The 60936-nt window shown below is 43.8% G+C and overlaps 3 protein-coding genes and 1 non-coding gene across 5 annotated transcripts; 3 read left to right on the top strand and 1 right to left on the bottom strand.

Moving 5' to 3' along the window:
* Window positions 1–367: 367 nt before the first annotated feature.
* On the bottom strand, window positions 368–57979 carry LOC123750481 (serine protease 30). Its single transcript, XM_069336073.1, has 13 exons — window positions 57905–57979; window positions 57124–57160; window positions 56009–56142; window positions 55361–55467; window positions 54759–54901; window positions 54013–54184; window positions 52613–52734; window positions 52299–52445; window positions 51721–51860; window positions 50826–50990; window positions 45476–49294; window positions 770–877; window positions 368–581 (listed from the first exon to the last, which is right to left on the bottom strand). The coding sequence occupies exons 1-11, from the start codon at window positions 57977–57979 to the stop codon at window positions 49205–49207; spliced, it is 1332 nt and encodes a 443-aa protein (XP_069192174.1). The 3' UTR covers window positions 368–581; window positions 770–877; window positions 45476–49204.
* Window positions 6550–20274, top strand: LOC123750493 (uncharacterized). The gene is made up of 6 exons (XM_045732610.2): window positions 6550–8100; window positions 8343–8661; window positions 11026–11148; window positions 17988–18072; window positions 18538–18617; window positions 18798–20274. Exons 1-6 carry the CDS (start codon window positions 7539–7541, stop codon window positions 19063–19065), a joined length of 1437 nt encoding a protein of 478 aa, XP_045588566.1. The 5' UTR covers window positions 6550–7538; the 3' UTR covers window positions 19066–20274.
* Window positions 22696–22768, top strand: TRNAF-GAA (transfer RNA phenylalanine (anticodon GAA)). Its single transcript has one exon. It is a non-coding gene; the product is annotated as a tRNA-Phe (tRNA).
* Window positions 30459–45692, top strand: LOC123750507 (uncharacterized). Of its 2 annotated transcripts, XM_045732625.2 has the most exons (7): window positions 30459–30615; window positions 35071–35315; window positions 36607–36806; window positions 40578–40860; window positions 42616–42789; window positions 43196–43426; window positions 45553–45692. In XM_045732625.2, exons 1-7 carry the CDS (start codon window positions 30546–30548, stop codon window positions 45562–45564), a joined length of 1215 nt encoding a protein of 404 aa, XP_045588581.2. In that variant the 5' UTR covers window positions 30459–30545; the 3' UTR covers window positions 45565–45692. The 2 variants fall into 2 exon arrangements, with proteins under 2 accessions (XP_045588581.2, XP_045588574.2); XM_045732618.2 differs by lacking the exon at window positions 45553–45692 and having other exon boundaries at window positions 43196–43890.
* Window positions 57980–60936: the final 2957 nt, after the last annotated feature.

Genomic DNA, 60936 nt, shown 5'->3' with positions numbered 1-60936 from the left:
ACACGCTTCCACTACACACAAGGGACATAACTGGCCGACCCCTCACAGTGTTCAAGAGAACTGGTTAAGCACCTCCAAAGGATACCTGATCAACTAGGCTGTGACTCATAAGTCAGGCTGAGAGCAGCCGCGTCCAACAGCCTGGTTGATCAGTCCAGCAACCAGGAGGCCTGGTCGACGACCGGGCCGCGGGGACGCTAAGCCCCGGAAGCACCTCAAGGTTAGGCAAGCCATTAATAGTTTCCTTAATGGAAGAGTTGAGGATTTTCCCTATTAAAAAAATATCTGACACTTCAGGGCTTTAATGGAAAGCTGTGTAGAGACGAAACATTAACAGACCTCCTGGCTAAGGTATTGAAAACTAAGCAATTTTTAAAAATTTTAATGTTTTATAACTATACAATTCAGTAAACCAGGCCATTTTCTGGCAGAAAAAAAATATATCAAAAGGTTGTCTGACAAATGACACTTCACGTGGTGACGGACAATGTCATGCCACTATGTCTACGTTATAAATGTTCTTCAGTATCCAGAGATTGTCCTCATTGCCTTCCCCGTTGTCCGGCGACCACAACCACAGCCTGAGCACGGGAGAGTCATTTGAATTAGTTTAGTCATTAAAATAAGTTTCAAATCTATAACTTTTACAGATATCTTTACAGTCGTTGAAGCCCTTATGAGTAACCTGCGCTTTAAGAAAAGTCTCCAATAATTTGGGTCATGTATAACAATTCGAGCTGCACGACTAATGAAGTAAAACAAGTCATACGGATCTTCCAGTGTGAGACGAGCTGGTGTAGGACAGTCCACCGGGATGACTACCTCCAGGTGGTCGTGGCTCGCGCCTTGCAGCTTTCCCACAGGAACTGGATCCCACCTGAAACATTTAAATATTACGTAGTTTAAGAAAAATTAACCATTTAGTAAACCATATTAGTCCAGAATACATTTAAAGTGTTAATATTTTCCTAACTGGAATAGTCAACGTGCATAGCTCTACTGTACATTACCAAACAACTTTTTGAACTGCAAGAGTAATGTACTGTGAGGGAGGTGTCCGGAGACTAGCATCTGAAGTTTACTCAAGGTGCGTTTGTCAAGCCCCCCCCCCCCCGCGGGGCGCTGACAATTTTACCGCTACGTAAAGTTAACTCGTTCAGGTGCAATGGTCAGGACTAATTATTCCGTTAACTTTTTATATTAAAGAACTATTTACCCAACTAAAATCATGAACAATACAAATCTGAAATATGCTAAGGTAATTTTTCGAATATATACGATAGTAAGTTCGTTATCGTTGATGGTATTAGCGTTTATGATAACAATTAACTATAAATAAAAAAATTCAATTAGCGTTTATGATAATTTACTATAAATTACAAAATTCAATTAGCGTTGATGGTAAAAATTACATCTCTAGCCTGCTGAATTTAAGTCATGTTACTAAAACTAAGTTAAATGTGTAGTTTCTACGTTTTAAAGACTAGTAACCCCCATTGCACACTTACATTTTAATAAATTAATAGTTTAAGGTTGGAAGTCAGACGTTAAGGGCTAGCCTCTAGCATGATACAAGTGGGGTAGAAGAGCGTCACAGGCCAATTTGAGTCTGCTATACTGCCACACGCAGAACAGTTAACTTAATTAATGCGTACTTTACTTAACCTTCGATTCGTAAAAGGTAAATCTGAAATATTGGTAGTGTCTCCCCATGCATTAACTAGTTCCAGTACGGGGAACCCGGGGCAAGAGATGGGGGACGCAACAAAGGGTGAAAGGGGAGGGGAGGGCGCGCAACAAGAGGGTGGAGGATGAAGGGGGGGGGGGGGGGGGAAGGGAGGTATAAATGCAGCTCTTGCATCTGGACTATTCCCCACATGCTTCAAGAATGCCACAATAAGATTAATCCCCAAGCCAGGTAAACCCCCAACCCAAACTGAAAACTACAGGCCAATTTTCCTTCTCTAAGTACCAGGTAAAATATTCGAAAAAAAATTATCAGAGACTTGTACTTCACACGGAGGAGGAAGGGAAGTACAACACCAGGCAGCATGGGTTTAGAAACCGCAGAGGGGCCCCCATACAGCTATAGCCCTGATCTACCAGCATATAGCCAGCGCAATGTCGAAAAAAGATCAGTGTAATATAGTGCTCGGAGACGTTTCGAAAGCCTTCGACAAAGTGTGGCACACAGGCCTAAAATATAAGATATCTGAACTAGGACTTCCCGAAAGATTTACTGCTACTCTGCAGCTTTATAGACAACAGAACTGCTAGGCTTAATATCGGCAGCTACTTGGGTGACGTAATAGAACTGAAAAGTGGAGTACCACAAGGAAGCTGCCCCTCTCCCACTCTTCAACATATATATACAGCTGACCTACCCCAACCCCACACGGGAGACATCTCCCGTCACGCAGGGTGCAGTCGCACCTCCACAGATCTCCAGTATCATCTATTGATACTGGAAATGGCTCAAAAGGGCCACCACTTATGGGCTATTCATGCCCATGCCACCTTTTGGGTGGCTTAATCTTCATCAATCATCCCAACCCCAACATGGAGAATACATCACATACGCTGACGATGTCACCCAAATAATTTGCCAACCGGGACCATCAAAGCCGCTACTAGCCGACAAGACCAAGGCGGCAATTGAACTCAAACAACTTTGAGAAGCAATGGAAAATTAGCACCAACAAAAGTGTCATAATACACATTGCGAAAAGAAACCCGGACCCCATCATCCTTGACAACCAGCCGATCCAATATGCGGAGGTAGGCAGAATACTGGGACTTATGATAAATAGAACGGATACAAACTCATGTAAGGGACCCACTAAACAAAGCCAAAGCAGCCTTAGGAAAATTGAGGAGATTCCGAAGCCTCAGTGCCAACATTCAGATCCACCTATATAAGGCTCTAGTCCGGCCGCATCTAGAGTATCCCCCAGTACCACTACACACCATAAAGAAAACTAACATGCAGAAACTGCAAGCAGTACAAAATAAGGCGCTAAGGAGAGCAGCAAAACACCGTCCACCATATGATCAGACACTCCATGAACATACAGCCACTAAACATCAGACTGCAGCACCAAGCCATCAGGGCGTGGAACACCATCGAAATGTTAAGAGGACCCAATGTTAGAAACATTACTCCAAGATGAGACGCCCCGCTCCCACAGCTGGTGGCCCAAGAGCCTCGATTCACAAGAAGAAAACCCCGCCCCACAGTACATAATTCCCAGATGAAATACTGACCAGATACCCCATAATTGAAAAATTGAGTATGTATGTGTAAATGTATGCGAGTATATGTATCTATGAACTATAAATAATAAAATAAAGAGCCTTAAACAGAACGTGTGTGTAAGCATCAGGGAGTGTGTATATATGAATGCTACACAGTATTCATCTATGGACATCCATATATGGTGAAACACATGTGAAGAACCTCTCTCACACTCACAGCTCCCTGACAAGAGGGAGCCAGCTTAGCTTAGCTGCCAACACCCACACATCGTGTCAGCAAGGCGGACAGCCCGCCGCCTGCTTTCATACCTCTCACTGTATTTCCCACTTCTATACTTCCCTTCACCTATGGCTCTCCTTCCTCTTTACTCCCTCCCCCGAAAAAAAGGAAAGGAGGGGGACGCAACAAGAGGCTGGAGGAGGGAGGGGGGAACGCAACAAGAGGGAGGAGGAAGAGGACGCAACAAGAGGGAGGGGGGGGGGGGGGGGGGGTCCGCCACATACAGCTCACCTTCAAGAGACGAAGCTGGAACTGTATACCAAAAGTGAGGTAAAACACACTGACGTGCTTGTTGTCTCGTGGTCCCTTTTATAACCAGCAGCCAACCAAACCCGGCCGCTGATTGGTTGACAGTCACCCTAACACTCACCCCATTGGTTAACATTTTCCGAGTCTGAAGTGGCAATTAACAATGGTCAACAGCCACTCCTTCACTTCCTAAAATACGAACGAGTCTTTTAATGAACCAATAATGATCCCCAGCTTGAATGTTTGAAGTTGTAATTTCAAAATCTAATTCACAAACCAAATACAACATTCTATTGTAAATGTTGCAACAGAACACTAGATACAACAGAGCAACATTTGCAATAGAATAGGCAGTGAAGTAGTAATCGTCCGTCAGTCAAGAACTGTTACTGGCCGCTCGACAACTACAATATATGCAATAACAGACTAACAAACCCACCAACCCAAAGTTCCTGACACAACACTGGATGATGTTAAATATTTGCTTTCAAGTGACTTAAGATATTGCTCGTTAATGACAAATTGAGTGATTTTAACTTATTGACATGTGAACATTTACGCTTTATAATAACCATTAACGTCCAGGATGACATTGTTCCGAATATTATTCAGCAAAAGTGGCGTCCTCGACTATCACCACGTGACGCCGGATGGGTCTAAGGCGCTCCTCTCGTCCTCAAAACAAATTTCCCATCACCTTCCTGGCTCTTACTGTCTCCGTCTCCCCAAGGTACTCCTCGAGCGCCTAGGGTATAAGTCTCAAGACGAGTCTTACATATCAGCCCCTGTTCCCAGGCTCATGGACTGAACCCCACTGAGGCGAGGAGGGCGGAAAGACAGAGACGAGGACTCGTGGACGTCAACTAACAAACTTACACTAAACATATAAAAGACCTTCTTCATTTTATTTGGTAGTAAGTTATCAAATGAGATTCAACTTCAGATAGACAATGTTAACATCAATAAAAATGAGGGGAAGTTCCTTGGCCTATACATAGACAAGAGACTGAACTTCAACACCCACATACAACGCATAGTCAAAATAGTCTCAAAAACGGTTGGTATACTTACTAAAATCAGATATTATGTTCCCCCACTCTGCTCTCCTCTCATTATACTATGCACTAAGCTATCCCTATCTTACATACAATATCTGTGCATGGGGTTCAACCACTGCAAATTACCTGAAGTCTATCATCACTCCGCAAAAATCTGCTATCAGAACTATAACAAACTCTGTCTTCAGACAACACACAGCCCAACTGTTAAAGTCCCTTAACATGCTAAACATACATTCACTCTACACATTCTCATGTGCTATCTACATGTACAAAACCTTGTTCCTAAATGTTAATCTTGATCTGAAATGTTTCCTTGATAGGTGTAATAGACCCATGAGCACCAAACCAGAAATATATATATATTTGATATCCCCCAGAGTCAGAATAAATCTGTGTAAACTCTCTATGCAAAATAAAAGGGCCCAATCTTTGGAACTCACTCCCCGATGAAATACAAAATTGTGCCACCCATGCCCTGTTCAAAAGAAAACAAGATGAAGTTTCTAATTTCATCCTCATATGCAGATGATGAATCACAATAACGTGGCTGAAATATGTTGACCAGACCACACACTAGAAAGTGAAGGGACGACGACGTTTCGGTCCGTCCTGGACCACTCAAGTCGATGAGAAGGGTCCAGGACGGACCGAAACGTCGTCATCCCTTCACTTACTAGTGTGTGGTCTGGTCTTCAGCCTCATAGTTCCCTACCTTGTGCTTCAAAGACTGTATCTTGTACTACCCAGTTCCTCAATATTAGTACTTAAGACACATATCCTTACCAGTGTAATCTCCTGTGAGCTTATATTGTAGTTATTTGTTGATATAAAAACCTTGCTACAATGTACCCTTTCATCTTACCTGATTTGTTAGGTTCAACTACCTCCCACAGTATGGGTATTGCGTGCATAATAAATGAGCTAAACTTGTATGGAATCTCAATTCTCCAGACCACTATGTAGGTGATAATCGAGTCTCCCAGCATCGCGAGGTTTAATTCCATTAGTATTTCCTCGTAACTCATATCTCTCAGTTCTGGAACCAGTCTGGTGGCATGCCTCTGAACTGTTTCCATCTTCATGTTGTGTTTAAATAGATGTTTCCTATTGGTCTGACATATGTGATGTAAAAGGTCCTGAATGATAACTTGCATTGATTTCTAAAGGTATATTAGCCAACCTAGCACATGCCGCTGATGATATTTGTTCAGTGTAGGCTACACAATAGATTCGGTGTGATATCATCCCCCAGACCTCCCGTCTACCTGATTCTTGAAGGATTTTTTTCTCCTATTTGTGTCCAGCCTCCTGCTCCCTACACCTCGTTTCACTTTTGTGCTTGCGTGCGTGTATTCACCTAGTCACCTAGTTGTATTCACCGAGTTGTGCTTGCGAGGGTTGAGCTCTGCTCTTTCAGCCCGCCTCTCAACTGTCAATCAATCAACTGTCACTACTAATTTTTTTTACACACATACATCCCCAGGAACCAGCTGTCCAACTCCCATGTACCTATTTACTGCTAGGTAACAGGCCATCAGGGTGAAGGAAACTCTGCCCATCTGTTTCCGCCGGCTGCGGGGATCGAAACCCGGTCCTTAGGTCCACGTATCTAGAGCGCTGTCCACTCAGCCACCAGCCCCCACGTGTGTGTGTATGTGTGTGCGAGTGAGTCAATGTATATCCGGGGGACGAACGGAAACCAGAATGACGCGATAAAGCCTAGCTTGCGCCGCGCCCAACTGAGCACGTCTTCCACCAGTACTTCCATCATCCCTTCCCTTACCCCTGCAGGACAAGAGCCAGGGCCTGAAGCAGTGTGTGAGAACCTTCCCTCTACGCCATCCACGAGCGGCCGTGTCAAGCACAAAGCCACAACAAGGAACGAAATACGTGATAAACATGACGCAAGCCAAGTCTAGATATCGTGCGATACTATCCTAGCGAAAATAGATTTGTCTGGTTATTAATAATTTGAAGGTTTTATATTGTGCGATGGCTTAGATGTGATTTTTAGATGTGTTTTTTTCTTAAATAATGTACCGAAGTAAACAAAAAAATTGTGTTAAACAAAAGCGGTGATTATGGATGTTCAAAAGGTTCTGCCATATTTTGAACAGGATATACAGTGTTTGAAATTGATGAATTTATTTTGTGTTGTTTAATTATTCTCAAGCTGATTCATTGTAAAACATCACATTCGTAAAAGAACCAAGAGACGCGCACCAGACGTTTCGAACACACCAAGTTGACAGTAGATAATTTTAAAAAGACAGATCCTCCTGTACGATCTTTTCCAAATGCAATAAAGCCCTATATGTATATGCGAGCAAAGGTTATTTTAAAATAAAATCTGCTACCAACATGACCTTTACGTGTCTACAGTGTTGTCGACTATCTGCTTTATGACAGGCGCTGTCACGCGCCTGACATTGTGTACATGTTCTTCCTATGATTACATTATCTAAAGTGACAAGTAACTGCTCTCCTCTGCTCAGAGTCGCCGCACTAAGATAAACAATCTTCCATTCTCTCAGTGCTTCTGTGAGACAGACAATAGCATCTGAAGCGGTCCTTGAAAACAAAATACAAAATCAGCCTAGGCTAAGGCAACCCTTGACGGCACGCAACTTCATGTATTATACTATTACACAGCGTGAAGACAAGCAATCAGCCTACCAGGGTATTAGAGAATTATGGACGACTTGGAACAAGATTTGATCGATAATGACAGCCTATCTTTACCCACGAGCTTCAGATCTGCTGACGGAGGTAGACACAATCCTGGATACCAAGCCAGCAGCGACGAGGGGGAGAATGGGGCCACTATAAACGACACGAAAATGGTCAGTAGCGATGAGGAAGGTGGGGTCAGGACGGAGGAAATGGAAGAGGTCAGGCCACAGGACAAGAATGAGGTCGGGACAGAGGATGGGGTCAAGAGGGAGAAGGATGGGATCAGAAAGGAGAGAAATAGGGCGCAGTTCGTGGCGGTGGAGATACCACCGTGGGGCCTGGGGGATAGCGAGGCGAAGGAGTATGTTTGCAAAGGAACAGACGAGAAAGAACAGAGCGAGGATATGAGCACCGCGCACGACAACAAACAGAAAGATAACCAGGACAAGGCTAGAGATAACCTAGCCTTCTGTAGTGAAGATAACCCGGAAAAACACCTCATTTCTCCTGGTGCTAGTGATGACAGTCAACCCAAAAACTCACATCCCCTGGAAGCAATGAAGATTCACCCCAGAGAGGAAGGTACAGTATGAACCAGTAGATACATTCACATGTCCTCTAGATGCGGGTATATATGTGCTTTAAATAAATGCTGGGAGGAGTAGGAAGTTCTGGGAGAGTTCCCTCGTGACGAGGAACACTGGAATACAATGCGAGTTCAGATATTGATGAACGAAAATGCAAACTAGAACAGCATGTCTGACTAGTAAGGAAGCTTAAATGTTTTATTTTCAAAGATATATAGTTGGGTTTCCTCTTTCCAGATACGTCCAGCTGCACGGGACAATCAACTAGCGATGACGACGACGACGACAGCTCATCCGACCTGTCGAGCACGTCGACTCGAGCAGCTCATATGTTGCCGGACTCTGAGGATGGCTTCGACCTGGTGCGGACGCTCCGCCACTACCGTCGACGTCGACATCGGTCCTCCGACAGCGACACCACCAACTCCAACTGCTCCTGCGAGTCGTGCGTCTCAAAAACCAACATGTCCTACTTCGGCAGCGAGGAGGGTCCTCCGGGAGGCGAGGCGACCGTCTACCGAAGAGCTACCATTTGGCTAGAGAGCATCAAGTACCTGTATGTATGGCCGGTGTCTCATCTGTTTGTGTGTTTATCAGGCTACTGTCCATCGTCTGTTTGTGTGTGTATCAGGCTACCGTCCATCGTCTGTTCGTGTGTGAATCAGGCTACCGTCCATCGTCTGTTCGTGTGTGTGTATCAGGCTACCGTCCATCGTCTGTTCGTGTGTGAATCAGGCTACCGTCCATCGTCTGTTCGTGTGTGAATCAGGTTACCGTCCATCGTCTGTTCGTGTGTGAATCAGGCTACCGTCCATCGTCTGTTCGTGTGTGTATCAGGCTACCGTCCATCGTCTGTTCGTGTGTGTGTATCAGGCTACCGTCCATCGTCTGTTCGTGTGTGTGTATCAGGCTACCGTCCATCGTCTGTTCGTGTGTGTGTATCAGGCTACCGTCCATCGTCTGTTCGTGTGTGTGTATCAGGCTACCGTTCATCGTCTGTTCGTGTGTGTGTATCAGGCTACCGTCCATCGTCTGTTCGTGTGTGTGTATCAGGCTACCGTCCATCGTCTGTTCGTGTGTGTGTATCAGGCTACCGTCCATCGTCTGTTCGTGTGTGTGTATCAGGCTACCGTCCATCGTCTGTTCGTGTGTGTGTATCAGGCTACCGTCCATCGTCTGTTCGTGTGTGTGTATCAGGCTACCGTCCATCGTCTGTTCGTGTGTGTGTATCAGGCTACCGTCCATCGTCTGTTCGTGTGTGTGTATCAGGCTACCGTCCATCGTCTGTTCGTGTGTGTGTATCAGGCTACCGTCCATCGTCTGTTCGTGTGTGTGTATCAGGCTACCGTCCATCGTCTGTTCGTGTGTGTGTATCAGGCTACCGTCCCTCATCTGTTCTACCCATACCAAGCTTCTTTGATTAATTTGTTTACAACCCGGTCTAGACGAAAAACTTAACATATCAATTTACCAGAAAAACTGTAATTTTCTTCTAGACAACTTATGTTTATATACCGGTAATGAATGTTAATTATGCTAGTATTCTAATAGCAACAATTGTTCACTTAACATTGGTGTCAGCTGCATGATGAATAGCTTTCGTTAACATGTGAACAGGTTCAATGGTCTGGGGAGCCCAAGTATCGTTCTCCGGGATTGAGACAGAGAGAGAGAGAGAGAGAGAGAGAGAGAGAGAGAGAGAGAGAGAGAGAGAGAGAGAGAGAGAGAGAGAGAGAGAGAGAGAGAGAGAGAGAGAGAGAGAGAGAGAGCGGATGTTATATTCTCTCACTCCCTACATTGCAACTCTCTTCCCTCTCCAAAACTTAACAAAACAAAGGTCAAATGTGAGCCATGGTAACCCTCTGATGATCCCTCGATCTGAGGCAAATCTACAGAAATTCACCACCACTTATCCCTTTAAACTAATTTGGAAAAACCGAGGCTCCAATACCCAGTTTTCCCAATACGTTCCTTTACAATTGCGTATCTGAAGCAACGTCTCATCACGTAGCCTTAATCCTCCCCACAAAATTCGATAGAAAAAGTAACTTACTTGCAAGGCTTTTTTTTCCAGGATAAGGAGAGTTCACCTTATCCTTGCTGGAAACACTAACAACACTAGGCTCCATACATTGGAGACATTTTTATACCCTTTTGCTCTTGAGAATTTCAATCTTGTAACTTAAATCATGATTACCACGTGACCAGGTGAGCACAGAGCTTTGTTTAAAATCTTTCGTTGTATGTCTTTCTTTGCACTATTGAGGTTTCTCCAACCAAAAGTGTGGGGAAGGGGGGTCTGTCAACAACGAAATTGCAACAAATTCTGTAAGGAAATATCCTTCTTTGTATATGCTATACATTGTCCTGCCCCTCTTACTGCACAGACTGTGCCATCCTCTATCAAATAAAAAATGGAAAACACTAAGAATATCATTAGATGTCTTATTAACGGTTCTAGATATACTACAGTACGTATCAGTCTCTATAGCCTAGTCGCCTTATTCCCATTATTTGTTCAATGATTTTTTCCTTTAATATTTCTGCTATTCACTTGTTGACGGCCTCATCTATGTAGTAGGTTTTTCCTCTATACATGTTCGCATTTAGATTTGTCAATTTCAGCGTTGTTCAGCGGATATCTGTTAACTACTCTAATTTGTTCAGCAGAACTATTCTAATTTGCTCAGCAGATATCTGTTAACTATTCTAATTTGCTCAGCAGATATCTGTTAACTATTCAAATTTGCTCAGCGGATATCTGTTAACTATTCTAATTTGTTCAGCGGATATCTGTTAACTATTCTAGTTTCCTATGTCGTAAACACTGCCTACTGAAGGTCAGTACCGTAAATGGTAGTGGAAGGAACTTAGGTACCCTTGCTCAGACCATACGAGTGACAGAGGTGTGTGTTGACAGGTGGGGTCTACTGATCTACGGGCTGCTGGCGGTGGCGACCATGTTCACAGGGGCGGCGTTGTGGGCCTTCTACCGGGATCAGAAGTCTGATCAAGAGGTCGGTCGCGTCATGCTAAAATGGACGTGAGTAATGAACTACTTGTATGTAAGTTGACACTCAGTCTGACTGGCAGTCAGTCAGTCAGTCACAGACAGTCAATCGGTCACTGTCAGTCAGTTTTTGTCATTCTCTGTATCTCTCCCTGTCTGTATCCATGTCTCTGTCCATCTGTGTGTGTGTGTGTGTGTGTGTGTGTATCAGTCTGTGAGTCTTTCTGAAATCTGTCTTACTGCCAGACTGTGTCTGTCAGTCTCTATCATTATCTAATCTTCCCTTGTCCTCCTGAATATTTTTCTCTTATAAACAGTAGAAATTAAGCCTCAGGGAAAAACCCATAACGTCATTAAAATTTAATCAGGCTTTTAAAAGTTAAGTGTGACGAATCGAATTTGTTTAATTTTGACATTACCAGCGCTTATTGTTTTACGATACAAGAACAAAATATAATGAGCCAAAATGCAAAAGCAAGAGTCGCCGTCTATGGCACCACGACGGTGGCACTTGTTGCAATGGTGCCAACCCCCAACCAGCCCATGTTGGGCATGTGCCCCATAGCAATAACAGTGCAAAATTATGTGAGATTATTCACAAGTGTCTGTCCTCTATCTTCAATCATTCTATTTGATATAGATAATGAATGTTGGTCCTGGAAGAACTAATACAATCTCTCACAATATTTGCAATATCTCTGGCTGTGATTAATAATATAATAATATTTGATTTATAAAAAAAATATAATTGACATTACAGCGATTTCATTGTAGAATTTGTATTTTGTATGAAGCCGATAATCAAGCACAGTTTCGTGCATGAACAGGACTGAGGGAACAGATGTTCGCTAATTAGTATGTAAAATACTAACGTCTATTACAACAATATCAAGGGAGTATTGTCTACGTTACTCCGCTTGGTTTGGTGTTAGCCTTTTAAGACCTAAGTAACGCGGGAGAGTTGAGGCTATTCACAATAGCTTACTGACCAACAAGCAAGTATATTTTAGTCTCGGAACATAATTTAGGACTCTAATAATCAGGATATATACAGCGAGGAGTGGAGGTACGTCTCTAATTATTGGAGGTATAATTAAATTATTATTAATTAATATACAGCGAGAAAGTGACCACTGGTCACTTTTACTGAACACAGTTAAAGGTGTAGCAGTGTACATGGAATAACATAAGTAACTAATCTCACACAAAACACACTAATGACAGCTACTTATTTACAACTGAATATTAATTCCACGTACCTACTCGGTTCTGGGAGTGACTGTGTCTGCTACCACCACACTGGGTGCTTCGTGTCACCCTGCAAAGGCCTGGACCCGCGGTGAGGTTTTCTACAAACCATATTGGTCTTCACCACGCTCGTTTAATATATCTTCCTAATGCCTCTTAGTCTTCACAACAAGATGTTCGAGAGTGCTTGTCTCGCTATATCTTGTCACCAAAGGTGACAAGATATGGCGGGTATACATACTAGAACGTCCTAATGGAGTTTCTCAACACACATTTCACCAATTCACGACACATCACCGTGGTGTGAAGGAGGAAACGAGGTGACTTCTCGTCTAGTCTCGACACTGCACTGCGAATGGGCACACTGTTGTTTAAGATTCGCTACTTGGAACAAAAAGTTCCAAGTAGCACGGGCTATGGTGAGCCCGTAGTGGACTTACCTGGCACAGGAAGTGGGCCTGTAACTCAATGAGCATACGCACACACACACATGTATATACGCACGCTTTGGCTGCTGGATTAGCGACATTCAAGCCGTTTTCATTCCAGCAGCTAAACCCCCTTGTTTATGAATCAAAACCACTTTACACACGACCCACCACTAATGACGATCGCAACCCGTCCTCGACTCAAGTCCATTACATCCAGCGGTCGCCCCCACAGACGCATTCATAAATTTTAACTTGCTGTTCATTCAAAACAAGAATTTTCTCAAATATAAATTAGTATTATAATATATTAGCATATTGTGCATATATAGGCATAGGTTAGGTTAGGTTAGGTGTTTAGGTTCGATTGGCGATTATTTGCATTTGTAGTACGTGGGTGAAGCATTTATAGCGTTGTGGTTCGAACAAAACTCGTCAGTGAAGCACTTGTTCCGGAAGTGTTCGAACGAAATCAGTTGTGAGTCGTGTGTAAACCGCTTTTCATTCATAAACAGCTGGGGGTTTGGCGGGTGGATGGAATCACTTTTGGATCTTTGTTTGGAGGACGGGCTGATATGGGTGAAGCATTTTCAGCGTTGTGGTTCGAACAGAGATCGTCAGCAAAGCACTGCTCAAGAAAATATCGATCGTCCAGCCCGTCCTCCAAACAAAGATCCAAAAGTGATTCCATGTACCCGCCAAATCCCCTGTTTATGAATGAAAAGCGGTTTACACACGACTCACAACTGCTGACGTTCGAACACTTCCGGAACAAGTGCTTCACTGACGAGTTTTGTTCGAACCACAACGCTATAAATGCTTCACCCACGTACTACAAATGCAAATAATCGCCAACCGAACCTAAACACCTAACCTAACCTAACCTATATATGCACAATATGCTAATATATTATAATACTAATTTATATTTGAGAAAATTCTTGTTTTGAATGAACATCAAGTTAAAATTTATGAATGCGTCTGTTGGGGCGACCGCTGGATGTAATGGACTTGAGTCGAGGACGGGTTGGTGCGTGGCGGCCTGGCTGCCTCTAGCCATTATGTGGAAGAGCTAAATAAGAGATCTCCACAATGCAGTCAGCTCTCTCTCTGGTGGCAGAAGTAGGTATTTGCTTGAGCAATGTGAGATCATACCGAAGAATGTATTTCTCTTTAGCAACGGTATGCTGTTGGTCTGTTACCCGTACTCAGTAATATTTTTTTTTTTTTTTTATTTTTATTTTTACATGCAAGCATGCGTATAACGTACAAGAAAAACAGAACAAATATAACATAGAACAAAAGTACAAAGCACACATATGTACAAGGACAAAGGAACAAATCAATAGAAGACCAGCCAGAAGGGCTGACCACAAAAAAATGCATACACAAACAATACACAATTAGTAACACAGTGTAAAACAAACATAAGGGAAAACCCCAGGACAAAATGCACACAAAACAAGTCTGCTAACACCTCAAATACATACAGAGAGGCGAGAAACATACAAGAATAAGGACAATAACAATAAAGAAAACAGATCCGCCATAACAAACGGAAGGCAAAACAAAGAGCACACGCCAACAGCCTGAAGGGCACACAATATGACAAACAAGTGCACACGACATCCATAACCGAACACACAAACGCATAGGAACCGCACACCCCCCCCCCCCACGAGCCATACAAAAAAACCCACAAAACAAACCGGAGCACGCAGGAACCGGGAAACAATACCCACCCCACCCACTCACATACACACCCCACAAAATACATAGAAATCACTTGCGAGGAACCTCGTAAGAAATGTACTTCTCCGGGAACTGCTCACGAGGATATTTCGACTTGTAAGCTTCCCAGACGAGATCTTCAAGGTCGGTAGGGTTTTTGATCCCCCGCGCTCGAGCGGGTATCAGAAACTCGGGAACATCTATATCTGGCGGCATCGGCCAAAGCCTAAGGTCACTGACGCAAGTCGCATAACGAGGCTGGGGAGCGCCAACCACGCCCTTCGAGGAAGCAGATGACACCGGAGAAGCGGACGAGGGACGCCGAGCCTGCCACGCCTTCGCCATCGGAGCAGGTGTCGGACGCTGAGACGACAGCACTTCCACGGATACCGCAGGAGACACGGAAGGGACTGCAGGAAACGGAAGAGGCGGCAAGACCGCTGCCGAGGAAACGGGTAACGAGGAAGGGGCCACAGAACATCCAGAGCGAGCATCCGTTCTCAACATCACCACCAGGCCACCCCGCTCACCACCAACTACAGCAGGGGGAACCACCGCCCACGAAGAACCGGAGCCATCCGACGCAGGACCCTCGGACACCGGACCAGAGGTTGAGGCCGAAACGCCGGCACCGGCATCCTCAGGCAAGTGTACCTCCGCCACCACCGTAGTGTGCACCACATCCGGAGCCACGCCACCGTCAACGGAAGGACGACACTCGTCGAATTCGCCAACATCAGCCCACACAGAAGAACGCCGGGAACGCTTAGGCTCGGGCCGCACATCATCAGACCCGGAGGCAGACTCAGCGACCCGCGCAGCACCAACCGAGCGAACCGACGCACGCCGCAGCACGGCAGCCTCCTCAACCACACGGGGCACCAGGCCAGGCACAGGAGGGAATTCCGGATCCACCTCAGCTCCCAGCACAGCCGGGACAGACGGCGAGGGTGCAGGGACCGGGACAGACACAGCAGAGGAAGAACTGGAAGACGAGGGGTCTGAGCAAACGGCAGGCGGAAGAGGCTCAGGGACACCAGCTGGAGCACTAGGCGAGGACACAACCTCCGGAGGAGATGCGGCAACAACAGGGGGCGCAACAGCTGCTACAGAGGGCACCTCCTCAGCCGAAGAGACGTCCATACCCACCGAATCATCCCCCACAGGAAGGGGCGGAAAATCCTCCTCACTGAAGAGGTTCACTGGTGCAACAGGAGGCGCAGAACAGTCAGCAGCCTGATGGCCCAAAAGACCACAACGATAACACGTCCGCGGCTGACGGGCGTAAAACACCCGAACGTTGAACCCCATAAGGCGCACAGAGGACGGAATATCCGCCCGGAGTCTCATGCCCAGGGTGCGAATGTTAGACCTCACACCCTTAAGAGGACTAGAAGACACCACGTTCACTCTCACACTAACAACTGCGCCAAACCGCCCGAAATACCGCCGTAGCAGAGCCTCTGGAAACTCCAAGGGAGCCCCATGCACACTGATGTAAGTAAGTGCACCACTTCTATCCGAGAGGGTGACAGTGCCCGCACCATCCGGCAGGGGCAGTGTCCGCCCCTCGTATCGCCGGAGAAAATCGCGATACGCCGCCTCCTCTGCAAACTTCACAATGGCCCTACGGGCCGTTACCAACTCTACCCCATAAATCGCAAACACAGGGACAGAGAGCAGTTCACAAGCCAGGGCAATCTCCGGGTAACCAGCCCGCACAGAGAACTCTAGTCCCACAGACTGAGCCCGGACGACTGGGGGTAGAGGGACCCCCATCGGAACGCCACGTCAGCACAGGCGAGCAGACACACACCCGCCCCCAACCGGCCGAAACGGGCAAACAACACCAAACTGCTGGAGCGCCGATTCAACACGTCTGCCCCGCACCGAAGCTAGGGCCAGACTCTCCATTCAGTAATAATGTGGTCCATTGGTAGCCTAATGGAACTTCAACATGATGTCTCTTGGTTCTCATTTTGATTCTTGGTTCTCCTTTTGGTTCCTGGTTCTCTCCTCTTGGTTCTCCATAACAGACACCACAAGCGTCCAAAATGCTCTACACTCAGAGCACAGTCTATTTGACATATACAAGGCAGCTCCCTATTCATAGCCAAATTAACTCATTCATACAATTGTCTAACCTACGCTTGAAACAATAAATACTTGCCCACGTCTATTATATTATCCGGTAATTTGTTCCATAAATCAACAACCCTGTTTCCAAACCAATATTTACTCGGGTCTTTTTTTATATATAAACTTATCCTATTTATTTCCGTTGTTTCGTGTTCTATTTCGTACTGATATATTATTAGTAACCACCTCCTTGATATGCGTTTGTATTGATTTATATACTTCAATATGTCACCTTTTACTCTTCGCCTTTCTAGAGAATGTACATTAGGTTTTTTCCATTTTTGTCATAAGGGAGGTTTTTAATATCTTGGGATTAACTTTGTCGTTCTTCTCAGTATCTATTGAAGTAAATCTATAGCCCGGGGACCAAAATTGAGCTTCATAATGTAAATGGGGCCTGAATAAAGATAAAATTTACAAATAACATTAAATATGTTATTATTAACGTTTCTAAAAATTAATCTCGGTATCCTATTTGCCGTATATGTATATATACATATCCTATATATGTATGTATCCTATGGTATATACTATACTATACACCAAAAACTAATGTAGCATTAGTTTTTAATGTATCATTAGTTTTTGGTGACAAGAAACACAGCATATCTAAATATATATTATCAACCTGTCACAATGTCGACGTAATAATAATATATTGCGTCGACATTGTGACAGGATGAGCCGTAGTGTGCTGTTAGTGAATGATGGTAAAGGTAGAGATGGCGGCGTCTTGAAGGCGGTGTGTCACATGTGCTGTGCTCCTTGACCATTTATTGTGTGATTAATTGATCAAGATTAAGCCACCACGAGAGGTGGCAAAGGCTTAAGTAGCTGGCAAATTATCTCCAATGTAGCTTGTTACACGTACATTTATGCACTGATTTTTTGTTTAAGATCCATACTAATCATGATTCACAATTCTTTTTCGCATTCAAATTTCAACATTGACTATTTGATATTTGGTAACTATCATCATTACGTATGTTCAGAATCCTACTTTTAGATGCATTAAACTGCATTTGCTAATCTGTCATCCATTTTAAAAGCCTATCTAGATCGTCTTGAAGCGATTTTGAGTCTTCTGAATATATTTTCCACCCTATTCTTTTTTACCGTCGGCAAATTTATAAATGTTGTTCATCAATACATTATCTAAATTGTGGCAATCAATTCATACACGAACCCACATCAGTTGTGATTTTGGATCAGTCTGAAAAAAAAATCCACCCATAGCTTCATACAAATATAATTTTGAGTTTTGTATACAACCTAAACCAGAAATACAGATATATATATTTGAATATACTTGTATGTGCTTGACAGATTGCCGATGTTGGTGCTGGTCGTGTTGGTGATCATAGCGTGGAGGGCGACCTGGTATGTCCTGATATGGAAGGGCTATGGCAAGGTTGGTATGGCTGTGTGTGTTGTGGTGGGGGCTATTGTGGGGGGGTTGTTGCTATTGTGGGTGTTGTTGGTGGTAGTGGTGGCTTTTGTGGATGTCATTGATTGTGGTGTAACTGCTGGTATTGGTGGCTATTGTGAGTGTTGTTGGTGGTGGCTACTAGCGATGGTGATTGTGGTGTGAAATTAACTTTATATCCCCGTGTTTAACAACAAGAATCTCAACGTATCTTTCAAACCCCCCCCCCCCCCCCCCCCATTCCTGTTTGCCACGCTAAACATCAAAACTGTGCTGTGGATGACAATTGAGCTTCAATTATCAACTTTGTTCTCAGTGTATTTAATATACGTATGTTATGTATTTCGTGATTTTTTTTTAATATCAGCATGAGTATGTGAGAGAGAGAGAGAGAGAGAGAGAGAGAGAGAGAGAGAGAGAGAGAGATAATAACACGTTGTGTGTGTACAGGGAGACCAAATTGTGGATCGTAGCAGCATCATCAAAAGCGCCCAGAGAAAGAAGTTGGTGTACACAGTGCGAGGAGCCATGTACGTATAATGTATCCACACTCACTGTACTCATACTATGTCTACATTCCCCGTATAAATATATATATATATATAAGTGTTCATATAGTGCATTATTACTGGTCAAGCTTTCAAATACTCTATAATATTAAAACAAAAATGTGAGAAATCAAGTCCCCCTTACTATTTTCCCGCGTTCAGCTACGCGCCCACCAGACCTAACCCGAAGGGAAAGTACGAGCCGCCGCTCTACGAGGTGGTCGCCTACGAGAGCGAGTACGACTCCTCGACCTACTTCGACAGCGACCTCGAGGAAGACGGCCAGTATCGCAAGACTATTACACCCTGGAGGGAGGTAGACGATCCCGTCACGCAGGCTAAGAGGAACATCTACACCCGCAAGTCCTGGTTTAGAGACGTGCCTCTCGTCTGGTGGGAGGTTTGTACAGAACCCCCCAGAGATTTCTGAAAACCTCCCGGGATTTATGAAAACCTCCCGGGATTATGAAAACCTCCCGGGGATTAGAAAACCTCACAGGGATTTATGAAAACCTCACAGGAATTTCTGGAAACCTCCCAGGGATTTCTGAAGTCTTGCTCTTCAGTTTCCAAGATAACGGTACCACTTACGGACATTAAGAAGGTGTTAATACCTTACAAGAGTACAGCAATGTCTTCTCGTGGATTCTGAAGGTATATTTCAAGCTGGTTAGGAGCCCCAAGCACCTGCATCACTATGTTTTGTTAATTTTTAGGGTTTAACATTTTTAAGGAAGGCTAAACTTAGGAAGCTCTTAACATTTCTTGTATATTAGAGGTCAGGCTACGTCTGAGAAAAATTCTGAAGGTCGTTGAAGCCTAAAATATTTTCTGAAGTCCATATGATCTCTATAGACCTTCAGGAGCCACTAAATCTTTCTCAATTACTCAAAATCTTAAATGTGTGTCTATTCAAGAGATTTTTTATATTGCAAGAGAGGGTTGACATTACAAGAAAATTGCATATAAACGATTTGTATTAACGCTCGTTAAATCAATTTATTATCAACCCCCCACTACCCGCCACCAGGACATTTTTTTTTATCTTTATTTAAGAAAATACAATATAAATTACATATACATAAGTTTTACTAGGCAATTATACATTACAATTCTTAGTGAACAAGTGTTTCAGTAGTACAGAACAAGATCTTTAAAAAAAAACCCTGAATGTTATACCTATTTACCTATAAACGATTTACAAAAATTGGAGAATAAATTTACATTAAAATACAGGGGAAATTATTACATTTATATATTTTATATAATTTCTCAGTAAACAAATTTTCCATGAGTGAATGCTAACGTCACGTAATGGGATCAGGAACTGGACCACAATGTTATTGAACCTGTTAGGATTAAGGTTGTTATTGTTGTTATAGATCCAGCTACTGGGAACAAAGAGTTCCAAGCAGCACGGGCTATGGTGAGCCCGTAGTGGACTTACCTGGCACAGGAGCGGGGCTGTCAACGAAAAGCCTAGGATTAAGGCATTTTGGAGGATTAAATACTACATAGGTTAGGTGTAGCATGTATTGAATAGATGCTCTTTTGTTTATAAGAATTGTAAATAGTAAGTCATGTAACGTATACCTGAGACGTGATTGTTGTTGTTCATAATAAAGAACGAGGAGAGCAAGTTTGTTTCTCTTCCAGACTACTCTTAACAGAACCTTAATAGTTAATAGTCTTTCATTTGATTTGTGCTAAAATGGTTGCATTTATATTTAATTTGCCTGCTAATGCACCCTGCGCCCACCTACTGCTGGAGCCAGTGAAGAGGCTACCATGCAGCAAACTTGAGACTTGCCCAGTATATATATACAATTTTGCTTAAATACATATAGGGGTACCACATGTGGTGCAATTGAAGAGACCCATAGCCTCGGAGAAGAGAATAAAGGGTATTCAGAGAAGACCTTGTGGATTCTCCCTAAACACTTAAGTATTTTTGTTCCCCCTACCACCCGATTTTTTGTAGTATTTTATACAATATGATTTATTTTGCATAAAATACATATTTCTTGAACATCAGAGATTTCTTGAACAACATTTGTTTTCTCATATTTCTTGGATTTTTGTTGTTCACATTTAATTACATAGTGTTGAAGAGCAAGTGTTTTGTATTAAATATATATTTTTCAGTATAATTGTAATTCTAATGTAATGCTAATTGTAATTAAATTGTCGCAATGTAATTGCCTTAACATGGAAGAAAAAATATATTTTTTCACTGTTCTTCCATTTTTAATTAAGGTATTAACAACGTTCATTAAAATTCGTTTTGTTTTCCCTATTATGGCCATAGGGGTTAGTGTTGCCATAGTGTATGTGTATGTAATTACCTAAGTGTAGTTAGAGGATGAGAGCTACGCTCGTGGTGTCCCGTCTTACCAGCACTCTTTGTCATAAAACGCTTTGAAACTACTGACGGTCTTGGCCTCCACCACCTTCTCACCTAACTTGTTCCAACCGTCTACCACTCTGCGAAAGTGAATTTTCTTATATTTTTTCGGCATCTGTGTTTAGCTAGTTTAAATCTATGACCTCTTGTTCTTAAAGTTCCAGGTCTCAGGAAATCTTCCCTATCGATTTTATCAATTCCTGTTACTATTGTGTATGTAGTGATCATATCACCTCTTTTTCTTCTGTCTTCTAGTTTTGGCATATTTAATGCCTCTAACCTCCCCTCGTAGCTCTTGCCCTTCAGTTCTGTGTGTTTACTAGTTGTGTTTACTAGTTGTGTTTTTGCGGGGGTTGAGCTTTGCTCTTTCGGCCCGCCTCTCAACTGTCAATCAACTGTTTACTAACTACTATTTATTTATTTTATTTTTTTTCCACACCACACACACCAGGAAGCAGCCCGTGACAGCTGACTAACTCCCAGGTACCTATTTACTGCTAGGTAACAGGGGCACTTAAGGTGAAAGAAACTTTGCCCACTTGTTTCTGCCTCGTGCGGGAATCGAACCCGCGCCACAGAATTACGAGTCCTGCGCGCTATCCACCAGGCTACGAGGCCCCTAGGTGTGTGTGTGTGTGTGTGTGTGTGTGTGTGTGTGTGTACTCACCTAATTGTGCTTACGGGGGTTGAGCTCTGGCTCTTTGGTCCCGCCTCTCAACCGTCAATCAACTGATGTACCTATTCTTGAGCCTACTGGGCTCTGTCATATCTACATTTGAAACTGTGTATGGAGTCAGCCTCCACCACATCACTGCCTAATGCATTCCATTTACTAACAACTCTGACACTGAAACAGTTCTTTCTAATGTCTCTGTGGCTCACTTGGGTACTCAGCTTCCACCTGTGTCCCCTTGTGCGTGTACCACCCGTGTTAAATAATCCATCCTTGTCCACCCTGTCAATTCCCCTGAGAATTTTGTGTGTGTGTGTGTGTGTGTGTGCGCATACATGAAATCTATGATATCTTGTGAGCAATGGTCATGAGCATGGCAGGAAGCGTGTCTGAGAATGGTAGGAGACATATATGCTCTCCCGGGGACAGGAAGCCTTCACCATAAACGTTATGTACAAGCTGTTACCCAACAGTTCTAACATGTCACTATACTACTTACACATTTTTTTTTTATTTTTTTTTTTATTTTTTATTTTTTTTAGATATATACAAGAGTTGTTACATTCTTGTACAGCCACTAGTACGCGTAGCGTTTCGGGCAGGTCCCTGGAATACGATCCCCACCGCGATCGTTGTTACAACCAAGTACCCATTTTACTGTTGCGTTAAACAGAGGTTACAGTTAATGATTTGCGCCCAGTAAATCCTCCCCGGCCAGAATACGAACCCATGACAAAGCGCTCGCGGAACGCCAGGCGAGCGTCTTACCACTACGCCACGGAGAATGATGAAAGGATGGAGAGGAAAGGAGACGAAGGGAGAGGTCCCTGACCTCTTCCTCTCCCCTTTCTTCAACTTCTGTAATGAACGATAATCAATGACAGACGAGAATGGGATGCAAGGGTTAATGTAATTTAGTAAACAAACTAAACATGTAGTACAGAAAAGTGCTTATAAAAGCAAGTAGATACAACTTACTCACCGCCTAGATAGCTCAGTTGGGAGAGCGTTAGACTGAAGATCTAAAGGTCCCTGGTTCGATCCCTGGTCTGGGCAAAAGTTTTAGTCAGCAGCAAATACTTATTTTGAAGTTTGCCAGAGTGACCTTGTGAGCGTCACTGCCTCTCCCTCCAAGACAGAACCAGACGGGGGTGTAGCTCAGTGGTAGAGCATTCGACTGCAGATCGAGAGGTCCCTGGTCTGGGCAAAAGTTTTAGTCAGCAGCAAATACTTATTTTTAATATTATTTATTACACCACGGAGACTGCGACTGAGGAGACGGAGACTGAGACTACATATCTAACCACTGACTTCAATGAAACTCACAGTAAATAATATAATTTGTATAATATTGATGATGATTTGAGACCAAATTAGTCATCCATTGGTCACTCCCCATTCATCATGGGAGCTAACGTTCTTTTAATGGGAACAATGGGACTAACCTCCCGACACCGGCCATGTTCGTCACTTGCCCTTCAACAATCACTACAGAGTTACGGGTGAGGTTAGCCATAAGCATCTGGCCTCCACCTCTCCAGTTTGAGCAAACAGACAAACGCATACATACCCTCATATAATTATAAATTAGCAATAAGACAATGTAAATTATTTTGATACCGATATAAATGACAAAGAAGTTATATATTAAGAATCCTTGTAAGGTTGTTAATTCTTGTAATAATAATAATAATAATAATAAGGCGAAAACCATTAGGAGCTATTTGGGAGGGATTCGAACTTATGCTCTGGATACTCCCAGCCTTAGACCCATACGCCACAACATGGTCAAAAGCACAGCAACCTGGAATTCAACTGAAACCTCTAGGGTTCCTGAGGCTTCCACTGAAGCATAATAATAATAATAATAATAACTAATAATGCCAAGAATACACCAATGTGGCTGGCATGAGTGTATTATTATAATTGCACAAAATACACCCTACACTTAGCTAGACTGCAGCTCCCACTTTCAAGAATGAAGGATATTTTTGTGCAATGGAATTCTTGCAGATTTCGTGCAATGGGATATTGATATTGAATGATATTGTTATTCAATAACAATATCTGTTACAAGAGACTATCACTCAATATCCCATTTGCACGAAATGAGCAATTCTCTTGTTCCTATGTTCCTAATCAAGCTGTCCTCAGGGAAGAGGTACTGTACCCTGGAGATAATCACTTCTAAACCGCTACGTAATTAGTCTTATTATCTTAATTAGTGCAGGTGTTTAACTAGGGTGGGTAGCTGAGCATTATAATTACTTTACCCTCAGAACACCCTGTCCCAAATGATGAGATTATGGAACGCGTTTTGGCAATTAAAATGATAAATATCACTCAATGTGTTCACCAGCCCCTGCAACGTCATCCTACCATGCAAGGTACACCAGCCCCTGCAACGTCATCCTACCATGCAAGGTACACCAGCCCCTGCAACGTCATCCTACCATGCAAGGTACACCAGCCCCTGCAACGTTATCCTACCATGCAAGGTACACCAGCTCCTGCAACGTCATCCTATCATGCAAGGTACACCAGCCCCTGCAACGTCATCCTACCATGCAAGGTACACCAGCCCCTGCAACGTCATCCTACCATGCAAGGTACACCAGCTCCTGCAACGTCATCCTACCATGCAAGGTACACCAGCCCCTGCAACGTCATCCTACCATGCAAGGTACACCAGCCCCTGCAACGTCATCCTACCATGCAAGGTACACCAGCTCCTGCAACGTCATCCTACCATGCAAGGTACACCAGCCCCTGCAACGTCATCCTACCATGCAAGGTACACCAGCCCCTGCAACACATCATCCTACCATGCAAGGTACACCAGCTCCTGCAACGTCATCCTACCATGCAAGGTACACCAGCCCCTGCAACGTCATCCTACCATGCAAGGTACACCAGCCCCTGCAACGTCATCCTACCATGCAAGGTACACCAGCTCCTGCAACACATCATCCTACCATGCAAGGTACACCAGCTCCTGCAACGTCATCCTACCATGCAAGGTACACCAGCTCCTGCAACACATCATCCTACCATGCAAGGTACACCAGCTCCTGCAACACATCATCCTACCATGCAAGGTACACCACCAGCTCCTGCAACAACGTCATCCTACCATGCAAGGTACACCAGCCCCTGCAACGTCATCCTACCATGCAAGGTACACCAGCTCCTGCAACACATGATCCTACCATGCAAGGTACACCAGCTCCTGCAACACATCATCCTACCATGCAAGGTACACCAGCCCCTGCAACACATCATTGCACCAACGCACACCAAAGTCGTACATATTGACAGTGAAAAGTAATTATTAATTATACAATTCAAGAAGCCTTGAATTCGTTTATCAAACTAATAAGTTTTGTAGAGAAGACTGTGCCCGTTTCCGGATTGTATCTCCGTCGCTTGTAAAACCCAACTTTACAACCATTATCTGCTCCAGATATGGTATAGGTCAAGCCGGCCGGGGAAATTATCTTGCTCTCTCTCTGTTATAACTGGTTGGGGAACGTTTCCTATCACCTAATGCCGCTACTCACATAACAGTAAATAGCTAACCGAGAGTCAGTACTTGGAGGTGCAGCCCTGGAGCGGTCACGGTAGATATTAAGCCGTGTCATGAGGCTCTCTCAGTACTTGGAGGTGCAGCCCTTCAGCGGTCACGGTAGATATTAAGCCGTGCCATGAGGCTTTCTCAGTACTTGGAGGTGCAGTCCTTCAGCGGTCACGGTAGATATTAAGCCGTGCCATGAGGCTTTCTCAGTACTTGGAGGGGCAGCCCTTCAGCAGGTCACGGTAGATATTAAGCCGTGTCATGAGGCTTTCTCAGTACTTGGAGGTGCAGCCCTTCAGCAGGTCACGGTAGATATTAAGCCGTGCCATGAGGCTTTCTCAGTACTTGGAGGTGCAGCCCTTCAGCGGTCACGGTACATATTAAGCCGTGCCATGTACGGAGACCGCAGGCAAGGCCTGCTGATACCCTAACACAACTCAATAATGGTGCTCTGCGGCTCTTCTATTGCTTAATTGGCCAGATATTAAAACTCAGTAAGTGCTTAAGGTGAAATAAGATATTCATAAATCGGTTTCTTATGCTTCAATGCCAGACAACACAACTATATTAAATAAAACAGTTTATATTAATTTTTAACACTACAACCCGCCTGCTGTCATAAAATCAATATTCCACTTAGTCAAAACTTTTTCTTCACCTACACCTCTTATTATGTTTTACTCAAAAACAAAAAACCCATCCTCGAACATGAACGATATATGATGGTGAGGCAATATTAATGATGGAGCCCACAATGGCGGTACCAAGAGCATCCTAAATTGGTTTGATACTCTTCCCGCCAAATTCCCCCAGGGTCTTCCCGCCACCGCTGGCGTAAGTCTTTGTGAGATAAACAAACTCGTGATGAAAGAGTTAGTCATTCCTCGTCAAAGATTGCACGTCGTGGTTCAGTTAAGATTTGTTATTATCATACTTTAAGTAAAATTATATTTATATAAATATATATATATTTATTATATATATATATATACATATACATATTATTTTCCCGTGTTTGTTCCTTTATGTGTTGAGTAAGAAAGCAATCGTCAATTAATTCTATAAAATCTTCTGCTTCGCTATTCCCTGTTCTGTTAATCCAGTTTATTCCACTAAAATTAAAGTTACCCATGTCACAAATACTGTTAGACCTAGATGCTCTAGATATTTCATCCCATAGATGCTTTGCTTCCATTCTGTCTAAATTTGGTGGCCTGTATATAACTCCTATTATAAGATTATTTGGTTTTTTGTTAATTCTAGCCAAATAATTTCTGTGTGTAGCTCAGTTTTGATTCCCTCTTTGAGACTACATTTCAAATTTTCCCTAACTTTCTAGAACAAGAAAAGGTTACATATTTGTGTTACAGAGTTAGCTGTATACTAAAACTTGACAGAACACTTGACAGAAACAACTGCCCTGCCCGAAACGCTTTGCGTAATAGTGGCTTTAGGCATTGTATGTACTAGCTCTATCTATTAATCCAACAAACTTTGTAAAATCTCTTGTATGTATGTACCTTACCTAAATAAACATTTATTTATTATTTATTTATTATTATAACTGGCTCAGTAGGACGAGATCTACCAGTACTTGTGCAACACACTACACAACCTCCGTTACAACATAGCCCGTCCTCCTAAAGTTTCCCCAACGTCAAGAGAAGGGTCAGTGTAAAGTGTCCTGTCCTAGCCTACCAGAGGACCCAAAACAGAAAATGGGCCAGTACGTCACTTTCGCGACCCGCTTCAATTTTCTAGTACGAAAATTGTTGGCCTTATGTAACGCATACGAGCGTAATGCGACGTTCTTTGTAGGACAGGTTGCACAACCACCTCTACGCCGACGGCTCCAAGATGAGTGACGGTATAGGTGAGACACTTACGGTCTGATGAAAGTCTTCTGAGATTCCATCTCCCAAATCATACATCAGTGTATTATGTCGAATATTTGGACACTACAAGTCACCTGTGCTTGCCATGCAGCCCTAATAGTCACTGATAAATAAACTACTGGCTAATCTTAACCTCTGAATGTTAGTAATGATATCTCATCGTCTCTATCCGCGCACTTGTCACTGTAACATATATGGCAATGACGGGAGCCGGTCGGCCGAGCGGACAGCACGCTGTACTTGTGATCCTGTGGTCCTGGGTTCGATCCCGGGCGCCGGCGAGAAACAATGGGCAGAGTTTCTTTCACCTTATGCCAGTCAGCTGTCACGGGCTGCTTCCTGGGGGTGGAGGCCTGGTCGAGGACCGGGCCGCGGGGACACTAAGCCCCGAAATCATCTCAAGATAACCTCAAGAAGATGACTAGGCGGACATCCTCGCTACGTTGTCTAGGAGGCAGAGGCTGTTACCCATGTCCCTTGGGAGCCAAAGTCTGTTAACCTACTGGAAAAGGACATATCATCGTCTGTGGCAAAGTCTCTTGAGCAAGAAATGCACCCTAGAAAACTAACCGACCTCTTGCCGAACCAACAGAAAGAATTTAAGTCATGCCAACCCGCCTTTGAATGAATTTAATATATAATTAATTCCCCGTCTCGAGGGACAGACAGCCAGAGTATATCCGATTGATTGATTGATGAAGATTAAGCCACCCAAAATGTGGCACAGGCATGAATAGCCCGTAAGCGGTGGCCCTTTTGAGCCATTACCAGTATCAAGAGCTGATACTGGAGATCTGTGGAGGTGCGACTGCACCCTGCGTGACGGGAGATGTCTCCCGTGAGAGAGAGAGAGAGAGAGAGTATATATCCATACACGTTCGGCTTATATCGAGATCCCTCTCCCCCCCCCCACCCCAAGGAGGAATTACTGACCCCCGCCCAGGATGCAACCCCACAACAAGCTGATTACCTTATGATGTCCGACTTACTGCTAGGTGAACGTGATAGGAAATGCGCCCAACCGGTCCCACCCGGGATTCGAATCCGGAATTTTTGATTCTGAGTCGAGAACGAACCAGACCGGGGCCCTCATATATTACCCCCTTAAAACCCTCTGTCGACCCCCCCACAACTGTTACCCCCCATTACACACCTGTTACCCCCTATTACACATCTGTTACCCCCTATTACACACCTGTTACCCCCTATTACACACCTGTCACCCCCTATTACACACCTGTTACCCCCATTACACACCTGTTACCCCCTATTACACACCTGTTACCCCCTATTACACACCTGTCACCCCCTATTACACACCTGTTACCCCCATTACACACCTGTTCGGTCCTGTGGCTGTAGACTCAAGACGGAGTAATCTTTTGTGTTATAGGTGGCAAGTCTTACCACTCCGTGGTGTAGTGGCAAGACACTCGCCTGGCGTTCCGCGAGCGCTGTGTCATGGGTTCGTATCCTGGCCGGGGAGAATTCACTGGGCGCAAATCCTTAACTGTAGCCTCTGTTTAACGCAACAGTAAAATGTGTACTTGGATGAAAAAACGATTCTTCGCGGCAGGGGATCGTATTCCAGGGACCATAGGATTAAGGACCTGCCCGAAACGCTGCGCGTACTAGTGGCTGTACAAGAATGTAACAACTCTTGTATATATCTCAAAAAAAAAAAAAAAAAAAAAAAAAAAAATTCGTATGAATGAGTTTGTAAACGTATATGCGCGCAGGCAAGCGTGTTCGTGGTGGTTGTGCGCAGTGTTGGCGTTATGGTGTCATGCGGACCGGTGCATAGGTTCGAACCCTCAGCAAGGCTTCTTGTGGATTTGTTCATTTGATATATATCACGTTATTGTGTTTTCTGTGTATAAAGCTGTGTGGTACCCGTCCACACGAGACATGCGCAAGCGAGGAGTCACAATAACGTGGCTGAAGTATGTTGACCAGACCACACACTAGAAGGTGAAGGGACGACGACGTTCTCAAGTCGATTTAGAATGGTCCAGGACGGACCGAAACGTCGTCGTCCCTTCACCTTCTAGTGTGTAGTCTGGTCAACATGAGCAAGGCTTTATTTATGTGCTGTATGTGTACATGTCTTTTGTATTCATCTTACTCCTCTTTATCATCACAAATGACCGTCGGGATCACAGCGTAAAGAGCTGACATTGAAAATCTATGTCAGTATTCGATCATGTTTGAAGCTCTGACTCTATAATAATAATAATAATTTATTGAGGTCAAAGTACAGACATATCAAATGAGTTGCAAGCAGAATGTTGGATTTCTAGATAAGAGCTAATATATACTATGCTTAAAAGCACTAATACACACAGCGTTTCTGGCAAGATGTGGGAACTAAACTCTAGAACGTGCATCGTTCACCTTGTCGTTCTGTCGACTACATTACGAATGTTAGTATTTGTCAAAGAGAAAATAGGTGACTTGTATACCTAATGACCTTCCATAGGTCGACGGTCAATAAGTACACCATTGTCTGGTTTCGTCTTGGGCTTAAGGCCTACCAAAATCTAGAAGATACGCCCCTAAATCATCACCTGGAAGGTTAAGACCGTGACTCTTGCTTACTGAGTGATCAGTAAGTAAACGTTGAGCCTAAACTAAGCTCAAGATAGGAAATGTATATGTTTATCTCTCAGAATGTTCGGTAATATGTTTATTGTTTGTGATGTGTGTCTATGTATGTATTAACACGATGTACTGAACGGGGTGAGAATAGCTTGAACTACCTCATCCCTTTGTGTGTATTTTACCTCAATAAACTTATTTCAATTTCAATTTCAAAGCTCAAGACCTAAATAACCGTAATGTATATAGACCGAGAAGTGGGGAAGGGGGAGCCAGCTGTGTATATATTCCTTGGTGGGTGTCTTACCATGGAGAGGTCCGTAGGAGACAGCCCCGCTCCTGTGCCAGGTAAGTCCACAACGGGCTCACCATAGCCCGTGCTACTTGGAACTTATTGTTCCAAGTAGCAAATCTTAAACAACAACATCAAGGTCCGCAGGGTGCAGTCGCACCTCCACAGATCTCCAGTATCAGCTATTGATACTGGTAATGGCTCCAAAGGGCCACCACTTACGGGCTATTCATGCCCGTGCCACCCCTTGGGTGGATTAATCTTCACCAATCAATCAATCAATCTTACCGTGAGAGTGAATTTATGATACCGTACAAGGAGGACAAGAACAGTCACTTCCTGTGACGTACTTTAACCGTGGTATTCATTTATAAATAGCGGGAGTCCCTCGCTCCAGTCATTGAGCTGCTGGCGTCTCCAGCACGCACATCACTCAGCTCTGCGTCTCCTGAGAACCGGACAAATTCCACTAAGATGATCTCCAAGACACTGAGAAGGGTGGTGATCGTGGGGATGCTGGTGGCTGTGAGTAATCACTCTCAAGGTAAGCTATGAGGAGGGACAAGTTTAGACCCCGAGCCAGAAATGACTTGAGGCTAGTGACGTGATGTGAATAGCTTTACATATCATTAACGCGTCTTACCTGTGCCTTACCTGGTATTCCCCTGGATTTTACCCCAATTATGTCTGACCTTGTGTCTCGCACTCCCGTGTTCATGTCTCGTGCTCCCTGGCCCATATGTCTCGTGCTCCCTGGCCCATATTTCTGGTGCTCCCTGGCCCATATGTCTGGTGCTCCCTGGCCCATATGTCTGGTGCTCCCTGGCCCATATTTCTGGTGCTCCCTGGCCCATGTGTCTGGTGCTCCCTGGCCCATATGTCTCGTGCTCCCTGGCCCATATGTCTCGTGCTCCCTGGCCCATATGTCTCGTGCTCCCTGGCCCATATGTCTCGTGCTCCCTGGCCCATATGTCTCGTGCTCCCTGGCCCATATGTCTCGTGCTCCCTGGCCCGCGTACCCTTTCAGAGCAAGAACCTGAAACTTAGACACAAACCTATAGTGATACGTTGCCTTTGTTTACGTTCCAGAGATGTTTACGAAATCAGATCGTACCAATACGTCATTGTAAAGGGGTGAGGGGTGACAGAGGTATAATAATTGTGAACATTATCCTTGAAAATAACGTGAATTAAATATTTGTTCAATGATATATTGTAACACCGTAAAGGTGTTTGGTTTAGTTTTATTTAATATATACATATAGTTCATGAGTCACAGACAAGGATTTGAGAGGCGCCATCGGCCTAAAACTCACACATGTCGGTTGGCTTAAACATGCCGACGTTTAAGGAGTGGCTTGATAGAGGGCCTGAGGCTATCTACTTGTGGGCGGAGTTAGCTACTAAGTTTCCCAATATATACTGAGGGAGCTGTAGAGCATAGACAGAAGCAATAGGAGACCAGCCAGCAGAGCAGAGGACAGCCTAGCCAGAGAGGCTATCAGTCGGCGGGGCGGGACCATCCCCCCCCCCCTCCCTCTCTATCCAGCTATAGGCAGACACTTGGCGAGTTGAGCATGAAAGGTGACTTGGTCGTGTTTACAAGTGTTGTGTGAGGATCAGGGGCAGTCAAGTTGTAGAGTTCTCGAATTGCAGTCTCCGTGGTGTAGTGGTAAGACACTCGCCTGGCGTTCCGCGAGCGCTATGTCATGGGTTCGTATCCTGGCCGGGGAGGATTTACTGGGCGCAATTCCTTAACTGTAGCCTCTGTTTAACGCAACAGTAAAATGTGTACTTGGATGAAAAAACGATTCTTCGCGGCGGGGGATCGTATTCCAGGGAACATAGGATTAAGGACTTGCCCGAAACGCTACGCGTACTAGTGGCTGTACAAGAATGTAACAACTCTTGTATATATCTCAAAAAAAAAACAAAAAAAATTCTTGGATGATGACTCACTTTGCATATTAATCTTGAACATTAAGTTGAATTGCTTAAATTATGATACTTATCTTTGTTACGGCCCTCTCGGGACGCAACGGGGTCCTTACTCTGATGTTGTTAGAGGAAGATATATATATCCGTTCCCAAGCCAGTAGTGGCTATCAAGGGATGAGATCCGTGACGCAAGTAACTTAAAGGGAGTAGGGAAAGAAAGCTAAGAACTTAATATTATAATTATTACCTTCACCGATTAAATATATAAAATAAATGAGTGCACAAGGGGGAGGGGTATTAACACTTGACAAGGGGATTCTTCACAATGTAGTCTTCTGCTGAAGACTCTGGTGCCATAACTCTCGGTGCTGAGTCCTTGGTGCTTCTTCGTGGCCTCACAACAAATTCTCCAAAGAAGTTGAGCCTACCCTGGCCACAGGTCAGCCAAAACACAGGTCCACTGGGGGCACCGCCGTGGAGGCCGTCAACCACACGTCCAGCTGGTCTGCTGGCAGGTACTGAGCCAACAAGGCTGGTACGGCCACTCCACGAACGATAAAAGGGGAACGCCCTAGACAGGAGCCTCGTGTGACACCACAAATCACTCTCCTGTCTTCAGTACCCCAGTGGATGATCGTCTCCAACAGTCGGTCCCGGGTAAATCCTTTTACTGCCACTCCACTGGCAGGCTAACACACCACAGTGTTCTTCCGGGGGGACGACTTCACAACAGCTGCAGCAAGGTTCAAGGTATGGAGACTGGCTGCCTCGGGTAGACTGACTCCACTTCCATCACAGCAGTCCCAGGTCGGCTCTGTAAGCAGACACGTCATCAATAACTGGGACACTAAAACACCTCACTTACGGGCTCAGACACAAACGCCCAACACATCCACTTCATAGATAGCGTTGTAGTCTGAGCACCACCTCACCAGAGGTCAGCAGCGGCGGTGTAGAGTGCTGAACGGGACTGGAAACTGGCCCTTGTGGCCGGTATTCGCCGTCCTTACCAGGTGTCGTCGTCCGTTTTGGCGGGGGTTTCGGGAGCTGACCCACAGATGGCGTGGTCGTTACTGCTCCGTGCTCGGACGCTGGATCCGGGTTTGTAACAATCTTGGGAAATATAATTGACGAATTTATTATTTAAATTGTCTTTAACTTTGTTCCCTAGAGTTTTTAAGTTGAGATGAGAAAGCCTCTGTGGTTACTGGTTTCATGATTTTAATGAGTACATGTTTAGACATGATACAGATGAAACATACTAATAATGACCTTCGTGATAACATCTTTGAGAATATTGTGATACAGACAAGTTCCATTCCTTGTCTTGTATGTAATGATGGTGAATGGATGGTGGCAGCATTTCTTCTTCTACTATCTACTCTTCTACTATCTACTTTTCTACTTCTACCTATCTACTCCTCTCCCTCCAACCCTCTCCAAACTCTCACTTTCAACTAATGACCCTCCTCGCACCTCTCTACCTCTCTCACCCCAAACCCTCACTAATTACTTCATTATTCATCTCTTCCCTTTCGTTTCTCTTATACGGTTGTGGCAGTGAAATGTGTTCTAGAGTTCTCTCTAGGGTTTCGGGTAGCTGATCAAGTTACGGCGCCTTGTAGTCTTAGCACCTAGGTAGTCAAATACCTAGGTTACAAGGTGTTGAACGAGAGAGGCTGCCTTAGGAACTCTGGGGGTGCTCTAGAATAGTTAGCTAACTGGGGACGGGATAACGGACTAGAGAGAGCTGTTTCCCCCGGCCTCATTAGTTAACTGGGGGGGTGGAATAATGGACAAGAGAGAGCTATTTCACCCCCCCCCCCTCCCGTTACAATATCGCGTTAAGTTTGCTTAGACAAATGAATGTAAACTGGAAACCTGAATTCATACAGATTCTGATCCTGGTTTACTCATTTGAAGGTAAATCTATTTATTTTTTACTTGTGATACTTTATAGGTAAAGTCTAAAAGGTAGAAAACTCAGCATATATGAATTCGGTGATTATCAGGAGAAAGCACTAAACAAGTGTGACTATATAGCACATCGATGGGATATAAGGATAGGACAGAGGGAAGGATCATAGGGGGAGATCGAACCCTGACCAGCAAAAAAGAAAGGCTGCCGTTGTAGCGACCATTTCAAGTAGATATACAACTATCGCAAGAAGGCATCAAGCCAGAAAGACCACTCAGCACATTAGATGGACAAGTATATAGCAGTATTTTCCTTTCAGTCTGCCAGCATCATGCGAACACAGACAATAGGGTTGTCCCTTGTTCATGTCTCACCACGTCCCTAATGCTAACCTAATGCCCTAATGCTCACCTAATGCCCTAATGCTCACCTAATGCCCTAATGCTAACCTCACCACGTCCCTAATGCTAACCTCACCACCTCAAGGTAACCTCAAGGTAACGTCCCTAATGCTAACCTTACCACGTCTCTAATGCTAACCTCACCACGGCCCTAATGCTAACCTCACCACCTCAAGGTAACCTCAAGGTAACGTCCCTAATGCTAACCTCACCACGTCCCTAATGCTAACCTCACCACGTCCCTAATGCTCACCTAATGCCCTAATGCTAAACTCACCACGTCCCTAATGCTAACCTTACCACGTCCCTAATGCTAACCTCACCACGTCCCTAATGCTAACCTCACCACGTCCCTAATGCTAAACTCACCACGTCCCTAATGCTCACCTAATGCCCTAATGCTAACCTCACCACGTCCCCTAATGCTAACCTCTCCACGTCCCTAATGCTAACCTCACCACGTCCCTAATGCTAACCTCTCCACGTCCCTAATGCTAACCTCACCACGTCCCTAATGCTAACCTCTCCACGTCCCTAATGCTAACCTCACCACGTCCCTAATGCTAACCTCACCACGTCCCTAATGCTAACCTCACCACGTCCCCTAATGCTAACCTCACCACGTCCCCTAATGCTAACCTCACCACGTCCCTAATGCTAACCCCACCACGTCCCCTAATGCTAACCTCACCACGTCCCTAATGCTACAACTGACAGCACTAACCCCCCCCCCCCCCAACAGGGTCGTGCCAGTTCGACCTGGTGGCGGTGAAGGAGGGTCACCACCACCCCTTGCTGGTGCAGGGGAAGAAGATGGTTTACCCCGAGCTGGAGGGCAAGACCCGGGTGGTGAGGCTGACGGAGGGAGCCAAGCTCCTGGTGGCCTGTCCCGGGCCCAACAACGCCATCGCCTTCTCAAACACCAAGGTCACGGATCTCACCTGCTCCGGCGACCATCTTAGTGCCGCTGGCAAGGGCAAGCTTCAGGTAATGTGTCTTGTAGTCACTACCCCTCGAATAGTACATCGTATTTTGACGTCAAAGTTCCTATCGGACAAAATATGATGCGTTATATCATAGTGGCTCACATTCACGTTTTTTATACGTGGGCTGCTCGGTTAGGTTAGGGTGTTTTAGTACCCCATGTTCTGTCCGTTATGGCAACTCGAGAGGACGGGCTGAGCACACGCACACTACTCACTGAACCACGATAATCCACAATTCAGTACCTTAATCACAAATTCTACAGCTTATCGTGGTTCAGTTGGTAGTGTGTCATAAAATCCAGGAACGCGAGTTCGATCCCATTTAATTGCCTCAGCGTTTTCTCTCGGACACATGGCTTCTAAGACAGTGATAATAAGTTTGTTTACATATTCGCTAGAGCTATTATATTCCATCACTGAGAGGAAGACTCCAGTAGCTCGACCTTTAAAGGGGACTTCGATACAAGCCAAACGTGTGTATGTATATATATATATATATATATATATATATATATATATATATACATATATATATATATATATATATATATATATATATATATATATATATATATATATATACATATATATATATATATATATAAATATATATATATATATATATATATATATATATATATATATATATATATATATATATATATATATATATATGTCGTACCTAGTAGCCAGAACTCACTTCTCAGCCTTCTATGCAAGGCCCGATTTGCCTAATAAGCCAAGTTTTCATGAATTAATATATTTTCTCTAATTTTTTTCTTATGAAATGATAAAGCTACCCCATTGCATTATGTATGAGGTCAATTTTTTTATTGCAGTTAAAATTAACGTAGTTATATGACCGAACCTAACCAACCCTACCTAACCTAACCTAACCTATCTTTATAGGTTAGGTAGGTTAGGTAGTCGAAAAACAATTAATTCATGAAAACTTGGCTTATTAGGCAAATTGGGCCTTGAATAGTAGGCTGAGAAGTGCGTTCTGGCTACTAGGTACGACATATATATATATATATATATATATATATATATATATATATATATATATATATATTACTATATATTATATAGTAATATATATATATATATATATATATATATATATATATATATATATATATATATATTACAGTACAAGCTGCCTGTTCCCTTATGGAAACTAATGATTATTATTCGATTATTATATATATGTAAGTACACAGTGACTACCACAAATGCAACAAAATTACACATAGCAGCAGTCTCCTGAATACCTTATAATGTTGTGGCAGAAGGTGACCTGGAATAAGATGGGCTGCTTGCGCATGCCTCGGCCGACGGTGCAGCCCCTGAGGACCAAGTGTGGGAAGGCTGGTGTGGGCTACAGTGTGGGCTGGAGCCTCAAGCCCGATCTCTTCCTCCAGCAGATCCTCATATGTTTCAACCCTACTCTTGAGGCTACGGAGTTTACTCGCCATAGTGTGTACGGCAGGTGGGTGCTCGCTGTCCTCTTTTCCTTTGTTATTATGTAATAATATCTGCAGCTGGGTCAGTATCTGGCCCTGTGGCCACACCCTACAGCTGGGTCAGTATCTGGTACTGTGGCCACACCCTACAGCTGGGTCAGTATCTGGCACTGTGGCCACACCCTACAGCTGGGTCAGTATCTGGCACTGTGGCCACACCCTACAGCTGGGTCAATATCTGGCACTGTGGCCACACCCTACAGCTGGGTCAATATCTGGCACTGTGGCCACACCCTACAGCTGGGTCAGTATCTGGCCCTGTGGCCACACCCTACAGCTGAGTCAATATCTGGCACTGTGGCCACACCCTACAGCTGGGTCAGTATCTGGCCCTGTGGCCACACCCTACAGCTGGGTCAGTATCTGGCCCTGTGGCCACACCCTACAGCTGGGTCAAGCTCTGGCACTGTGGCCACACCCTACAGCTGGGTCAGTATCTGGTACTGTGGCCACACCCTACAGCTGGGTCAGTATCTGGCCCTGTGGCCACACCCTACAGCTGGGTCAGTATCTGGTACTGTGGCCACACCCTACAGCTGGGTCAGTATCTGGCCCTGTGGCCACACCCTACAGCTGGGTCAAGCTCTGGCACTGTGGCCACACCCTACAGCTGGGTCAGTATCTGGCCCTGTGGCCACACCCTACAGCTGGGTCAATATCTGGCACTGTGGCCACACCCTACAGCTGGGTCAATATCTGGCACTGTGGCCACACCCTACAGCTGGGTCAGTATCTGGCCCTGTGGCCACACCCTACAGCTGGGTCAAGCTCTGGCACTGTGGCCACACCCTACAGCTGGGTCAGTATCTGGTACTGTGGCCACACCCTACAGCTGGGTCAGTATCTGGCCCTGTGGCCACACCCTACAGCTGGGTCAGTATCTGGTACTGTGGCCACACCCTACAGCTGGGTCAGTATCTGGCCCTGTGGCCACACCCTACAGCTGGGTCAAGCTCTGGCACTGTGGCCACACCCTACAGCTGGGTCAGTATCTGGCCCTGTGGCCACACCCTACAGCTGGGTCAATATCTGGCACTGTGGCCACACCCTACAGCTGGGTCAATATCTGGCACTGTGGCCACACCCTACAGCTGGGTCAGTATCTGGCCCTGTGGCCACACCCTACAGCTGGGTCAAGCTCTGGCACTGTGGCCACACCCTACAGCTGGGTCAGTATCTGGTACTGTGGCCACACCCTACAGCTGGGTTAGTATCTGGTACTGTGGCCACACCCTACAGCTGGGTCAATATCTGGCACTGTGGCCACACCCTAAAGCTGGGTCAATATCTGGCACTGTGGCCACACCCTACAGCTGGGTCAATATCTGGCACTGTGGCCACACCCTACAGCTGGGTCAATATCTGGCACTGTGGCCAGACCCTACAGCTGGGTCAAGCTCTGGCACTGTGACCACACCCTACAGCTGGGTCAGTATCTGGTACTGTGGCCACACCCTTCAGCTGGGTCAGTATCTGGCACTGTGGCCACACCCTACAGCTGGGTCAGTATCCGGTACTGTGGCCAGACCCTACAGCTGGGTCAAGCTCTGGCACTGTGGCCACACCCTACAGCTGGGTCAGTATCTGGTACTGTGGCCACACCCTACAGCTGGGTCAGTATCTGGCACTGTGGCCACACCCTACAGCTGGGTCAAGCTCTGGCACTGTGGCCACACCCTACAGCTGGGTCAGTATCTGGCACTGTGGCCACACCCTACAGCTGGGTCAGTATCTGGTACTGAGGCCACACCCTACAGCTGGGTCAAGCTCTGGCACTGTGGCCACACCCTACAACTGGGTCAATATCTGGCACTTTGGCCACACCCTACAGCTGGGTCAGTATCTGGCACTGTGGCCACACCCTACAGCTGGGTCAAGATCTGGCACTGTGGCCATACCCTACAGCTGGGTCAGTATCTGGTACTGTGGCCACACCCTACAGCTGGGTCAGTATCTGGTACTGAGGCCACACCCTACAGCTGGGTCAAGCTCTGGCACTGTGGCCACACCCTACAACTGGGTCAATATCTGGCACTTTGGCCACACCCTACAGCTGGGTCAGTATCTGGTACTGTGGCCACACCCTACAGCTGGGTCAGTATCTGGTACTGTGGCCACACCCTACAGCTGGGTCAGTATCTGGTACTGTGGCCACACCCTACAGCTGGGTCAGTATCTGGTACTGAGGCCACACCCTACAGCTGGGTCAAGCTCTGGCACTGTGGCCACACCCTACAACTGGGTCAAGATCTGGCACTGTGGCCACACCCTACAGCTGGGTCAGTATCTGGCACTGTGGCCATACCCTACAGCTGGGTCAGTATCTGGCACTGTGGCCATACCCTACAGCTGGGTCAAGCTCTGCCACTGTGGCCACACCCTACAGCTGGGTCAAGCTCTGACACTGTGGCCACACCCTGCAGCTGGGTCAAGCTCTGACACTGTGGCCACACCCGGGTCAACCCACTGTGGCCACACCCTACAGCTGGGTCAAGCTCTGCCACTGTGGCCATACCCTGCAGCTGGGTCAAGCTCTGACACTGTGGCCACACTCGGGCATCTGGCACTGTGGCCATACCCTACAGCTGGGTCAAGCTCTGGCACTGTGGCCATACCCTGCAGCTGGGTCAAGCTCTGACACTGTGGCCACACCCTACAGCTGGGTCAAGCTCTGCCACTGTGGCCACACCCTACAGCTGGGTCAGTATCTGGCACTGTGGCCACACCCTACAGCTGGGTCAGTATCTGGCACTGTGGCCACACCCTACAGCTGGGTCTGCCACTGTGCCCACACCCTACAGCTGGGTCAAGCTCTGCCACTGTGCCCACACCCTACAGCTGGGTCAAGCTCTGCCACTGTGCCCACACCCTACAGCTGGGTCAAGCTCTGCCACTGTGCCCACACCCTACAGCTGGGTCAAGCTCTGCCACTGTGCCCACACCCTACAGCTGGGTCAAGCTCTGCCACTGTGGCCATACCCTACAGCTGGGTCAACCCACTGAGGCCACACCCTACAGCTGGGTCAAGCTCTGCCACTGTGCCCACACCCTACAGCTGGGTCAAGCTCTGCCACTGTGCCCACACCCTACAGCTGGGTCAAGCTCTGCCACTGTGCCCACACCCTACAGCTGGGTCAAGCTCTGCCACTGTGCCCACACCCTACAGCTGGGTCAAGCTCTGCCACTGTGGCCATACCCTACAGCTGGGTCAACCCACTGTGGCCATACCCTACAGCTGGGTCAACCCACTGAGGCCACACCCTACAGCTGGGTCAAGCTCTGCCACTGTGGCCATACCCTACAGCTGGGTCAAGCTCTGCCACTGTGCCCACACCCTACAGCTGGGTCAAGCTCTGCCACTGAGGCCATACCCTACAGCTGGGTCAACCCACTGTGGCCATACCCTACAGCTGGGTCAACCCACTGTGGCCACACCTTGCAATTGGGTGAGGCCTTGGCACTGTGACTATTCCCTGCAGCTGGGTGAAGCACTGTGACTATTCCCTGCAGCTGGGTGAAGCACTGTGACTACTTCCTCTTAAGCGTTTACCCTTCTTCACCCACAATATCATCTCCCACCCCCCAGGGAGATACATACATACACCCATGGTGTCTATGGTATGTATTAAGTATGCACTCAAAAATACACAACATTCTAAGGTTTAAATATAGTATTTAATTGTCTGCTTTTCACCAAGTCTCACATATCGCGCTCCTTTTTTTCAATCCCTGACCAGCCACCTGACGGCCAAGACCCAAGACCCTGGGCGGCCGCCATTCAAGCACGCAGACATGTTTACTGCGAACGTAGAGGAGCTGTATAGCAAGACCAACCAGCGACTGCTGGCTGAGAAGGCGCTGAGGTCCCGGGCCCACCTGACCGTGGAGGGCCAGCAGTTCTTGGCCAAGGGTCACCTGGCTCCTGACGCAGACTTCGTCTACGCCGCCGAGCAAGACGCCACCTACTACCACGCCAACGTCGTTCCTCAGTGGCAGGCCTTCAATAATGGCAACTGGAAGGTATGGCAACTAGAACAAAATTTTAAATATATTTAATTCAACTAGGCACTAGGAGCTTCGAACCACCAATCCCGGGCATGGGAACCGGTCGCTCTATGTGCCAAGCTACCGAGCCAACCACAATAAGGATTTCAGAGGCACTACCTGCTGTCCAACTGAAACTAATCCTGCCCTGGGATGCCACTAGGAAGAATTAGGTGATCCACGCCCAAGTCATATAAATTGTCAACCACAGTAAACGTGGATAATAAAATATCATTCACCAGGGCACTAGGAGCCTGAAACCACCTACCCCGGGCACGGGATTAAAATATACACGCTCCAATGAGTGGTGGGACTCCTTATAGAGGTAATGTTATGTGGTTAAGTCCCAAGTGTATATATATATAGTGTGTTTTAGGTCAGGTTGTGATGCGAGGTGTGAAGGGAGACCCAGAGAGGGTATTTGGGGGGAAAAAATAGCCTACGCTACTCTATCCCTTTGAGATGTATTTCTTTCTTGTCTCAATAAACATACTTGAACTTGAACTTGAGAGGGTATTACCACTTAAAGTACCTGGGTTAACATTATTTCCAGTGGATAACATTCATATTGCAGACAATCTGAACTTCAGGATAGATATGAGACATTTTAGGAAACTTCAACATTTATATCATGCATTTTAGGGAACTTTAAAGACATATTTACTGTATATTTAGGATATACAGTCCTAGGAATGATGTCTTTTACGATGGTTCGTGTAAAATAAATTGCAACACCTAATGTGGCATACTTTTTTAATGAGTGCAATAAACCATAGTTTGTCGATGCACAGCGGAGCACGGAATGTCAAACCATGTCGACAAGTGGGAATACGTTCCCTGTCATAACTGAGTGTATGGGTGAGCCAGGGGGTAAGGCATTTCCTCAGAGACGCAATAACGGCGCATTTTATGACCTGTCTCTGTGTACATGCGTATTTCTTGAATTACTTATCAGAATTGAGATTCTTCAAGTATTAACGTGACCACTTGTGAAACCTGTTCTTTTTTCCGCAGTCATAGTGGCTTTGTTTACTTTTATTTTCAGCTTATAAACTCTAAAGTACTACGAGTTTGTCTATAACAATAATCTTAGGTTTCGAAGTTTCAAAGCTCGTAAATTGTTTAATAATTACTAAGCCGCCACGAACGAGGAAAGATTTCCAGGTTTCGTAAATTGACACATAAATATCTGATAAATCCTAGCAGGAGAGATCCCCTCCAAGCCTAGCGCAGGAAAGCTAGGCTGTTCAGGGCGCAGTTTTCGCTTGCAGATCTCTCACACTGAACATACCTGAATGCATTCTAGCTTACAATACATGCAGGGCAGCCCAGGTTTCCGTAGTTACTCAAACTGACTCGATTTAGCAATTTGTATTTAGAAACATAGAGCATTAATGATGCGAGATGTATTAGTGGTGCAGAAATATTCACAATCTCTTCTGTATGCATATAATAAATTATTAAATGCGATACTTGAGATAGACATACACTGCGAACAAGCTTGAATAGGTCCCAACAGCTTATAAAGTCTTCTTTATAGTTAAAAAACTCGTTAAAAATATAAACAGCTTATGGAGTTTTCAGTTGTATATATATATTATATATATATATATATATATATATATATATATATATATATATATATATATATATATATATATATATAATATGTGAGCCCGATAAATGTTGCATTGGAAAAACTTTTCGTCAGCTCTTTCCTGTTCCTCTCAGCGTCTGGAATCCGCCATCCGGGATTTGGCCAAGGAGCAAAAGACGACGTTAGAAGTGTTTACTGGCACACATGGCACTCTCCAGCTGCCAGACGTCAACAATAACCCCGTTGATCTTTTCCTTGGTCTAGCGGCCGGCAAGAAACTGGTGCCAGTACCAGCACTCATGTGGAAGGTAAGGACCGCGTGGGGATTAGTATCTGCCTGGGGACGGATTCACCAAGCAGTTACGCAAGTACTTACGAATGTGTACATCTTTCTCCAATCTTTGACGGCTTTGGTTACATTTATTAAACAGTTTACAAACTTGCCAATCAACTGTTGTTATTGTTATAAACAGCCTCCTGGTGCTTCGGAGCTCATTAACTGTTTAATAATCGTAAACAAAGCCGCCAAAGATTGAGAAAAGATGTACAGGCTCGTAAGTGCTTGCTTAACTGCTTCATGAATCTGGCCCCCTGGATACCAGCACTTACTCTCGTTATTCTAGAGTTAATACGTTTCCAATACTGAAGTTCCTCCTTCCCTACTCCAGAAGGTGTTTCTCCCAAACTCTCACGCCCCTCTCCTCCTTCCTCCAGGTAATTCACGACGTCAAATCACGTCGAGCCGTCGGCATAGTTGAAGTCAACGACGTCACGGGAGAAGCCTCAGCCAGAAGAATGACCCTGTCTGAACCACCGTGTCGTGACGTGTGTAACGAGGTCAGCTGGGTCGACTGGGACACGAGCGATATCAGCCGGGGCTTGACCTTCTGTTGTCAGGTCAAGGACCTCAAGTCTCTTATCCCGACCGTCCCTGACTTAAGAAAAGTTAGTCTTCTGAGCTAAATATTAATAAAACAAATAAGATCTAGCATCCCCTACAATATCCTCCCTCCATCACAAGGAAAAGTTAGTCCATTCTGAGCCATAGTCATAAATACAGTACCATTTACTGTAATTTTTATTAATTATTCAATTAATAAAAAAATAATATCTAGCATGCCCTACAATATTCCCCCTCCATCACAAAGTCAATTCAATAAGTTAGCTCAACATGTTATATGGTAAAATCTAAGTGGAGCTTGTTATAATTCAATTGAAATATTTATTTAAGAAAACACTGTTAGCTGACTTGCCTATTTATAAATACACTTTAGAGAAAAGTTTAATAGCCGATACTATTTTAGGAAAATCAAAATGTTTATATATTTATATAATTTAAATATGTTATTTATAATATCCCATAAGTTAACATTTGCTAATTAAAATATTCAATTTCTCCTAGATTCTGAGTTATGGTATTCTTCCTTAATCCCAAATAATATTATTAATATTCAATGTTAATAGTGTATTGTTAATATTCTGTGCTAGCACAGTACTGTCGTGATTAATTAATGTCCAATGTTAATACTCTAGCTTTATCACCAAGCCGAGTGGGTGATAACGTTGATTCCACGTTGTCAGCGTGGAATTAACGTTGTCAACATAAAATAAATAAATAAATAAATAAATGTTTATTTAGGTAAGGTACATACATACAAGAGATTTTACAAAGAATGATGGATTTATAAATAGGGCTAGTACATACAATGCCTAAAGCCACTATTACGCAAAGCGTTTCGGGCATGAAAAACTTAAATGACTAAAGCTTAATACTAATTGAGTATAAAGAATAAAATGTGTTGAGAACAAATAAAAATAGAGATAAAAAAGGGGGGAACATGGCTGAAAAAGCAGCACAAATACAATTAGGTCGACAAACAGCGTTGTTTAAAAAAAAAAAAAAAAAAAAAAAAAAAAAAAAAAAAAAAAAAAAAAAAAAAAAAAGACGGGTTGACAATAGAGGAGTAAGGTAGGTTACAGGGAATTTATTAGGTAGTGCTTCGTTTTCATCTTTAACTGGTTGAGAGAGGTAGTCATTAACATGGTTGGGAAGATCATGCCACATTCTACGTCCCCTGAATGGTCCATGGAATTAACGTTGTCAACGTGGAATTAACGTTGTCAACAAGGAATTAACGTTGTCAACAAGGAATTAACGTTGTCAACAAGGAATTAACGTTGTCAACATGGAATTAACGTTGTCAACATGGAATTAACGTTGTCAACATGGAATTAACGTTGTCAACATGGAATTAACGTTGATTCAGCGCTGCATTTAAGTTACTCTTGGATATTGTGCCTACCGGGTCTACCTACACCGGCAGACGACATCAAATTGACGTCATTGCTAATGCCATGCGAGGTCACTGATACTGTATAACTATATATTATAATTGATGACATACCTGGGCATATTCGCAAAGTACAAGAGATACTTACAAACGCAAAACAAGAACGCAAAACAAGAATACCCCTTATGTATTTGTTGAAGACGCAGAATAAGAATAATGTGATGTATTTGTTTAATTATTATTTCAACACAAGGTAACGTTAGTGTAAGAGCAGCATGGGAAACGGTAATGGAGTCACTTGTAACAGACATTATTTCTGTTCCTTGGTTCAAGTCCCAAACGAAGTGAACTGTACCTTTAATCCCAGAGACTTTGGTAAGGCTTCACGTTGTTAAGAATTAAGCTTGTAATTAAGTCCTGTCTAGACCCCCATGGCCAACTTACCTTCCCCAACTTACCACAACATCTGTCCGATTGATTGATTGATACAGATTAAGCCACCCAAGAGGTGGCACGGGCATGAATAGCCCGTAAAACATCTGTCCAACTCCAGGGCGCTTATATTTAATGCTACGGGAACAGGTATATCATGTGAAAGGAAACGTGCCCAACGGCAGAGACGTGCCTAATGACGAGACACGTCATGATACTCCAGCGTCCAATATTCTGGTAAATTAAGCCACAGTAAGTGAAAATGTCTTACCTCCTGTAGGGGCGTCGTCGTCTGCTAGGCCAACAATGGCGCTGAAGATCTCTTCTTCTTCTTCCCTCTCTCCCCAGGGATATCCTTAAACCCTTGGTCGCCTCCGTCTTTCTCTCCCTTGACTTGTGTGTGGGGGCGTTCATCCCTGGCACATGTAAGAACGTCGTTGTCATTCACTGGACGGGAACATCTTGTAAGTTTCTCGAGGCGCGACCGTCGGCTTGGCTCCAAACGCACTGCCCGTACGCTGCTCCAGGGCATTCAAGATTGGTAGACGCATCAGCTGCTGCCTCTTCTTTGTGTCACTAGTCACGGGCGTCTTCCAGGCCGTTGCAAGTAAAATTCCCACCTAAAACTAAGAGGCAGCAACATGCATCGCCACTGTCTAACTTCTCACATAAACACGTGAGGTTCCAGCCAATCAACGACCTTCACCTCTTTCCACGTCACGACCCCTGCCTCCTCCTATTGGCTAATGGTAACGTCATCCATCTTTCCTCTTGATCAAAGCGCCTGTCAATATGTTTATTTGTGATGTGTGTCTATGTATATATTAACACGTTGTACTGAATGGGGTGAGAATAGCTTGAGCTACCTCATCCCTTTGTGTGTATTTTACCTCAATAAACTTATTTCAATTTCAATTTCAAGCGCCTTCCCTTTATTTATTTATATACAAGAAGGTACATTGGGTTTATGAGAGTACAGAGATTTGAAATTTGACATTCTTGTAAAGCCACTAGCACGCATAGCGTTTCGGGCAGATGAAACATATTTGCCCAAACTCAGTATTTTGTCCAGCACCATAAATGCCTCAAACTTGCTATTTCCTTCTTAATATGATCGGTTTACCTTGTAACCAGTGCCAGTCTAGAGTATCCGAGAAGGAGGAATAACTCTCACATCAGGAGATGGAGGTATTATATCTTGACTGAGAATCATAACATCATGCTATAGGCTATATCATCCTGCGCCACCTCACAGTGGGAGATTCCCTGGTTCAGAGTACAACTCGTTCAGAAGTGTGTCGCTTCTAATTCGGTTCAAACTAATTCTAACCAAACTCAAAATGTATCCCTATCCCCGCCGGTTTGACGTAAAATTCCCCATATCGCCGCTGACATGACGTAAAAGCCCAACTGGGTGAGAGATAACTTGACAATATAGGTAGATATACCTACCTATCTCCCTGGGAGGACGGGCTGACTCCAGACGTTAGAACAAAATACCTCGTAAACATTTCTCCAAACATTGCACGGATCCGAGAAAAACTAATAGAACCAGTTTACTCCTATTCACATTTAGAAATTATAAATAGATGACAAAGTGTATTGATCACCTTTTGAAATTACAATATATTCCTGTGGCGTGAGTCAGATGATGCAATGTTAAATTTGGTAAAAAAAAAAAAAATTGTGTCAATAAAGTTAAATGAATTTCATATAATTTATACATGTATAAGCAGAATAGTTTTACATAACAATGAACATTGTAATAATTAATACATTGTTATGTATGTATAGCCCTATAAGTCAACATACTGAATTACCTCTTTTAAGATGTCCATTCTAAATAAAAATTGAAAATAAAAAGTTGTTCTTAGAGATAATTTGTTTATTGATGTATATATATGTTTTATAGTCCTTATTTCAAATAGAGTTGACACACACAAATATATGTATATATATTACATATATGTACACACACCTAAGAGCTGTGAGGGGAAGACTATTTCCATACTGTTAATTATTGTGTCTTTGTCAGGAACAAACCCAGAACATTTTTGTCTTTGATAGGCTACTACTTTTCAATGTTAATTTAGAACAAGGACCACAAAATATATATTCACATCAATAAACAAATTATCTCTAAGAACAATGTTTTTCTTTTTAATTTTTGGTAAATATATGAAGGTAAAAAATCTCTAAGGAAACCTTTATTAAATGTTACTCAGATTTATAAATGCCAAATGCCCGGGTCGACCCCAAAAGATTATGCCATTTAAGTGTTGAGAGCCGGTGAATAATTAATGCACAATTTATACAACTTTTTTTTTTTTTTTTTTTTTTTTTTTTGAGATATATACAAGAGTTGTTACATTCTTGTACAGCCACTAGTACGCGTAGCGTTTCAGGCAGGTCCCTGGAATACGATTCCCGCCGCGAAGAATCGTTTTTTCATCCAAGTACACATTTTACTGTTGCGTTAAACAGAGGCTACAGTTAAGGAATTGCGCCCAGTAAATCCTCTCCGGCCAGGATACGAACCCATGACATAGCGCTCGCGGAACGCCAGGCGAGTGTCTTACCACTACACCACGGAGACTGTAAACGCCAACACCACTTCAAGGAAGGGGATGGAAACCCACATGCAGGCAATGAGTCACAATAACGTGGCTGAAGAATGTTGACCAGACCACACACTAGAAGGTGAAGGGACGACGACGTTTCGCTCCGTCCTGGACCATTCTCAAGTCGATTGTGACTTGATCAACTTGAGAATGGTCCAGGACGGACCGAAACGTCGTCGTCCCTTTACCTTCTAGTGTGTGGTCTGGTCAACATGGAAACCCACACCACTGCAATCATCTCATTACACCCACCAGTCACCCTGCAAAGTTGGGTGAGGTTAACCCCCAAATATCTCTCCTCCAGCGTTGAACATACACACATATAGATATTCTATTTTAAAGATAGATGTAACCTACGGTTTAAGTACCTTCCTTTATTAGGATGTGATTATACTCAAGACCATTTTCTTTATCTTATATTCCATTCAGGCTTTATTTTAGTTGTTTCTTATGTAGTACTTAGAATTGAGACACATATATTACACACATAAAAGCTGTGAGGGAAGACTATTTCCATATTCTTAATTATTGTGGCTGTCAGGAACAAACCCAGAACATTTTTGTTTCTAATAGGCTAAGTAACAAACTGTCAGGAAGCCATCTTCCATCATTTCTAATCCATGAATTCTTCTTCCTCTGATTTACATATTTTTAATGTTTAATTGATTACTCCGACCCAAAGTCTCCAGTGTTACACACATAACTGCAGTTTGATATCTTTTGTTTATCTTTTCCTAAATTGGTTTACTTAAATTGGTTTTACTGATGTATACCAGGACCATACCTAGAGGGTTCCTAGAGTTCTACTCCCAGAGCCCAGCCTGGGGCTAGGCTTGACAACTAATACTCCTACTTGTAGTTTTTTATTTCCCTCTTTCAATATTATTCATATGGTTTCTGAATGAGCCTTTGAGTTGATCTCCATATATATAGAGCAACTCAACCCTATTTTCTATATGTTCGGTTAACCTGAAAGAGCTTATGTCCTTTAATCTGGTATTAGATGAGTAGGTCCTTAGAGTCGATATTCAACAATGTTTCTGCGAGTGCTATTATGTCTAAATTTTCAACACATGCCAGTGGTCTGAGGTCATCCATCTTGTTCTCTGTAATTAGTATAATTTATACCTACTGACATTCTTTTTATTACTTAAATATATTCCTTTTGTGAATCCTGTGGTGGAGCGGGGGCCAATTTTTAACCTGTGATAGTGGAGCGGAACCTCTGGCAATATCAAGGTCGTAGACTAGATGGGTTCAGGACGGAGTCTAGTCTGGTCCAGGACGGGGCCTAGACAGGTCCAGGACGGGGCCTAGACAGGTCCAGGACGGGGCCTAGACAGGTCCAGGACGGGGCCTAGACAGGTCCAGGACGGGGCCTAGACAGGTCCAGGACGGGGCCAATTGACGGATCCTCTAGTGGCAAGTGTCGTCTGGACCCACAGTTTCGTTAATCCAGCGAAGGTAAGCTGTAAAATGACATCATTGGCATTATATATCATATTTAGATTTACGTAAAGCTACAATAGTTATTATACAAGTCTTACCCAAAATCGTATGCCCCATAGGTATAGAAAGATCACTACATATCTAACAATGTTGACATGGGATAAAATGGTTTAAAGAAACTATGCAGAGACTTATGTGGTAAAAACTGGATAGCAACAAGAAGGGGATATTCAGTTGAAGCAACATGAACTTTCTTGAGAGGAAGAATATAATCATTTGGTTTTACAGTGTCGGATGTCAGATGTAAGTTTGATGTCTGATATCAGATGTAAGTTTGATGTCTGATATCAGATGTAGGTATGATGTCTGATATCATATGTAAGTCTGATATCTGATATCAGATATACAATGTTTCGCAAAAAGTTATATTAACTATGACAAATGTGATGTTTCGTCTGCAGAATATAATGCATAAATAATTCTGTTCTGAACATATTTTTTATATATAAATTAAAAAAACTGTGATGGTCTCGTAAATTTTTACATTTTAATGATTAGATAATTAGACATTTTATGTTGGAAAAATAAATAAACAGGTACCTGTCGTCTTTGTTGACTATTTTAGTCAACCCGTCCTCAGACTAAGTCCATTCCATCCAGCGATCGACCCCAAAGTCGCATTCATAAATTTCAACATGCTGTTCATTCAAAATAGTAATTTTCTAAAAAAAAAAAAAATTAATATTGTTATATATTAACATATTATGCATATATAGGCATAGGTTAGGTTAGATGTTTAGATTCTGTTTGGGATTATTTGTATTTTGTAGTACGTGGGTGAAGCATTTACAGCGTTGTGGTTCGAACAAAATTCGTCAGTGAAGTACTTGTTCCGGAAATGTTCGAACGTCATCAGTTGTGAGTTGTGAGTAAACCGTTTGTTTTTCATTCATAAACAGCGGGTTTGGCGGGTGGATGGAATAAACTTTGGCCTTTGTTTATGAGGACGGACTAGTTTTAGTTGTGATCAAACAGCCCGTCCTCCAAACAAAGATCCAAAAGTGATTCCATGCACCCGCCAAACCCCCTGTTTATGAATGAAAAACGGTTTACACACGACTCACAACTCATTTCGTTCGAACACTTCCGGAACAAATGCTTCACTGACGAATTTTGTTCGAACCACAACGCTTTAAATGCTTCACCCACGTACTACAAATACAAATAATCGCCAACAGAACCCAACCACCTAACCTATGCCTATATATATGCACAATATGCTAATATATCATAATATTAATTTATATTTGAGAAAATTCCTGTTTTAAATGAACAGCATGTTAAAATTTATGAATGCGTCTGTGGGGTCGACCGCTGGTTGTAATGGACGTGAGTCGAGGACGGGTTGGATCAAAATCATAAGTAACCAAGAGAGAGCGGATGTGAGATAACAGCACTTAGCCTGTAGTTTCCTTACGAACATTAGTACGATCACTAATGAACCCCAATCTTAATTTACAGAGAGAGAGAAAGATAGAAGAATATGAATACCAAACGTGTCTCACGGGTGAGGTCGGTGTAGACTCCAGGAAGGCGCCCATCATCAACGTGCTCCTCACAGCCGTCGGTGTAGACTGCCACCCCGACCTGCACATACTGACCCTTCACCCCCTTCTCGCTTCTTCCCTCCACCACCAGAGGGCCGCCCAAATCTGCCTGGAGAGGTAGTATCAACCTTTATCGACAGAAATGTAGGCTTACGTGGTTTATGTCATTCTGGAATGTGGAAGAACTTGCTATACGAAGAAATTAGTTTAGGAATGATAGGGATAGCGTAATGCAGTAAGAGTGGAAGGTGGACATAGCTAGGCTTCTTGGTCATAACACACACTTGCTCAGGATAACCTGGTCAGATATGTTTCAGATACTGCATTATAATAATAATAATAATAATAATTTTTATTTAGGCAAAGGTACATACATAAAGAGATTTTACAAAGTTTGTTGGCTTTATAGATAGAGCTAGTACATACAATGCCTAAAGCCACTATTACGCAAAGCGTTTCGGGCAGGAAAGGTTCACTCACCTCGTAGGTTCACTCACCTGGCCAGTCAACAAGACTAAAATGCCAACATATTCAACTACAATAATCACTCAAGAAACTATACCGTTCACCCAGTATATGCAGCCATGGGATTTGCGCAGTGGCTAATGTCAAAGTCTAAGCTTCAGCAGGATTTCACCGTTAGGTCTAGCCAGTTGGGCGACAGCTCGCCTTTGACTAGGTGGACCTCAAAAAACCCGAAGAGCCTTAATTGATTGGTGAAGATTAAGCCACCAAAGAGGTAGCACGGGCATGAGTAGCCCGTAAGAAAGAACCTGATCAGTGCCAAAAAAGAGGAGCCTTCGTGATCCCACACAGATATACCAATGGTCGCGCCTCACCTCACACAAGTTGCGGCTGGTGGCGTTAGCTGGGAGGGCGCAGAGGGAGGCCGGGGTGATGTCCTGGTAATGATGAGCACAATCTGGAGCAGCCAACATCCTCACCACCACCTTCCTCACCACAGCTGACCTACCCTTCTCTGCAACAACATCCTACCTTCACTCTCAGTACCCAATATATACAATATATAGCCTCAGAGCAGCAATTGTCCCTCCTGGGACCTGGCCAAGTGAACAAAATGGAATATTCCTGTCTGCCTACGTCACTAGACAAACACTTTTGCAGTATATGGCATTAGAATGTTTGACATTGATTCTCGATGTGTATAACTTTTGTATTCATATTGTTCTCGAATTTTAATTCAGGTAATGACTTTTGTTACTCCAAAGACAATGTCTAACCAAAGGGGGGATAGAAATAGCCTAAGCTACTCTGGATAGAAATAGCCTGACTTACTCTATCCCATTGAGATGTATTTTCTTATCTCAATAAACATACTTGAACTTGATGACTACCCAATAAGTGAATGTAGTTCCATAAATGTTTACGTACCTATTTTCAAACGTAAAAAGCCTACCTACACCCCAGCCGGTGAAGATGGCGGTGGGGGTGGTGTGGTGATCGTGGGAGCGTGGGAGGCAGACTGGCAGGGGCCCGCCACTGCTGAAGGTGAGAGCTTCCTTCAGCTGCACCAGCGCCACGTCGTTCTCAAAGCCAGACACGCCTGCCATCCCGCGAAGAGAAGGTCGTGTGTAGCCTCCGATGCGACTTCTATCTTAGCTTTATATTCCATATAATTCATTTTATATGTATAGTATAATTCGTTTGATATAAAAATATTTCCACAAGCTAAATTATATAATTATCTCACGCGCACTCTCTCTCTCTTACCTTGGACGTAGCGGGGATGGATGAAGACCTTCCTGATGGGAACTCTGACCTGCCCTGACGAGGCCCCATCCAGGTTGTACCCGCCTGCCACAACTGCGTAGTTATACTTGTTGTACTTGATCCTGTACAGGACGAGAGTACTCAGACAAGCAGTGACGTGCACAGCAATCGTCACCTTCTCTACATAAGATTATAATATGCGCCCAGGAAGAACAGTGCTAAAAGGAGCAGTGCTAGAGGGAACATACAGTGCTCCAGTGAGTACAACTCAACTCAGCAGTGCTCCTGGGAATTACATAGCATGTGGTCTAGGGAATACAACCTGAAGACTTTAAAGCGCATACAGTAGCTCAGATGTTAGACAGAATTTTTATCGAGATCAGCAGCTTCAGGTGTAAAGAGGGTGTCAGTATGCAACAATAAAAGTGTCTTAAATATTATCATTATTGCCTAAATGTATACACAAAACACACGCACTCTCTCTATCATGCACATACACAGGAAATACAGTGGGTATAGGCTACTAGGTGAGTACACACACACACATGATCACCACATACAAGATTCTCAAAGGAATTGATAGGACTGACAAAGACAGTTGATTTAACACAAGGGGCACACGCACTAGGGGGCACAGGTGGAAATTGAGTGCCCAAATGAGCCACAGAGACATTAGAAAGAATTTGATTAGTGTCAGAGCAGTTAATAAATGCAATGAATGCATTAGGAAGTGATATGGTGGAGGCAGACTCCATGCAGTTTCAAGTGGAGATATGATCAGGAATCTGTACACCTGTGATTGACTGTTGAGAAGCGGGACCAAAGAGCCGAAGTTCAACCCCCGCAAGCACAACTAGGGTGAGTACAACTAGGTGAGTACACTAATGGAATGTACCAAGAGAAGAAGTTGTGGAAGCCACCTCCATTCACAACTTTATGGAAAGGTTTGACAAAGATAGTGGGTGTTAGAATAGTTAAGTTTTAACGCAACAGGTACAACAAGGCTAGTAGGCGGGGCATAAAGAACTGAACCACACTTCCCCGTAGTCACTGATAGGTAAGTACACACTACTAGAGAGATAAAGTGATGCTCAGAACGAAGAACAGCAGAACGAGGGAGGAACATAGAAACTATAGATGCGAATAAGTCACAAAGATGTCAGAAGAATGTTAAGCATTATTCGTATATCAATAGAATGATGAATACATCTAGATGAGTACACCTTGAAGGGCAATCACGGGAAAAAAAGGAGGGATAGAGATATGAAGGATAAAACTGATTGATGCGGCAACGAGGAACATCCTAAACCGGCATATTAATGAACCTACAAAAACAAGGAGCAATAAACGAATCAGACAAGATTTCATTTTCACCGTTAAAGAGTCGCTACATCACTAACCTTTGAGCGCAGGTTGCAGAGGTGAGGACCCAGCTCTCATGGACGACGGAGGCCCCGCAGAAGGGAGTAGTGGGAGCCTTGGTCTCCACCAGTGCTGCCTGCCACGGAAACTCTCCCTCCTCCGCCCTCTCCGCCGACGAGGTGGATCGCGACTGCCCACTAACACCACACGCTGGGTCGCGTTGAATGGTGGGAGGTTACAGAGGTCCATAATGGATTCAGGAACTGAGCAAGTGACAATCTTTTGAAGCTAGTTACACAATTGTTAATGTTATATATACATGTATATATATATATATATATATATATATATATATATATATATATATATATATATATATATATATATATATATATATATATATATATATATATATATATATATATACAATCATTTACACAAATACATATACACATCGATAATCTTTTTATAGGACAAGTGATTCAACAAGAGGCTCACAACAGTCACTATACAAGGCACTTTACATCTGTGTTACTCGTCTCAGTTGTTAGCAGCAACGTGGGTGATAGCAATGTTCGATGATTTATTTATTTATTTATTTATTTATATACACAAGAGTTCATACATTCTTGTAAAGCCACTAGCACGCATAGCGTTAATCTAAATTTCCCCTGGAATACGAGCCTCCAAATCATTTACAAAATGTCATGATTCGTTACATAAATGTTTAAGCTGATTCGTACATAGAGGATAATATTATTTATTAGTGTTGGTCACTACTCACAACAGTGCTCAGTGTTGGGATTGGTAGCCCGGACTGTGCAGTGAAACCCCCCATAGTTTCCAATTCGGTTTGTCTTGAAGACCACTTTGAACCTGGTGACATTGGTAGCACTGATAGCCAAGGGGATGTTCCCTCCGCAGTATCTGAGAAATAATGAATATATTATATATGACATATATATATATATATATATATATATATATATATATATATATATATATATATATATATATATATATATATATATATATACACAAGTCACTTGCAAAATATAATTGCACTTTTATATTATCTGTAGTACTGTGGGGGGATTCTATATTTTTATTGAATAGTATTGTGCTCTTAGCAGTCGATTTACAAGATTTCATAATTCTTGAAGTGTTTGTTTATTTTGGTTGCCAAAAGGCTGCCCATGATTTAAGGAATATCGGGTAACAAGAACTTCGAAAATTGTAAATTCGTGCAAAGGGGAAACATCTATTTATCTGCTTGTTACATATTTCACCTCTTATATTTGATAGCCTATTCCTGAAGAAGTTATAGAGAAGCTACATTGGGCTTATATCAATATTATTATTGTCACTGCGTCTATATGGACTTACTTGGTGCCTTGCACCTTGAGAAAGTCGAGGCACTGTCCGGATCTATCAGCTTTCTCCAAGTCGAAGGTGTCACATGTCATCGTTAGGGCCACATTTCGGCTCGTAGGCTTGAGGGGAGAATGTTATATAATGTCAAAAATACATTTTCCAAATAGCATGGGTATCACCTCATAAGGAAAGAGGTCCCATAAATCCCACTTCCTCCACGGCATTAACCACTCACACACAATAGGAGACAGAAAAGTTAGAGGGGACATGATCACCACATACAAGATTATCAGAGGAATTGATAGGGTAGATAAAGACAGGCTATTTAACACAAGGGGCACACACACTAGGGGACACAGGTGGAAATTAAATGCCCAAATGAGCCATAGAGACGTTAGAAAGAATTTTTTCAGTGTCAGAGTATGGAATGCATTAGGAAGTGATGTGGTGGAGGCTGACTCCATACACAATTTCAAGTGTAGATATGATAGAGCCCAATAGGCTCAGGAACCTGTACATTAGTTGATTGACCGTTGAGAGGCGGGACCAAAGAGCCAGAGCTCAACCCCCGAAAGCACAATTAGGTGAGTACACACCTCCCTCCCTATCACCTACCCCAACCCTCTCCCTCCCCAACACTTACCCACCAGCATCCCTTACCTTAACAATCCAGCCACACTTGGTGCGGTAGTCATAAGCGGCGGGGAAGTGTGGGGAGGCGAGGGTGAGGGTCGTGCCCCCACTAGCCACCACCTCCTCCAGGGGCAGCCGGCACTCTGGGCTCCTGCCCTCCCCTGGGGGAAAAGTGAAGACAGGTGGTAACGATGGTGAAAAGGCAACGGAGAGAAGGAAGAAAATGTGAATATTTATGAAAGCGTATATATATATACAAATCTTAACACTTTTGTATTAGAATTAAGTAATCTAGCCCCATCCATCAAGTTTACAATGGAAACTGAAGAAAAAACTATTATTTATCATTCTTAAATGAGTTAATTTACAAGTGTGAAAAATAACTTCAAGTTTTCTGGATGTACAAAACTAATAAATGTTGCGTTAGGATGTATTCTTGTACTCGCCTCAACATCAAAGACAGAAACAATAAGTTGTATTTTTTTCAATGTTTTGGGGGCTCCAAGGATATGTAATCCTGAGTTTATAATGATGAAATTAGTGTCATATGGTCTAGATTTTAATTTAAAATAACCTAAGTCTGTTATTAATAAAGCCAGTCAAATTGCTCATAATACTTTCATTAGTTTAAAAAAACACATTAAAATTTCCCCAGTATAGTTGCAATAGTTGTGTATATACAGTTATATGCAAGGGTTGTAATAAGTAATATATTGGCTAAATACGTAAATATCTTGACTAAAGAATGAAATAACACCAATATAGCATAAGAACAGGTCAAGAATCCAATGTATTGGTTGCTCATTGCTGAGATTGTAATCAATCAACTGACTGGACTAATTCATGCAAAATAGTTGAATATTGTAAGTCAGTTAAATAAATATTTTTGAAACTTTATCTACAAAACGTAGTAAATTAGCCAAGCCAAACATTAGGCTATTGTAATCGAAGCCTAAAATAAAGTTAATGTAAGCCAAGCCTAACAAAAAGCTATTGTAAGTCAAATACTTAACATGGGAGTTTCTAGTGTAAGTTGCTACAGTGTGACACACACACACACACACACACACACACACACACACACACACACACACACACACACACACACACACACATAGGTAATTACACATGTGAGTACTTACCGCCATCATTCTTGAGTGAGGAAGTTGTCTTGGTAACCTGATGAATGAGAAGACTGTGAGTTACTGATGTATATAAGATGTATATACTTGCCCGAAACGCTATGCGTATTAGTGGCTTTAAGTATTGCATGTACTAGCTCTATCTATAAATCCAACATGTTTGCAAATTATATATGTATGTCCTTTTCCTGAATAAAAATTTAAATTTGAACAAGTGTTAGAACGCCATCCCACTACTCTGGTACCTATTCCTGGATTACGCAACTTATGTGATGATGCCTTGTTTAAAGAATAATATTAATGTAGCACAGTACTGTAAGAACACCACGCACACACATGCACAAACACACAAACGTTTATCACTAAATCCTAAGAACCTATTCCTGTTACCAGAACATTTTTGCAGTTTCAAAGCGTTATATGGCAAAGAGTGCTGGGTAGACGGGACACCACGAGTGTAGCTCTCATCCTGTAACTACACTTAGGTAATTACACTTAGGTAATTACACACATATATACACTAAAACTATCAGTAGTTTCCAAGCGTTTTGTGACAGAGTCCTGGAAATTAGGGACACCACGAGCGTAGCTCTCATCCTGTAACTACACTTAGGTAATTACACACACAAACACTCAGATACAAATCTGCAGATACAAATAGTAAATACACACAATTTTCAAGTGACCAACAATATAAACATGAGTATTTCCTGTGGATCTCCGGATCTACCAACCTGTGCCTCCACCACCACTGTAGCGGACCTATAGCAAAACTACTCACCTCTGCCGAAGACACCATACCGCTGACGACGACCACCACGGCGACCAGGACGACAGGCCGGGGACAGCGCGCCATTGTGAATGAGGCACCACAGATCCACGAAGGAGGTGCCAATCATCTATTGAGACCAGTAACCTCGTGACCCAAACACTACCCCCATCATGGTGGTGGTGATGGCGGCGGCATCACACGATCACTGTGCTAGTTTGCTGTCCTCGTGTACTGTGTAGCTGGCGGTGGTGGTACTGGGAGAGTGGCGCGTGACGCAACCCGTTCTCGCACTTACAGTCAATATTGGCTTATTTAATAAGTGCATATGTGACATACTAATTGTGAATATTTTAGTTTACCTTGAAAAGCTTCATAGAAAACACCGACCTCACCTAACCTTCTTAGTATGTTAAGATAAGCATCTTATTGCTTCTTATTTACAATTATTACTTAACCTATCAACGTGACGCCACCCGCCCGGAGGCCCCAAACTTGTCTCACGGCTATAGGGGTCCTTGGTGGTTATATTGTTGTAGGTGCGTGTTGACGAATGCAAACGTTCATGTAGAGAAACGCACACACATTGATAAGGTAGTTAATTGGTAGATAGGTAGGGTTAATTGATAGGTATCAATAATTGAAATGGTATCTTGAGATGATTTCGGGGCTTTTTAGTGTCCCCGCGGCCCGGTCCTAGACCAGGCCTCCACCACAAGGAAGCAGCCCGTGACAGCTGACTAACACCCAGGTACCTATTTTATTGCTAGGTAACAGGGGCATAGGGTGAAAGAAACTCTGCCCATTGTTTCTCGCCGGTGCCCAGGATCGAACCCGGGACCACAGGATCACAAGTACAGCGTGCTGTCCGCTCGGCCAACCGGCTCCAGGATAGATAAAGACAGGCAATTTAACACAAGAGGCACACGTACTAGGGGACACAGGTGGAAACTGAGTGCCCAAATGAGCCACAGAGATATTAGGAAAGAACTTTTTTAGTGTCAGAGTGGTTGACAAATGGAATGCACTAGGAAGCCTCATTATCTGCCGATGTAGACCTGACCAAATGTAAACTGTGTCAACAAAATTATTCGCACACCCTCCGTCACTATGTGATGGAGTGCGAAAAGATACGTGAATTCAGAGACAATTCTATAACCAATGTACCAACGATGTGTCAATATTTCATTCAAAATGATCTGCTACCAGAAATTTTAGCCAAATATCCCCAAATATAAATAACAAATAAATTTGCTAACTGTAGGTAGTAACTAAGAGTGATTGTAACCTATCCACCGCTGCCCACTGGATGGGGGGCGGTGTGCGGGACAAACATATCAATTGTGACACTAGCTCTCCACATATGTCAGTTGCTTAATTTAGAAACTGTACTTGTGGTCGATCTCGAACCCATTGTTGATGTGACGACTTATACTGAATTTTGTAACTAGCTCATCAAGATTGTAACTTGCTTAGCTAAATGAATTGTGGAGTTCAGTCCCTGAGCCCATTATGTGCCTCTGTAACCCTTTCCACTACCACCCACAAGATGGGTATGGGGTGCTTAATAAATGAACTAAACTAACTAGGAAGTGATGTGGTGGAGGCTGAATCCATACACAGTTTCAAGTGTAGATATGATAGAGCCCAGTAGGCTCAGGAACCTGTACACCAGTTGATTGACGGTTGAGAGGCGGGACCAAAGAGCCAGAGCTCAACCCCCGCAAGCACAATTAGGTGAGTACACACACACGTGTGTGGTGTGGGGAAAAAATGTAGTTAGTAAACAGTTGACTAACAGTTGAGAGGCGGGCCGAAAGAGCAAAACTCAACCCCAGCAAACACAACTAGGTGAATACACACACACACACACACATCGTGGGACCTGATAGCTGAGTGGACAGTGCTCTGGGCTCGTAATCCTAGTGTCCGAGTTCGAACCCCAGTGATGGCAGAAACAAAATGGCCATAGTTTATTTCAGCCTGATGCCCCTGTTACCTAGCAGTAAATAGGTACCTGGAAGTTAGACAGCTGTTACGGGCTGCTTCCTGGGAATGTGTGTGCGCGCGTATTAGAAATGAATGTAGTGGAAAATGAAAAATAGATTAGTTAGAAAGACGGGGTCCAAGAGTTAATAGCTCTGTAACGTACGGTTATGTTACGTTGTTGGGTAGATTAGATACACAGTGTTTAGTGAGTTTCATATTTATTTAGTAGTCCTGGATACAGCAGTGCCGTAGACGTTGAGACAGAGCTTGGAGCAGAGCTGAGTGCAGGGTTGCCAGATCTAAATTGCTGAAAGTAGCGAGCTGACGGTCTAAAAGTAGCGAATTTGTAATAAGAGTAGCCCATTTTTTTTTAGTGAATGATATGGGTTTCAAAGTAATATATTTTGATATATAGAGTACACTACACGATGTTAATTGTTTTATTAATATTATTTCTGCACATACACACACACACACACACACACACACACACACACACACACACACACACACACACACACACACACACATATATATATATATATATATATATATATATATATATATATATGCAAACAAGCCTGAATGGTCCCCAGGACTATATACAACTGAAAACTCACACCCCAGAAGTGACTCGAACCCATACTCCCACAACTGGTATGTACAGGGACGCCTTAATCCGCTTGACCATCACGACCGGACATAAGGAAGTGATAGCCGAGGCTATTTGAACCACTTCCCCGCCGGCACTCGGATGGTAATCTTGGGCATAGCATTTTATCAAATCACCTCATTCTTTGGGGCACACGTGAGGAACACAAATGCAAACAAGCCTGAATGGTCCCCAGGACTATATACAACTGAAAACTCACACCCCAGAAGTGACTCGAACCCATACTCCCACAACTGGTATGTACAGGGACGCCTTAATCCGCTTGACCATCACGACCGGACATAAGGAAGTGATAGCCGAGGCTATTTGAACCACTTCCCCGCCGGCACTCGGATGGTAATCTTGGGCATAGCATTTTATCAAATCACCTCATTCTTTGGGG

Source organism: Procambarus clarkii, chromosome 4 (genome assembly GCF_040958095.1).
Source record: "Procambarus clarkii isolate CNS0578487 chromosome 4, FALCON_Pclarkii_2.0, whole genome shotgun sequence".
In the NCBI taxonomy this organism is placed as follows: domain Eukaryota; kingdom Metazoa; phylum Arthropoda; class Malacostraca; order Decapoda; family Cambaridae; genus Procambarus; species Procambarus clarkii.
The sequence above is the reverse complement of the archived record's forward strand: the minus strand, read 5'-3'. Positions and strand labels throughout refer to the sequence as shown.

Excerpts from the sequence above, each read along its gene's own strand:
- LOC123750507 (XM_045732618.2), top strand. The coding sequence starts at position 30,546 with ATGATCTCCAAGACACTGAGAAGGGTGGTGATCGTGGGGATGCTGGTG. Across the intron at positions 35,316-36,606 it reads CTGGCAAGGGCAAGCTTCAG|AAGGTGACCTGGAATAAGAT; the intron begins GTAATGTGTCTT and ends ATGTTGTGGCAG. Across the intron at positions 42,790-43,195 it reads TACCAGCACTCATGTGGAAG|GTAATTCACGACGTCAAATC; the intron begins GTAAGGACCGCG and ends TCCTTCCTCCAG.
- LOC123750481 (XM_069336073.1), bottom strand. The coding sequence starts at position 57,979 with ATGGCGCGCTGTCCCCGGCCTGTCGTCCTGGTCGCCGTGGTGGTCGTC. Across the intron at positions 52,735-54,012 it reads TCTGCAACCTGCGCTCAAAG|GATCAAGTACAACAAGTATA; the intron begins GTTAGTGATGTA and ends CGTCCTGTACAG. Across the intron at positions 52,446-52,612 it reads CCATCCCCGCTACGTCCAAG|GCGTGTCTGGCTTTGAGAAC; the intron begins GTAAGAGAGAGA and ends GCGGGATGGCAG.
- LOC123750493 (XM_045732610.2), top strand. The coding sequence starts at position 7,539 with ATGGACGACTTGGAACAAGATTTGATCGATAATGACAGCCTATCTTTA. Across the intron at positions 8,101-8,342 it reads GATTCACCCCAGAGAGGAAG|ATACGTCCAGCTGCACGGGA; the intron begins GTACAGTATGAA and ends TCCTCTTTCCAG. Across the intron at positions 11,149-17,987 it reads CGCGTCATGCTAAAATGGAC|ATTGCCGATGTTGGTGCTGG; the intron begins GTGAGTAATGAA and ends TGTGCTTGACAG.